The sequence below is a fragment of the Periplaneta americana genome, chromosome 7 (assembly GCF_040183065.1).
Source record: "Periplaneta americana isolate PAMFEO1 chromosome 7, P.americana_PAMFEO1_priV1, whole genome shotgun sequence".
NCBI lineage: Eukaryota > Metazoa > Arthropoda > Insecta > Blattodea > Blattidae > Periplaneta > Periplaneta americana.
The window spans coordinates 130,471,440-130,543,528 of record NC_091123.1 but is presented as its reverse complement, the minus strand read 5'-3'; the positions used below and the strand labels follow the sequence as shown (position 1 = coordinate 130,543,528).

The 72,089-nt window shown below is 34.8% G+C and overlaps 1 protein-coding gene across 2 annotated transcripts; it reads right to left on the bottom strand.

The window, feature by feature from the left end:
- Nucleotides 1-17,253: 17,253 nt before the first annotated feature.
- Taf6 (TBP-associated factor 6) lies at nucleotides 17,254-66,979 on the bottom strand. Of its 2 annotated transcripts, XM_069831312.1 has the most exons (13): nucleotides 66,708-66,975; nucleotides 64,509-64,595; nucleotides 63,250-63,403; nucleotides 61,800-61,956; nucleotides 57,791-57,926; nucleotides 54,424-54,603; nucleotides 49,307-49,541; nucleotides 46,929-47,077; nucleotides 43,797-44,049; nucleotides 37,071-37,198; nucleotides 34,513-34,719; nucleotides 31,173-31,293; nucleotides 17,924-18,063 (listed from the first exon to the last, which is right to left on the bottom strand). In XM_069831312.1, exons 1-12 carry the CDS (start codon nucleotides 66,855-66,857, stop codon nucleotides 31,201-31,203), a joined length of 1,929 nt encoding a protein of 642 aa, XP_069687413.1. In that variant the 5' UTR covers nucleotides 66,858-66,975; the 3' UTR covers nucleotides 17,924-18,063; nucleotides 31,173-31,200. The 2 variants fall into 2 exon arrangements, with proteins under 2 accessions (XP_069687414.1, XP_069687413.1); XM_069831313.1 differs by lacking the exon at nucleotides 34,513-34,719 and having other exon boundaries at nucleotides 17,254-18,063; nucleotides 66,708-66,979.
- Between the last annotated feature and the right edge of the window lie 5,110 nt (nucleotides 66,980-72,089).

The following is a 72,089-nucleotide window of genomic DNA, read 5'->3' as shown; positions in this document are numbered from 1 at the left end:
ATTTATGAAAGGGCCTCAGTCTCTAATTTTTTGAACATAAGTTTGTAATGTAATAACTGCTCTTTGGGTTTAGATACATCGATTTAGATATGAAGAGGACTAAATTTCACACTCTAATGCTTAGTAGAATTTATGATACAATTTTTATTTCAGCCTTAATTTCAAATTTTCGGCCTGTAAGCAGTTTTTCTTAAATTACTAACAATTTACTATTGAAGACTTAGGTCCTTTAATAAATAACCCATTCATTTAATGTGTTTAAAAATCTAAAGTTCGATCCACAAGCATAATATCGAGAACAAAAAGAATGAAGACAAATTAAGAGCAAGTGTGATGGAATGCACTTCGTAGGTTAAGAGCTGTAGAGAGGCTTGCTGTATCAAAGTTAATTACACCATCCATTGAAAATATTATTAAAAGACAGAGGAAAAAAAAGAAATCTAAGCTCTTCGTTAATCTGTTCTCTTTTGGCAATAAGATATAGGCCCTATTTATTATTACTTTGTATTCTGATTTTCAAAAATGTTGTCCTGTATGAAATTTATGTATTCGTTTCTGTTGCGTTAATTATTTTCACTATAATGTGCCTATTTGCTAGATACGCTTATCTTGTTTATAAAGGTTTAGATTTACAAACTGTGATATATTCTTTGACAAGAAATTTAACGTAAAAGCTGTGATTTGTTTACAATAATTTTATTATTATTATTATTATTATTATTATTATTATTATTATTATTGCTGCTGCTACTATTATTCAAGCATAGTAAAGACTATTACAATCTAATACGAGTAGAATAAACATGTTTAGTTACTGTTAATGTAATTTATTTGTCTAGTTAGTGCTTATTTTATTCGTCACTTACAGTTCATTTACAATCACACAAGCAGTGGTACCCACTACTGACAGGATATAAGCATAACCTTCCACAACCGCGCCGCTAATGTACAGCACACTGTACAGCCCTACTTCACGTCACCACACACACTGCAAATACCTCAGCGACTCTGCCGTGTTACCTACGGGCACCCTCCAATTCTGTATTGTCAAAGCGGGAAGTATTCCTTGGCGGCCCTGGTGTACGCCTTCCACAAGTGTGGCAGAAAATGGTAAATATGGGAGAGGGGTGATTAGATTGAAGGAATTTAAGTGGTGTTTACTGATAATAAAGCCATTTCAAAATTAGAGCACTGTTGTCATTACTTTTTATCCAACACTCGTGTCAGTAGATAAGATGCCTTGGTAGGTTTGAAATAATTGCTTCTTCTCTCCTACACATGTAGTACGTAAAATGCGACACACTAATCAGAGACTCACCTCATTACAAAACTAAACAAAAAATAATTGCAGAAATACCAAAGTTATAAATAAATGAAAGTGGGCTTTATAAGAGCTACTAAATAATGAGCACTCCTAAAAGTAAACAAATCGAAGGCAGATATTAGTAATTATCGTAGCAATAAAAAAAATCGTAGTGCGAGATTTTCGACAATTTCTTAAAATAAAATTGTATTGCAAATATTTATAGACTGTAACACTGAGGTAACGTCTTCATAAATATGTAATAAGAGAACAATGTAATCCGACATTCACTTAAGTGCATGAATATACATAATTTATCAATGCCAATAAATCCGTACTACTATTTTTCTCGCGGTGGCATTCAAATCATTCTAACCTATCTGATGATATCCCCCCCCCCCTTCTTAATTGCAAATGAGCACAAACGCTACTTAGGTGTAAATGTTTCTGACATTTTGTATATTCGATTCCCTAACCGTTTCAAATGTATATCATTTTACCTTTTAGGTATGTTTCCAAATTATGTGTAATACGCTTCGTCAAATCTGGCAACATTTTCATAAGGGAAGCTAAATTTATATTATATATAAATATATATAATTTTCTTCTACAAAACGTGATTCCCATACAAATACTCTCCAATTTATATGTAAATTACTTTCCCTTCACACCCAAATAGTATTCTTATATACACGAGAATAGCTCCGATTAAAATAGGCAAAAGTATCAAGTGAGAGTGGATATTAAACACTATCTTCAGTTGATACCAACATGTAATGTATATTCCTTGCAGAGTTGTACTAAGTTACAAGAAAACCATCAATTACAATATAAAAAAAAAATATATAAACAAAATATTTTTAATTACTTGCATACATTCTTATAGCCTATAAATATTTTCAACAGTTAAGGAATAAATCTACAGTGCTTAGGAAAAGTGGCATAAGTCAATTTCCACAAATTTTTTTTCATTAATTTATTGACAACTTACGGACCATCTGCTCGCTTGGGAAAAGAGAAATAAGCATTTCTCTCATTACAATAATTCATACAGAAGAAAATCAAATGAACATAAACCAATGTGAAGACAGTTTTTTTTTCCTTCTCCTGTAATATTGACATTTTTGACTTGTGCCACTTTTCCCGAGCACTACAGAAATATGAAGAAAAAGTGCTTATTGTATACCTACTTAGTCTAGTCATTTACATTATTTTTCAATGTATCACTATTTCAAATTATAAACTGAATATTGTGTGTTATTTTATTATCTAATAAGACAAATATATTTTCATGCAGAATTCATTTGTACAAAACTGTAAATTTCTTAATTATTAAAGAAGAAGTGCAGGGATGGCTTGATTTCAAAAATGCTTTACTTTGCATATTTACATTCCTGTTAACAGTTTAGATGAACCTTCGTTATTAAGCAAGAATGGCATATATTAAAAGTATTTATTTCAGTCACTGACTTCACAGCGTATGTTTAAAGGATGTATGAACGTTCATACGTCCTTTAAACATGTAATGCAAAGGTTTAATACCTTAAACATATGCTGTGAAGTCAGTGACTGAAATAAATACTTTTAATATACAATACAGACTTCTCTGAAAACTATATTAAAAAAAATGAATTGCAAAAAAAAAAGAATAGCATAGGTAGAGTAGACGCAAGAAGAGCTTGCCACAGAAAGCTGCGCGAACTTTCGGAAACGTTTGGGTGCACTCGACCTCGCTTCGATTCGATTGGCAAACTGTCGACAGTTCTCAGTCGTCTGCTGGCTTGATGTTTCGAGTGAGATTTATCACAGGGCATGTAACGCAACCTAAACCTAGTTGCAGCTTAACCAGAAACATTACATTGTTGAAAATACAGAAGCACGATTTTTTTTACATATAAAATCACTGAATGAAATAACAAAGATGTCATAAGAAATATTTAATCGTGTAATAATTGATATTTGACGTTGTAATAAAACACTAATACTATGTGATTTTATTAAAATGTTCCCATAACTAGGGAACTATGGCCTGTTTATTTTAATCTGTATCTTCTCCTTATGTTACGAGGGGAGCCCCTTTCGTTTTTCATAAATTTATAAATGTTACAAATAATTCCCCAGGTTGACTGTGTAACGTTATATTAGCACTTCCTAATTTAGAGCGAAACAGGGGCATTGTTAAGTATATAGAATGTTATACAGAACTCTGTTATTTAACAAACACACTTTGAACTATATAAAAGTACTGATATCAGGGCTAAAACGCAGAAAATGTAATGCACACGCTGGCTTTTACCCGTTCTGCACAATACACTCCACGATACGAACAGCTCAAGACTGCGCTTTCGAATGCACCCTGTAATCAGCATTAGGTGATTCATAGCAGCCCTGTAACGAGCATGGCGGCACAAAGACCGAATATCGTTCTCTGCGCATCAGTCAAATGGGCAAGCTTTCTTTGCGATTCCTTCTATATAGGTCATGTTTGTTGAAACTGTTATAGATGACTAATACAACCAACTAGGCTCTTCTATCTTTGTTTCCAATAGCAGGATCTTGATTTTCACACCATTCTCCTTCTTGTTTTCTAGCACAAACTTGTAGTATACTGTATTTCAATTTTTTTCCCCATGAAACGTCTATACTCGACTTACAAGGAGAGAAAAATTGTAATGTTTTGACATGAAAGGTTTTTTCTGTAAACTTTCAAGTAAATTATGGTACCATGAGAAACAGAAATTTCCTGTTACTTTCTTACATAATCCATGACCTACTATGTTTATCATAGACAAATACATTAGAAGATTTCCAACTCAATGTATACGGATTGAGAGACTGTTAAAATTATAAGTGAACATTATTGCCAGTGGTGGCAAAAATCAGAATTACATCTGTTACACAGTCCGATCAGTGTCCATTATACCAACAATATTATTATAGGTATATATATTTTTTATATTACTCCTCAAAGATAGAGCATGCAATCATTTATTAACTTACATGAAATTTTTAACCACAATTAAAATGCATACCACACAAGATTTTTGGTTTAAAATGTACATATAAATATGGCTGAACATTAAGCTGAAAAACATTCCCTTTGCTACTTGATCTGTTCACATCAATGGTCTGTGACTTCAGTATTAAAACATAACAGAATCGCCAGCAGGGACGTCGCTAGGGGGGTGCGAAAGGGTGCGCAAGCACTCCATAAAAAATCGGAGCAACCCTTTCAGCACCCCAAAGGACAATTTATTAACAAAATACTAGGCATAAATTATTTTGAAGAACAAAAACAAACAAACAATTTCTTGGATGTGGAAAAACAACTACGTCCCATAGTGTATCGTAATGGATGTGATGAGAAATAATGATAATAATAATAATAATAATATTATTATTATTATTAATAAACATATGTATAGTATGTGCGCAAGTGCATGAAAGAACATTTTGGATTTTTTATGTACCACATTTTTACAGCTCACACCCCATCCGCACCCCCCTTGCTCTGATCCTGGCGACGTCACTGATCACCAGCATGTAATAACTGACAGATGAACAAAAATGACTAATATAGCTACTTTGTGTCAGACTAAAATTTTAAATCAGTTATACAAAAAGACGATTTCATACTTTCAATGTTAAAAGATTGGCAAATCCTGTAAATAATGGGGATTCATAATATGTTTAAAATTATAAGATTTGCAACACAACCAATTTTTTTTCATAATTCCCATTGGAACAAGTAGCAACACTTCAGTCCCAATGCAGCAAACTTCCATGATGATATGCCCTGCATCATATTCGTAAGAGATAAAACTCCCTCATGCCTTATCTGACGCCATTCGAGGTTGCTTACACTCACAGAATGTAGTTACAATAACATAAACACAAATGCATGTTTATGTACAAATTACATGGGCAAGTCACTAATATGGAAAGGAATTTACACTGTTTTGAAACCACAGTGTACATAAAGTACATAATATTGTACTTTATTACTATGACTATAGACGTTTCAGGAAATCAGTGATTTCCATAAATACCTCTGTCATTTTTTTCCTTTTACTTACACATGCCAAAAGATGTTATGCATTCATGACAGTCTTTCATTCTTTGCTCACCTATTCGAAATTTAAGATGTCTAAACAATGGAGATGGTATGTCAAACAGTCATGGTCTGTACACATTCTGATTTATTTTATAATTTCTTTCCATTGTAAGAAATGAAAGTCATTACCCACTTCTATGTTGATTGACTTGTCTCCTTAAGGGGAATTTGACGTTATCGCATGCAAAGTAATGGTAAAAATAGCCTATCTTCAAGTAGTCATAAATGTAATACTATTTATCACATCTATTTCATTCATTTAGTGATATATGTATACACATTAAACTTTAAAATGAAAAAAAAAGAATGGTTAATCTAGTGTAAATCTTACCCTTAAATTAATTTTTGAATTTAAACATATGTTTTATATAAATTCACTACATACCTGTGATTAGGTACACTCTATTCACTTACCATAGTACTCACTGAATTAAAATGTTGGCCACTTACTGCTAACAGATACTAAAACATACCCTACTAAAATTATTAAAATATCTGTAATATTATGGGCATAGGGCTTATACTAATCTTCAATTTTTTTTAATTTATTGATGGTGATGATTACTATAAGCCCTATGCACATAATATTACAGAGACATGAATAATTTTAGTAGGGTATGTTTTAGTATCTATTAGCAGTAAGTGGTCAAAGTTTTAATTCAATGTGTGCTAAGATAAGTGAATAGAGTGTACCTAATCACAGACATGTAGTGAATTTATAAAAAAAAATTGTGCTTAATTAAAAAAATTAATTTAAGGATAGAGATTTACTCTAGAGTCACCATTCTTTTTCATTTTAAAGCTTAATATGTATACACACATAGCTAACAAAAATGAAAGACCACTGGTAAATAGTACACTATTATATTTATGACTGCTAGAAGATAGGCTATTTTTACCATTATTTTGCATGCGATAATGACCAACTCCCCTTAAAGGAAGGAAAAATTAACCTTTAAATGACATGTTTTCAGACACATTTACAAGAATGTAAAACATGCCCAAATGACATTTCATATGAATAACAAGCAGGGCTGGGCAGTATTTGAAATACATTTGTATTTTGTATTTTGTAATTTGCAAGGATTTTAGAAAGTATTTTGTATTTAAATACATAAAATTGATGTATTTTGTATTTCAAATACTCAAAATACTTTCTTCTTCTTCTTGGCCTTCAAGTTTTGGATTTGTATTTGAAGAATGAACTTCTGTCTTATTTGCCTATCCATTTCAGATGTGCTAGCCATACACTTAGTTTTCTTGCCACAACTGATTTCCTTAATGCCATAAAGAAATCTCCAACAGCATCAAGGATCCATTACCCAACACTTGCTAAATGTTCAGCATTATGGAATGCATTTAGGAGACCCAAATCCTCAGAAATTATATCAGATGTCTTGAAATATTCATTAAATGTTCCTTGCCCAACTCGATGGAATTCTCTTTATGGCTCAATCTCTCAAATATTGCAATTCAAACATGATATAAACAGTATATGTGAAAAAGTGGGATTGCTAACCTTCAAAGATGTTGAGTTTCGGTACCTTGAAGAATAGTGTGCAGTTCTGAAATCCACTGCTGTGGCCCTTGATTTAATGCAAAATGAGAAGATGTGCTATTACGGCCAACTTCTATCCACATTAATTTCCCTCAAAAACAGATTACATATTATGTTATCTAGTAATCTATGCCATCTATTCCAAGTAACTCCAATCCTAATGAGTTCGCTTTCATCAAGATTTAAAGCGATGTTTGATCTGACCCTAGAAGCAAATTGAGCTATTTTGGCAGCTTGTTTCCACCCATCATTTAAGATGAGATAGCTATCTGACACAGCCTCACCAAATGATGATAAGAAGATACAGAATATGCGTGTGAAATTAGCTGAGCAGTTCTCGCTACACCTTTGGTCAGTTCAGACGAAAACAATTTTTATGTTTTCAACTCAAGTACAACAGACTTTGAAAAGCAAAAAGAAAAGAACTTGTCTACTGCGGAGTATGAGCTCACACAATTCTTCATAGGCAAAGGGACAACCCTGTGCACTCTAGAGAATTACCCAACAGTGAAACAAGCTTTTATAAAGTATAATACAAGTTTGTGTTCCTCTATCCCTGTAGAAAGACTGTTTTGTTTTGCAGGATTTATTCATTCACCAGCAAGGGGATCCTTACCTGATGAACTTTTTGAGAAACTGGCTTTTTTGAAAGGAAGCAGTAATTATTCATATGTAGCATAATTTCATTGTTGACTGGGAAAAGGAAGAATGTTCAGTTACAGTGTTTATATAAAACTTAGAGATAAAAATAATTTTAATGTTAATACAATATTTTAGATTTTCGGTAATATTCTTATTTCTTTATATAGGCCTATTGTATCGGGTATTTGAAATACAAATGTATTTTGGTTAATTTTTTTAAAGTATTTTGCATTTGTATTTCAAATAATATTCTTTAAAGTATTTTGTATTTGTATTTGAAATACTTGGAAGTCAGTATTTTGCCCAGCCCTGGTAACAAGTTGCAATAATAAGTATCTGTCCCATGTCAAGCAACATACAAACATAGATTTAAAGGTCCAAAGAAATAATTGTGCCTCATTAATGAGAAGAGATTTGATTCAAAGTTTCTTCACTGTCAACTGTTTCATGGAATACCATTTGCCAAACAGCTACATCAGCTTTCCACTATGGAGAGAAAAGATCAAATCACATCAAGTTCAAGTGGAATTTGTGATGTTGAAAAAATGTGTTGTGACTGGTTGTTTTGAGGCTGCTCACGTTTGCATCTCCTATTATCTTTCCACCACAGGTGTCTGCCAGTGTTACATTGATCGGAAATGGCCCAACCTGGTCGAACTGTGTTCCTTGTGTAGTCAAGGTTGGCCGACATGAATCATGCTATTGTAGGACCATCGGATCTGTGCCCCCGTAAGATATGCGAACTGAACTCTAATTCCTTCTCAGCCTCGGTAATTCATTTCTCTCCCTGTATTCCTATCGCTCTCCCTTTCTATTCCCCACTACTCACAATTTTGAGCTTTCTTGCAGGACAGTTTATTTGCACTTTTGCAGTCCAGTGTTGTCAACTCAACATGAATACTGTAGCACAGAGTGGTGAAAAAAATATTATTAAGCCAGTAATAGCATTTTTCAAAGAAGAGGAACAAACAGGTCAATATCTGTTTCCTATAAATCAGGCAACGAAAAGAGCAGCTGCGACAACAGGTAAGGCTTATTTTATTTCAATTGATTACGTATTACTTAATTAATACTGATATAATACAACATTTTAATGTAATTTATTTAGGCAGGCCAGAGCGCCAAATATAGAAAATCAGGAGAGAGGGAGTCTGTGCAGGAGATGAAAAGCTAGAATCACCAAGAAAGAACAGACCAAGGGAATCTTTAATTCTTGTAGATGATATAAACCGATGTATTTTAAGAAAAAAGGTACAAGATTTTTATACCATGCAGAAAGAAGTTCCGACATTGAAGAAATATAAGATCATAGCATGTAGTAACTTCGCCATAGCCGGTCCCTAGTCCGGATGAGAAAGGAAGAGGGTACATGACTGTGTGTTCATTCATTCCTACAATTTTATTAGGACTTCAAGAAGAAAATTCAATGGAGATCTACACCGAGGCACGTAGACTGGATTCAACAGCAAAGTAAAGATAAAATCTCATATGCAATACATGTAGACTCGCAAGCAGCACTCTTTGCCATCGCAAACAAAAGAACTACACAGCCAATAGCAGTCTACATTAGAAAGAAAATTATCACTCTCAAGAAGTCAACTCATATTTCATTAAACTGGGTCAGAGGACATACAGGAATCAGAGGCAATGAACGAGCTGACTATCTAGCAAAGATAGCTGCCAGTTATAAAAGTACTATAGACTACAACTCCATCCCTATGTCTCGAGCTAAGCAACTTCTGAAAAATTACTACATAAACATTTGGAATGCAACTTACATCAACGCCGAGGTAGCACATCACACCAAACAGTTTATCCCCTCTATCCACCACAGGCTCTCTATATCCCTATGGCCTAATTACATTATCACCCAATTCCTGACCAACCACGGTTGTTTCCGTACATATCTTCACAGGATCAACAAGGCACCATCTCCCCTATGTAACTGCCCAGAAAAGTCACCTCAGACAGCAAGACACCTTCTGACGGAATGCTCCTTGTACTCAAGAGACCGGCCTCGTGTTCTAACAACCCAAACGCTGCCCCAGATACTGAAGTTCCACATCAACACTGTCGCCGTCACAAACTTCATCAGCAACATCTTCCGCACACTTCAAGAATAGACTCTAAACAATAAAATTGTAGTCACCACTAATGTAAATATCTTGTGATATGCCTATGGCAAAACACAGGTTGTAAAATAGCACGTAAAAAAAAAAAAAAAGTAACAAAATAAGATAAAGAGGTGAAGGAGAAGTATTTATGACGAAAACATTTCTCTTTAAAAACGAAATAGATTCCCTTCACGTTGTTTCCATTTAACCAACAAATAGCCACTGTGATCATATAATTATCTCCAAATAATCGTAGAAGCCAATCAGCGTCATTAGGCCTACTTAAATTAAATTATGAATAAGTAATAATTAACCTTACACTGTTAATAAGCAATATTCAAGAGACATGACACTGTTTGACGGAAGTTTCGCAACATCCCTATTCGGCAAGGTTCGTGGCCTGCAGTTTGAAGTGGTGGGTGGAAAGCTGTTGGAATGGAGTGAGTAGGGGCATTAACTTTACCAAGTTCGACGACACCGCTGAAGGTGCACAGATCCCAGGGTCCGACAATAACTGATAACCTGTTTTGTATACAGTTGAGATAAGTGAGGTGCTATTTTGACAGATTTATTGCCTTGTGAATGCTTCAATGTTTAATATTATGCAATAAGGTGGGAATTCGATAAAATTTAGAACAAAGAATAATCATTTTACGACAGTTTTCTGATTTTTAAAAATTCTGCAAGAGGTAATTTCGTCGTAATTATCTCAGGATACACGTTCCACCATCACAAACAAATATTAAGTTAGTGCGAACACGTGGCATTCTTATAGATAAAAAGTGCACAAGAAATTGGCCCAATCCTGTTTCAAAAGAGGAAAAACTTGACAACATAGGGGCAGATTGCAAAATGAACTTCACACAGTTTTCCGCAACTTTTCAACAGAATTGATGCATGTTTATGAACAGATGGTGAACATTTCAATCGTGCAACGTAACGGTAAGTAAGCTTACTATTTGATTATTTGCACTCATCATCATCATCATCATCATCATCATCATCATCATCATCATCATCATCATCTTCCTACCAAGTGTTAGGCCAAGTGGCCTGTTACGGTCTCAAACTAGAATTTTCAGTCCATCTCTTCTTTGGACGGCCTAGAGATCTTTTGCCATATGGATGGCAATGAAACAGTGGTTTTGGAATTCTGCATCGATCCATTCGTTCGAGATGACCCTTCCACTGAAGTTGATATTTGCTGATGAACTGTATAATGGGTTCTATTTGAAGTTCTTGCATTATGTCCTCATTTTTTTTTATGATCCCAGCGAGTATATCCAGCTGTTGCTCTCATGAACCTCATCTCACTTGCTGTTATTCTACTGACATCTTTATTCTTCACAGTCCACGCTTCACTACCATAGCTTAATACTGGCTGTGCTAAGGTTTATACAAGCCTATTCTTGTGTGTCTTTGTACTAGTGAAGGTTTCATGATTTTATTAATGATCCCCATTGTTTTATTATATTTACATATTTTTTCAGCAAGATTATTTGCATAGAGTAATTAAATTAAGTCAATAAAGTACACTATTAAAACACTAACATTCATGCAGTGCAGTACTTCGCCAATGGAAAAAAAAAACACTGCCAGATCAATCTGACTCCCATTACAAACTCTGCAGCAATTTTTTTTTTATTAATTATATATCTTTATTCCTACAGATTTTTTTCATCTGTTATATTATATGTTATTTCAGGAAAGCATTTTCGCTCTGGCACTGGGGATCGAAACTATGTCTTCAACTCCACATGCTGAATGCTCTTACCAACTGAGTCATGCTGGGAACCATCCACAGTACAAGCTCGAACTCTTCTTTGTTCTCTTTTGGACTTATTCTGAGCGTATTCTGAATTTCAGCGCTGAGCAATCTGATGGCATCACAGTGTTCTGAATTTCAGTGATGACGTCGCTGATGCTCCACCGGAGTCGCACCGGTTCCACCAGTTTGCAGAGATGGTGGCAGTATCCATCAGCCCCCATCAGTGAATCTGATTGGTTCTTGTATAGGGCGGGAATTACCAGATGAATGATATCTTGTACTGTTGTGTCATGGCGGTGTGTTCTGCTTTAGTTCTGCTGTATTATTTGTAATGAGCACAACATAAAAAATATATGTTAATGGCTTATGAGCGAACAAGTCAATGGACCAGATATTACTACTGGTTCAAGAAATAAATTGTTTGTGCTCTCTTTTCTTTGAGCGAGATTACAGTATGGAAATTTAGCAAAATCTTGCTAGCGTAGCACAATAACAACTTGTACAGCCGCCACGATGGCCACTGAACCTTCCAGTAGTTTTGTTCCTATTCCGCTGCAGTGTGACGTCATTGATGTCCACCAGTCGGGTGAGATTCGGAATGCACTGTCTACGTTTTTATGACATTATGTCATAGTACGCCTTTAGACATCACTACACAGAGCGTATTTATATATATTTTTAATGACTTTGATGGCTAAGGCATTCCAACAGTTTATATATTGTTTAATACTTTATACTGCCATACCACTGAATATTTTTTATTAGTTATATAAATATTTGTATCCCTACAGATATAACATATAACATAAAAATCTGTAGGAATAAAAAAAGGCATATAACTAGAAAAGAAATATTTAGTCATAGGGCAGTATAAATTGCTCAGTACATAAACTGTTGAAATACCCTGGCCATAATAGTACATTATGCAACGAGCCTATAATGATAGTAATTAAGACGCGAGTATGTTTGTTTATGAAACGAGCACAAGCGAGTTTCATAATTTTCATATGAGCGTCTTAATTACCATTATAGGCAAGTTTCATACGACTTTTTATGCTCGACCATATTTCTAACTTGAAATTATTCAGAAGTATTCATTTTATTCGTATCTGACTGAAGATCGGAAGTGACCTTGTGCATAGCTCGTAAATTGTGAAATGTGCGCAGACGCGAAAGTATTGATTTTTTCCGAGGAACAATAATGTCATTGACCTTTATGTAATCTAGAGAATAACATGAACTAATTTTGATATAACCTGGAAATTGATTTAGAATTTTATTGAAAAACGAGATGACAAATTGAATTTAATTGAATATTATTTACAATTAACGCTAATTATTATAGTAACAGAACATAACCTTCTGCAACAGTATTGGATTTCCAGCCACCATGACGTTTCCCTCGTTGTCTTTCGATTGCATATCTGAGAACAATCGAAAACCTGAACTTTAATGAATAGGTGTACTTTAACGACATGCATTAAAGGACTGCTACCAGGTGTATAATTACATTTCGGCATGGTCGAGCATAAATTATCAAAAAAAGGTTTGTGGAAACTGACTTATGTCACTTTTCCCAAGCACTGCAGATATATAAATGTTCTCCTGCACAGTGACATCTAAAGACGTACTGTGATATAATGTACAAAAAACCATAGAGTAAGGCCAAAGGGGAACAAAGAAGAGTTCGAGCCAGTACTGTGGATGGTAGGATTGCCAACTTTAAAAAAAAAATCCGAGAGACTAAGAAATCGACAAAATTTCACATAGAAAATCGGCAAATTATTCTGTTCAGTTTCTAAAAAAACAACTTTATTCTATACTTCGGCAGTTGGGCTTAAACCGAGAGCATTTTGAGACAGATTTTGTCTTGCGTAATAGTTGAAGTCGACTGTGGTTTGTAGCTCTCATTTGATTAGACGTGTCATGCTCTTGTTTTGAACATCTGTCCAGTTAGCTATTGTTCATAAGGTAAAACATAAGTATTCTTTGTATGAGCATTACTACTTGGTATGCTTAGAACAAAATTAACCGGTTTTTCAAATTTATAATATTATTATTACTGCTTGGTTTTAAACAGGTAAGCATTACCTTCTAAAAACACTGACATTTTATTGCATCTCTTGAACAACAAAATTCATCATATAAATAATCATCATACATGGCAAAATCAAATGTTTACGTTACGAAAAAATAAGGGAAGAAAAATACGGGAGCTGGGAGACTGTTAAGAATTAGCGGAAAATACAGGAGATCCCGGGAAATACAGGAGGGTTGGCAAGCCTACTGGAAAAAATTTAAATTACGATTTATTTAATGACGCTCGCAACTGCAGAGATTATATCAGTGTTGCCAGTAGTATTCGTCCGCAAGCAGCACTACCATTATTCTTACGACATGTAATCCATCAAACCCGAATGGTCTGTGGGAGAAATAAAGGCAAATCATGAGTGAAGATGTGCTCATGAAAGCCCATAGAGATCACTCATATCTGGATTTGAACTTTTCACCAGACGTCTTTAACCAGGCCCTGATTCTTCTGGAAGACAAGTGCATGGCTATGAGCGGTAAGTCCACACCTGTGGAGTAACGGTCAGCATGTCTGGCCGCGAAACCAGGTGGCCTGGGTTCGATTCCCGGTCGGGGCAAGTTACCTGGTTGAGGTTTTTTCCGGGGTTTTCCCTCAACCCAATATGAGCAAATGCTGGGTAACTTTCGGTGCTGGACCCCGGACTCATTTCACCGGCATTATCACCTTCATCTCATTCAGATGCTAAATAACCAAAGATGTTGATAAAGCGTCGTAAAATAACCTACAAAGAAAAATGAGCAGTAAAACACTGCTCCAACTTGGGGTACAAGCTCCAGATATAAATGGCCGAGACCTGGTTTACACAGAAGTCACAAGAGAGAGGAATTACGATGTTGAAGAGTTGGAGAGATTCTTGAAGGCAAATAAGCCACTTCTAGTTGGCAACAAAAGAACAGTGTACGAAATGGTAATGAAGTGCATAAGAACAGCAAGTAGCAGACTACTCTTCTTTTATGCTCCTGGCGGGACAGGCAAAACGTTTCTAAATAATTTAATCCTGGCTGAGATATGCATGCGACATGACATTGCGCTTGCCATATCATTGTCTGGAATAGCATCCATTCTAATGGAAGGAGTAAGAACGGCTCACTCAGCACTGAAATTACCCCTTAATATAGCAACAACCGAAAACCCAGTCTGTGATGTTAGCAAGGATTCCGATCAAGCCCAATTGTTAAAGCAGTGTAAAATAATTGTGTCGGACGAGTGCACAATGTCACACAAGAAATCACTGGAAGCGCTTGACTGCATTTTGCAAGACTTGAGAGGAAATAAGAAACTAATGGGAGGAGCATTAGTGGTGCTGGCTGGTGACTTTGTCAAACATTGTCAATGATTCCACAATCCACACCTGCTGACGAGCTAAACGCCTGTTTAAAGGCATCTGTTCTGTGGAGTAAAGTAACAAAAATTGCATTATCAACAAATATGCGAGTGCATATTCAGGAAGATAGAAACGTGCAACACTCTGCACACAAACTATTGGAGATAAGTGAAGGTACTTTCCCCAGTCAGGTGAAATCAGTTTTCCTGAGGATTTCTCTCAGTAATGTCCATTATTGAACTCGTTCATAAAATTTACCCAAACATTGTCGTAAATTAAAAAAAACCATGCATGGTTATGTGAACGTGCCATTCTGGCTCCAAAGAATGACAGTGTTAATAAAATAAACGGATATATACAAGACCAACTTCCTAGCTCCACCACTACGTACAAGTCAGTAGATTCTGTAGTGGACGCTGATGATGCCATGAACTATTCCATGGAATTTCTCAACTCTCTGGAACCACCTGGAATGCCTCCCCACTACCTGTTGTTAAAAACAGGATCACCAAGAATGTTATTGCGAAACCTGGACCCGCCACAACTGTGCAACAGAACACGGCTTTGTGTTAAATTCATGCCATTTGATTGAAGCTACAATATTAACCAGTAAGGCAAAAGGAAAAGACGTGTTCATCCCTCCCATTCTGCTTATATCGACAGATTTGCCATTCACTTTCAAGCATCTCCAGTTTTCAGTCAGAATAGCATTTGCAATGACAATTAACAAGGCCCAAGGGCTGTCCCTCAAGTTTGCTGGCATTAATTTAGAAAATTCATGCTTCTCTCATGGTCAGCTGTATGTAGCATGCTCCGGAGTGGGTACTCCTAAAAAAATTTGTATATTTTCTCTCACGGTGATAAAACAAAAAATGTTGTTTATAGAAATGCATTTAGATAAAATGCTCTACCTGCATCATGCATATTCGTCATGCTCAATATAGAGAAAATAAAGGGTGAAAGTAAGTGGAGAAAGTATGTGAATCTGTGAAATATGTATGTTTAATATTCAGACAGAAGTGCTAACTAGTTCTCTTATGCAGAAAAGTTTATATTCTCTGCTTAGTTTTAAGTTCATTTTTCGACCTAGATTGTAAAAGATGATGAATTTCATGTACGGAAAATGTTTTTTGTTTGACATTTTGTATTACCTTTGTAACGGCTAACATTATGAAACATGCTAAACTTAAAGTGTAGCTCTGCAAAAGGATTATACCAAAATGTTATACTGTTTACTCTTTTTCTACATTAATTTAGTTATCCTTTTAACAAATGTAAATATGTAATATTTCCTTAATCCTTTTTATTATCTTTGTTCAAATTAAAATAATATGAATTTTAATACTTCCGAATTTTCAGTTTTATCGTAACATTTAGTCAGTTTTAACCGATTTGGGCTTAACTTGAAGCCAAAGCTAATTCAAACAAAAACAGTTGAATGTAAGGCGCATTATGAAATGCCTTCTTTTCAGTGCCTTATCTTCAGCTACTTTTAATATGAGCCTTTCCTCCAAGTAGGTCATTAATCCATGTTAGTGGCACTTTGTTTAATATTCATCATTAGGAAGGAACAAAGATTAGTAAATACAGTTTGTTTTGGTGTCATATAGTTGCATTGCCGAGGTCTCCGAAAAGTCTAACAAACAATTTACTTAGAAATAGAAACAAAATTGTAAACACAGGCAACAGTGGGTAATTTAAGCTAGTAAGAATATATATATATATATATATATATATATATATATATATATATATATATATATGTGTGTGTGTTAACAGCGATTCAAAATTTGTTATTGAAATGGACATAAAGTAATTAAAATATGCGCTCCTGCATATGACTTTTATGTCTAAAATGCAGGTAGTAGGCCATTGATGATTCAAAGGCATAGCTCAGATGGTAAGAGCACTCAGCACACCAAGCTGAGAGTCCTGGGTTCGATTCCTGGTGCCAGAATGAATTTTTCTCCCTTAATAAGTACTTACATGAATGACTACATAAAGTCACTGATAACACAATATTCAATAGGGGATGACAAGGTACTCTCGCAAGAATATATATAAAGACTAGTTACTTTTACATAAGGTTTCAGTCAAAATATGTTCAAAATTACTGACATATTGTAACAGTATTTAAAAAAATTTACTACAACAGATAGAAAGATAAAGGAGGAGCAAGACCAACTTTATCATCTGGGTTATTGTTGACAAAATGGACCAGTCCTGATTTCAACTCTGATTTTCTCCACAATTCAGAATCAAGAGTTTCTCCACAATTCAGAATCAAGTTTATTATTTAACAAAAACCTATGGTTGGCAGAGGTGAAGTATTGGAACATAATTTCTAAAATTATATATTTCAGAAAAATATCATCTTCAGCCTTCTCGCTTTTACCACTGAGTAATTTAATATCACCAAAATTTAAAAATGAAAATCACTAATCCTGTGATATTTTCTCCAGCCTGTTTTGCACTCACCAACCTCCTCATATCATAAATTTCAACTGAACAGGTGGGTGTAAAAGTCTATACGTACAAACTCATGTTAATTTCAACACTGTTTTATATTGTCATAACACTCATAACCATTTTTCGATTGGCAGCACTAGCAAAACATTTTAGCAGGCAAAAAGTCATTCACAAGTCGGAAGTTAATCATCATTATTTAGTCACATTATCTGTCAGGAAAGAAACGTTCTCTAGTCAAAATATGTTCACTTTCTAATCTGTAACGACATTTGTATAAAATAACAATTTTAAATAGAAAATTTCTTGAAATTGAAGAAATTCAATCAAGTAAAAACAAATTTTCATGAAGAAAAATGTCACGAGGTAGGTTACCATTATTATTATCCACAGAAAGGTAAAAACAATAGTTTACAAATAAAAAAGAATGTAAAAATATTGACTTTAATGAAAGTTGTCATTCATAGTTATTAAATTAAAGAGTTTCATTAAATTATCAGTTACTGACAGAGGACTTCTCTAGTACGTCTATTGTGTATAATATTACACATTGTCCACTGGATATTTTGCTTATATACACATACGACCACACCACTTAAGTCTGTTAACTGTAGCCACATAGCTGAGCTGAACACCGGTGCACCACCAGCAGAGCACCAAACTCTTCAAGTGATGCCTCCTCCTACACACAAAATGACATATTAAATTTGAAACAGCTGCATCTGTATTCTAGAAGAGTAAATTGTGATTCTGTGATATTAGTGACTTCAAATAAGTTACCAGTATTTCACTAATATAAAGCGATGTCAGAACATCCCTATAAATTAACTCACAAATACAGAGAGAGTCAGAACTTTCTCCGCAGTGGCAGGCACACTTATATCCTGGTGTAGGTTGGTATTTCTCCCTTGTCTTAGGGGGTAGCCACACAAACAATACCGGCGCGTCCTTGGCAAGGTTATAAACACAACCACCCTTCAGTCAGTTTATTGCAGCCAGCAAGTGCATACATCCCGTGAAATGTTTTCAGTTGAAGAACGAGCTTTTATAGTGGAATATGTGTTTCGAGAAGGTGACAAATACAGTGAAAAAGTGAAACAGAAGTTTAGAGAACGTTTCCCAAACTCTAATTTACCTCATCGGGATACAGTGCGTGATCTGGTAAATAAATTTCGCCAGAAAGGTTCCTTGCAAGATGCTCCATGGTGTGGGAGGCCCACAGTTTTAACGGAAGACAAACTGTTAGATATTTCTGATCGAATGCTAAAAAGACCTAACAAATCGGTTAGAAAATTGGCACAGCAAACTGACATTTCCTATTCCAGTGTGCATAGAGCATTAAAGAATGAACTAGGATTATGGCCGTACAAGGTATCGGTAGTGCATGAACTAAAACCCACAGATAATGAGAAAAGACTAAATTATTGTGTTTGGTTTCAAAGATTTATTCATCATGGTGTTGACGTGTTAGGCAGGACATTCTTTACAGACGAAGCTTGGTTTCATCTTTCAGGTTACGTAAATTCCCAGAATACACGGATCTGGTCCTGCAAAAACCCTTATGCACTACATGAAACACCATTGCACTCCCAGAAAATTGGGGTATGGTGTGCCATATCACGAGCAAGCATTATAGGACCAATTTTTTTTTAACGACAAAGTAAACTCTGAAGTTTATTGCTCAGATATATTGTTTCCTTTCATTGGGCAATTAAATGAAATTGAATTAAATAGTTGTTTCTTTCATCAAGATGGTGCTACAGCTCATACATCTATCCGATCTATGCAATTGTTAGAAGAGGTTTTCGGTGAAAGAATAATTTCAAAAGGATTGTGGCCGCCGAGATCCCCCGAGCTAACGCCTCCTGATTATTTCTTTTGGGGAACAGCTAAATCTAAAGTGTACCAGACCAATCCTACCACGATCGATGAATTAAAATATGCAATAACAGATTTTTTCAATTCAGTGAGTCAAGAAACTTTGATCAAGGTTTTTGAAAATAAGGTGAAGCGGGTAGATCTATGTCTTCAAGAAAATGGACATTTCCAGCATCTTCTATAGAGTAGGCAAGTGTTTTGGAATTTCAATATTATTTATTTATTATCGCCATATTTAGGATTTGTTGCACCCGACTATCTCCTGGCCTAGTTGTCTGATAAATGGTGCCTTATTGGTATCACTTGTAAGGTTCAAACTTGTCTTCCGACAGTTGACTAAACAACAACATTCATTCTCCGTACTTGGCGCACTCTCGTTATTCCACTAGCGCTGCCAGTGGTACCACTCCATTCTCCGTATCTAGCACGCTCTCGCTTATTCCACTAGTGCGGAGAAAGTTCTGACTCACTCTGTACTAAATGTAAGCAAAATTCTTTTAATGGTTTAAAGAGTAGATGTCATATACAAACAGTATGCCAAAAATTATTTTCATTAAAACAATTGCTTTTTTATCTCAACATTTTTTCCATTTAAAAAAATCGTTGTTACAAAGTGAGCACATGCTCTTTTATTATGTGAAGACTCATATGTAATTATCAGAATTACATTTATACATACATACATTCTTTTATTTTATTTCCAGCAATTTATCTATTAATATCTCACTGTATTTACTTCAAGCAGAAAGCACTGCTAGAAAATTCTTTTGCATGCCTTCATATGGCCATCACAACTTAATCATGATACTTGATTATACGCTGCAATCCATGAACTCAGAAATTACAGTTTCCTTGTTTATATCCAAAGGTAGGTTAAGATCTTGTCTTTCACATAATTTTCATCCTTGCTTTCCAGCACAAACTCCTGATGTCTTTTAATTTTAATTTTTCTTCTATTTAAATCTCTGATTGGAGTTCTGGCTGATATGCCTATTATCTGGCAGTACTTGTTACTTAACGATACACGTTAAGAGGAAGAACAATTGGACGAAGTTGTGCAATAAGACCAAAAAAAACCTGTTTTCGAGATATTGGCCAATGAAGTAAATCTCGTTACTTATTAAACATTTTATGCAAGAAGTATTGTAACATTCATATATTACATCTTGATTACACAACTTTTAACACTGTATCACTTCGGAATATGCATGATGAGACTTTCTTGTGTTAAATTCTAACGTACCTTGTTTACATGTTTCGACCTTTTATGGGTCATCCTCAGAACTGGTCGTTATTGGTCTTGGCGCCTCTTGTTTTGTTTCCTGTGAGGGTGTGTTCGCGTGATATAATGTAGAGTCAAAGAGTGTGTGTGTGTTTTCTGAAATTGAGTTGTGTGTTGAGAATTTCGTTGGGGTGTGTTTTCGTGTGTCTGTGTATTTCATATTGTCCTAGTGTGTTTAGTTTCTGGTTTTTTGGTTGGATGTGTAGTATTTCCATGTCTGTGTTGATGTCTCTGTGGGTGTGGTTAGCATTTGTGATGTGTTCTGCATATATGGAGGTGTTTTGTAATTTCGTTATGGCTGTGATGTGTTCTTTGTAACGTGTTTGAAATGATCTGCCTGTCTGTCCTATGTAGAAGTTGTTGCAGGTATTACATTTGAGTTTGAATACGCCTGTGTGGTTGTATTTGTTTGTGTTGTTTGTGCGTTGAGATGTTTTTGTAGAGTGTTATTTGTTCTGTATGCGATGTTGTAATTTAATTTCTTGAATGAGGTTCCAATTTTGTGTGTGTTTTTGTTTTCGTATGTTAGTGTGATGTTTTTGTGTTCTTGTGTTTGTGTTGTATTCTTATGTTTTTTGTGATTATCTTTTGTCTTACGTATTATGTTGTCTATTATGTTAGGGTTGTATCTGTTTTCTTGTGCTATGTATGTATTCATATTTTATTACAAAACCTGCCCCCCATTGAGGGTAGCCCTTACGGACTCAGTATATCCTCAAAAAATTAATATACATAATATGTAAACATTATTATTAAATTAAAAAAAAAAAAAAAAAAAACAAAGAAAAGGGCATCAAAAATTACAATTGCTATTAATTAGGATTTAACAGGATTTTTTAACACAATTATCACAGTGTCATCCCTCAGAGATGTTGGCAGAGCAAACTTCGGTCGAAATTCTTTGAAAAAAAAGCTAGTATAGTCCCTCGAGCACCTATGAGCAAGCCGAATACCTCAACGTGAATTAAAGCATATTTCAGCATGAGATAGTTGACTGTAGGCTCATAGATCGATTTCTTCTCAAGGTGGACCTCGGCTGACTCATGACATCCTACTTCAAAACGTATCGTGGGGTCCACAATGATTCCCTGTTTAGTGTCAGCATTGTACGCTAAAATATTGAATTGTCTCGTTGACCCATTTTCAGCTAGACAGAAGATTTCTTCTTCTACTATCCAGCCCTTATTTCTTAATGCGGCAACAATTTTGGATCTTATAAGATGATGTCTAGAGTTCAAGAGCAATCCCTGTTCACAGAATCCAAAGATGTGTGCTAAAAAAATAGCACAAATAATAATGATGATGGTAGTAATAATAATAATAATAATAATAATAATAATAATAATAATAATAATAATAATAATAAAAGGCTAACCAATTTTTAATTACAGATCAGCAGCTGATTTAATATTATGAAGTGACTTAAATAAATCACTATATATTGTATGATAAGCAAACTGACGGTCCTATTTATCCTATTCTCATTAAATAAATCGATTTTATATCAGCAATCGAATTTTGCTTACAAATGGCAACAGACTGTACATATCGCTTTCTTGATTTTTTTTCTGAGTTAAATAATCCAACCAAATGGAAATCTATGGAAATACGAAGGCTCATCAAAAAAGATGAGACTGATTTTCTTTCACAGATGTTTATTACTCCATTTCAATGTTCACATGATCTTTTTCAAAGTAGTCCCCTTCCACTTAAATGCACTTGTTATAGCATTTCTTCCAGTCCTCAACACATGATGCACGCCATTCTTAGTCAGGTCCTTGAGAATAACTTCACATTTCTTGAGCACTGCTTCAGAGTCCTCAAATTCAATACCCCGGAACTTTGCCTTTAGTGACAAGGATAAAAAAGTTGCAGGGAACAAGATCGGGGCTATAAGGCAGATGTGGTACACAGGTTATGTTGAATTTAACAAGAAATTGCATGATTGATTCGCGATGTGAGGTTGTGCGTTGTCATAATGCAATCTCCACCCATCCCGATGAAGTTGTAGTTGTTTCTTTGCAATGTGCTTCCTCAGTGTCGCCAATACTGACGTGTAATATAGCTCCTGTTACAGTAGTGTGCAGGGAAACTGCGTGCTGGTAAATCATTCCCTTACAGTCAAAAAACATGATCACCATCACCTTCCCTGCAGAGGAATAACTCTCGCCTTTTTTTTGGTGTTAGCAAACCTGGCGATTTTCCTTCAGGATCATAATGATGCAGCCATGATTCATCACTGATATAGGGACTTTAATCCTAATAAATAAAATTAGCACAAGGCTACTTTCATTTGTGTTTAATCAGCCATCTTGGAGCTTCTTGTTGATACACAGATATCCACTGGTGATGTGGTACTTGAGATAATGAATAATTAATGATTGTAACCAAATAGTACAATATGGCCGTTGACAGGAGAACTGTACAACAAAATGGCCTTGTTTTTTATTTATTTATTTGGTGCTGTCAATAAAGACACATGTCATTACAAGTTCCAGGTCACATGGACCCTTGCCTTAACAAGAATATTGCTTAGAATAACATGAGTACGTAACTGAGGTGTGACCATCTTCTCCATCAGAAACGGAGACTGGTAAGCTGGTTATGTAGGTAAACTTTCAGAGTCAATGATTTTTGCAGAAAACTTAACATTACTTGATTGTTCACTGAATGCTATGTGTAATTATGGTTTAATAAGTGGATCAGGGTCTGTTTGTAGTTTCTCAAGATAGTTTTTACGTAAGTGCTGCACGTAGTCACTGAATAAAATGATTTCCAAGTCACTGTACAGTTGTGCATTAGTAATGTAAAAATCAGCTCCTGTGATGGTTCTGCACACAGCTCTTTGGATTCCATCGAGTTTCTTGATGTGGCGGGGATGGGTTTGAGCCCAAATTTCTGACGCGTAGGACATGCATGATCGTATAAGTACAGCAATAGTTTGGTTTTGAGGGGAATGAAGCTTTTAAGTATTGGATATAATGCTAAGAATCTTTGAAAAGCTCTGTCTCGTACTAACTGTATATGTTGTCTGTATGTCAAACGACTGTCCAGTACTCTTACACTGAAACAATACAGGTGGAGACATCTATAATATAACATTAAAAAACACAAAACAATAAAACAGTGGAAACAAGTGATGTGCAAACAACTGGTGATAACTGATTCTCAAGAACCTGACAAAGAATGACCTGCACCTGTTCGAGGACTGGAAGAAACACTATAACAAGTGCATTCAAGTAGAAGGGGAGTATTTTTAAAAAGATCACGTAAACATCTGTGAAAAAAATCAGTCTCAGTCTTTCTTGATCAGCCCTCGTATCTCAGCTTTTTCAAATCGTCGACTGGTCTATTGTTGCATAACTCCATCAATTGTTGCATACATCTTAAGTCTGATTAGTGAACTACAGTATGTTACTAGTCAGTGATGTATGCAATGGAGGAAAAAGAATTGACCACTCTACCCCATTATCTCCTGGCTTAGTTGCCTCATGCCTTATTCTTTATTGATGTCCTTACGAGATTCCAATCAGTCTCCAGACTGGAATTTTTTATGGTAATATGACGTAGATGGTATGCCAAACAGTCATAGTTATTTTCCACTTTTTTTTTTATTATAGAGAGAAGTTCTTGCTATCCATTTCTATGTATGTATGTATGTATGTATGTATGTATGTATGTCCTTTCACTCCTTATGTGGAGCACAGGGCCTCGGTGAGAACCTTCCAACAGACATGATTAGATGCTGTAGCCTTCACTTCTCTATACACTTTCCCACCTCTTCATTAACCGTTCTTCTCCATGTCCCTCTTGGTCGCCCCACCTTCCTAGCTCCTTGGGGATTCCATTCCAATGCTTGTCTTTCTATAGCCTCATTAGGTTTTCTCAGAGTATGTGCTATCCACCTCCATTTCAGTCTTTTAATTTGAATCTCTATTGGATCCATTTATATACTGAGCCATTATTTGTTAGTTTCTATTTTGTATTTCTTCTTTAGACTGTTTCCCTACCCAGTTAGTATCAATTTTATTTCCACTTTTATCTTATGCTGTTTTTCTTTCTGGCAGATTTCTGTTTCCTTTTTGCTAATAGATCGGCCATGTCACCATCCAACCATCGCATAAGAGATGGATCCATTGTAATGTAATTATTTTACTCAACTTTGATAAGTCTTCTTTCTATTGTTTTCTGACCCTCTGCTATTGCTGTATTCTTTGGGATGTTGTTTGATGTTATTGCATTTATTGCTGCCATAAAATCAATTAATAATATAGCTTTATTGAAGTTATAGGCTTTGTTCAATAGATTTGTTAATGCTATGTACAGTAATGCTCAAAAGTATTTTGTAGTTAAGGTTTTATGTTGTCAGTACTGTTTGCCTGCAGTTACGACGTAAAGCACACAGCTGTGCCATTCTATGAGTAGCATCACGTTGCTGTGGTTACGTATCTAGGAAACAGGCGAGTTCATAGAATAGCAATATAAATGTATATTCCATTAGTTCATAAGTGTTCTGTGGTTTGATTTGGTGGCATGGCATACATTGAAGTGTAGTGCCGAAAGGTAATTGTGCAGGTATAAACCTGTAACACTCGTGGGTCTTAGTTCGAACTCAGGATTAAGATACAAATTAGATTTACTTTAAATGTTATTTTAAGTGATCATGCTTCATTTAATTTAGGATGCTCCTTATTATTATTATTATTATTATTATTATTATTATTATTACTATTATTATTATTATTAATTATTGTTTTTTTATTAGTTGTGTTTATTATTAATTGTCATTATTGAGTGTAATTAGTTACCACTGCCACCGGGTATATACCCATTTGCAGTGTGAATAAATACATACACATACATTAAAAATTGGTGTTTAGGTATTTAGACAGTGCTTGTTTATTTGTACAGACCATTGCAAGTATGCCAAAACAAAAGGAATACTCTGTGCATGTGAGACAAGCTGTTTTAAACACTTTGAAGAAGGGAAATCGCTCTCTAGCATTGCTAAAGATTTTGGTATATCACAACTCATAAGTGTGTCGAGTTGATGGCAAAAACAATAAGCCAAGGTCTGGTTGTCTGATTGTCCTCGAAAAACAACAGTGATGGAGCACAGAATGATTTGTAAGCAATCGGTTGTTGATCCACAAAAAGCGGCTCGATAAATTACGAATGACCTAGAGCAGCATCATGGACTGAACCTATCTATATGTCTCTACTGTGAAATGTTGCCTAGTAGCTGGTGATTTGAATGGTAGACGACCATCACGAAAACCACTCATAAATTTAAAAAAATAAGAAGGCCAGATTAGAATTTTTTTAAATATATCAAACATGGAACACTACAAACTGGTTGGTATAAGGTGTTGAGAGTATGCTGAGAGTGATGAGAATAAATTTAATTTATTTTCTACTAATGGTACAGTATGTACGTCGACCAAAAAACCAGAGAGACAACAAAAACACCACATACCGACCATTTAGCACAGTGATGGTAGCATCATTGTGTGGGGATGTTTTTCTAGAAGTGGAGTTGGTCCTCTAGTCCAAACAGAAGGGAATATGGATCATTTCATGTATAGTGACATTTTAGAAAAGAATATGGTTCCACATGGGAGGAAAAATATGCCATGTAATTGGATTTTTCAGCAGGACAATGATCCAAAACACACTTCCGGTCATTTAAAAAAATTCTTTGCAGATAAAAAAAAAATCAAACTTTTGGACTGGCCAAGCCAGAGTCAGTATCAATCCTATTGAACATCTCTGAAATGAAATGGATCGTAGAAGTTACTCACATAAGGATCAGTTCTTTGCTACTTTATTGGAAGAATGGTTACAACTTCCACTCCAGCGATTGTAAAATCTTGTGGATTCAATGCCAAGCAGATGTTCTGCTGTGATCAAGGCTCGGGGGTATGCAACGAAATATTGATTTTTTCTCAGAGTCTAGAATATTTTTGTTTTATTATTACATACTTGGACTTACAAATTACTTTGTATCCAGAAGAATTTTCAATTATTTTTTGGCAAGATAACTCTTTTTAAACTAAATGTATTTTCGTACTAAGTGGATTAGAAATACATACTTTCCAATTATCCACTGGCATTTTTTTTCTATTCAATACTTATCTTTATGTAATTTTGACATAGCGATCATCCAGTTCAAAAGTGCGACAACCTAAAAAAATTGCCATTTTTTAGTTATTAATACTACTGAAAGCCCCTTTCGGAGCTCTTTCCGATTCAGTATTGAGATAAGTCATATTTACAACCAAAAAGAAAAAAAAAAAAAAAAACTAAATAAAATGCTTTAGAAGTAATTATAACTATGAACTTTACTAATTTATTATTAGTACATTTCGAAATGTATTAATAATGAACTGGAAGATTGTGATAAACTCGTCCTGAATACTGACTCATTTCTAATTGTCGTGGTTATGAACCAGAACTCTGTTCCTTTCTAAGTGATTTATTTGAAACTTTCAACTGAAGATATCTCAAAACTTGTTTTTTTGAGTTGTCGCACTTTTGAACTAGACGATCGATATGCTTTCCACAAAATACTTTCGAGCACTTCTATATATTGCTTTTATTTCTCCACTGAAAGCTATTTATCACCCGTTATGTAATGTGAAAACTCTCTGCAAAATATTTCTGCTCCAGTATTGTCACATTAAATCTATCTGCGTACTGTATTCTCTATCAATCAGACTCAGGGTATCTTTTATTAATTGTAGGTACAACTACATTTTGTTATAGTAGTTTATTTATTGTTACAGTAGTTTATTTATTACAAAACACTAATCCAACCTGTACTATTATATGGATGGAAACATGGAGCTTAACTAAAAAGGAAAAACAAAAATTAATGATTTTTAAAAACAAAGTGTTGAGGAAAATTTTTGGTCCAATTTTTGACCCACTTGAAAACTAGTGGAAAATTGGACATAATAATGATATTCACAAACTTTATAATCATTCGTCAATTTTAGATGTAATACGGACCAGAAGATTAAATTGGGCAGGACATGTTATACATTTGGATGACTGCAGCAGCACAAAACAAATACAGTGAAACCTGTTCAAGATGGAAGTGACATGGTACTAATTTTTTTTTCCGTTGGGGACAGGTTTCCGTATTATTCAGGTGTTACATTAAAATGGAATATTTTATCATTCGTATACATGAAAAACAAAATGGCACGTTGCAAACTGCAAGGAGTACAAAATATTCTGTTTAACACTACTCATATTAAATCAGCTTTCTGTAGCTTATTTCGTTGGTGAATCATCGTGATTAAAAATCTCATTTTCTATACAAATGTTATTGTAACTCACTCATTACTCATTAAATGTCCACACCTGTGGAGTAACGGTCAGCGTGTCTGGCTGCGAAACTAGGTGGCCCGGGTTCGAATCCCGGTCGGGGCAAGTTACCTGGTTGAGGTTTTTTCCGGGGTTTTCCCTCAACCCAACACGAGCAAATGCTGGGTAACCTTCGGTGCTGGACCCCAGACTCATTTCACCGGCATTATCACCTTCATATCATCCAGATGCTAAATAACCTACATGTTGATGCAGCGTCGTAAAATTAACCCAATAAAAGAAATAAACTCATTAAAGTTTACTAATCTCATTGAATTTAATATCTAACACTATACTATAATACTTTTCTGTATATCACTGCACATTATTAACTAATTGGACTAGGAGCCATCCATTAGAAGTCTTGAATTCTGGTTTATCTAATTTCTTTCCCAGTTCAATGGCTTGCTTTGCTAAATAGATCCAGAAATTGGCATGTTCTTTGAAAGGTCATGAAGAACCCACTCCCACAACAATTCATTTATTTCCATATAAACAGTTGTTTTCCGGTTTCTTTTATGTCACCAATATTGGCCACAAGCCACTCACTCATGATCTTCATCTTTAAAGTGTCACACTGAGTTTTTCACAACTGAACCTCAATGTTATTTCACATAAACTTCGTTTTTAATTTTCCTTTAACTCGATAACATTTATTTCATCACTTAATGTTAATGCCACATTTTACGCAATTTTTTTATCAGGAAATCACTATACTTGCACTCTGTCTAGGTACGACAGTTTGCGGATGTGGACTCGTCTGCCTAGTCAACAGGGTAATAAAATGTATGACTGACAGGCCAACACACCCTCGCACCCTCTAAAATTTTGCAAAGAAAACTTGTTTTTATCTTAGTGATCTACATTTTTCGTATATTCCTTGAAATTACACCCTGTTTCAAAATATAGTTACAAAATTTAGTGTATCCAAAATATTATTTCCGTTTTGAACAGTAGCAGGCAGTTTCCATTTCCGCGTTGGACAGTTTCCGTTTTATTCAGGAAAAATTACAAAATAATACATACGAATTTTGCCGGGACCAATAAATTGTTCCGAAATAGACAGGATTCCGAATTATTCAGGTTCCGATTTGAACAGGTTTCACTGTATATATGAACACCTTTAACAACAGAAGGCCACTGGGAAGATCTCGAAGTAGATGAAAAGATAAAATACAGAAGGAATGCATGAAAATGCGAATTACCAACTGGGAGGAACTAGCAAAAGACAGAACAGAGTGGAAGTGTTTTGTGCAATCAACATGGAGTCGACATGCTCCATAATGTCCTTTCGTTGACTGAGTTTATTTTAAATTGAGACATTCTTTGGAATAAGAACTTGACTACAAAATCTTGAATTTGAGATACAGGGCATTAAACATTTTAGATCTAGTAAACAGTATTGCACAGAACAACATTTAAATGTTTCTAGAGTATGCTGTGTTTGATGGAAGGAAATTATATTTTATCATGAGGGAGACGTATTAATAAGATTCAATATACTCTGGAAACAGACAAACGATGTAAAGCACATTAAGTTGTTATTCAAGGGAAAGATTCAATCTATTCAATAGTTCTTGAAAACTAATTCTGACAACACAAAGCAATAATATATTATTTCTGCAAATGATTTTTTCATGAATTTCTGCTAATTGAGTCAGAGTTAAGATTTTTATTGAAAAAGACTTGTCCTGTAGACACGTTTTACGATTGTAATTTGTCTCGAATTTTGCTCTTTCTCCCGTTTTTTTTTTTTTTTTTTTTTGCGAATTTGGCCTGATGAGCCCAAACGGCCCAGAGCCCTTTCTGATCAGCCGACGCTGACAGGTGGGCCATCCTGCCTCAGCCCCTGATAAGAGCTAGGTTCCATCCACATACGAATAGCCTGATGAGCCTCAGGGAAACCTGTACTAACTCCAAAACTTCATTCATCCAAGCCTATTTTTACTTTTACAGATGATAGATGAAATAAGGAGAGATATGGAGTGTGTTGGTGCAGTGATAGAGGAAAATGGGAGTACTCCAAGAAAAACTCTCTGCAAAATCTCCTTTATTCACCACAAATTCCATCACGATCTGGCTGGGGATCGAACCCCGGCTGCCTGGATGCAGAGGAGGGGGTAATGAAGCAGCCGATTTCTTCACCAACAAAATTATTCCGAAGTCTTTTATACCCGTGTCTTACCACTATATTACAAGACTAATATCTAAATATAACAGGATAATGGAAGAAATCCAAGATCCTTAGCATTGTCAACAACAACATAATATATCTAAATATAACAATAAGAAATTACAATGTTTCTAAAAAACAGAAAAAAAAAAATCTGTGCTGTATCAGGAATAGACAGCCATGTAAGCCACGTAGAATCTGTCACCCAGTTTTGGGGATTAAACTAAAGTTATGTTAGTTTCACCATTTTATTTTTGTTTCAATTTACAAATGGAGATTATCGGTCTATGTTAAGAAAAATAATTATTATTAATGAAGTGCAAGCAATATAATTTTCTCTTTATATGAAGCAACATTCCAAAAATTAGTCCCAGCTCACAACAAATTTTTCAATATGGTTCACTCAAATGTTATCATACGTGTCTATATTAATTTAATATTGCAGAACTAGCGATTACAAATCAAACAAGTGGTAGCACAGATCTGTAGCTGTTCTCGATGTCCAGATATTATTGAGAGGCGCCAGCATATTAACTCTCCGACAGGTGGGCAAAAGGACTTAAGTATTATTTTTGTGATGTAAGATTTCCTTCATTAAACCCGTTTCCTAAAAGAGATTCTAAAACCAGTGACGTCAAAGAAAATCAATAAATAGCCGAAACATGTTATTTTTCGGATATACAGCAGTTGTTTAAATCTTTGAAAATTCCTCCTGTAAATTTTGCATAGAGTGACTTAAACCCTTTTGCCCATCCACCAGAGAACTATAAAAATACAAGTGTTAATAAAGTTTAGAGTAAAAATTTCATAGTGAAAGTAGTAATAAGGTAGTCACCACCTTTTCGATGTGTCATTTTACTTCAAGGCATAAATGGGGATAACCGCACAAAAGTCTCCATTTAATCTATGTTGTAATACATTTCATAGTTTTATGCAGTACTCATACAATGGTCTCAGAATCTTCTCAGCAATAAGTGACATCTATTAGCATGCTCACAGAATCAGGGCAAGCAACAGCAAGTTAAGGCCCCTGTCATTGAACAAAAAGCAAAAAAAAATGAACAGGAAAAACTGAAATTATCCTTACTTGTCCAGTCCTCTATGGAGAGAGATGGTCACTGTTCATCTGTTCCAGTTTCCATTTTGACTTGCTGCTGTGTTACAAACACGGATTTCACTCCTAGGTTTGATCCTGGACTTGTTACTGCCTGCAAAATATATTCTTAACTGAGAGAAAGAGACAGAGAGAGTGCACAACAGTAAATAGAAAATTGTTAATATTAATCTGTCACTGTTATATTTACCGTCAATGACAGGGTAATGCCTCTTAAACAGCACCAAAGGGACCAGGCTAGTTCCGGATACGAGATTTTGCCAGATAACGGAATAAATATTTCTAATAATTACTTGTTCGTATTTTATGATGCCAACTGTTGAAAACGTAGTGAATTATTTCTCAATTATTTGATCATAACTCAATAACACAAAAAGTGTGTGAATTTTCTTTATTAAAACAGAACACAAATAATACACTAATTTGAGGTTCGAATATTCATTGAACATTAAAGTTCGTCCGAATTTCCTAATGTGACAACACTGGTGGTCCAGGCTGTGGCAATGTGGCAGCAGATTAAAATTTTTATTTTGAACTGAAAGTGTTGTTGTTTCGGTATTGCCGGTTAATTGTATGCCAGTTACAAGGAATTTACTGAAACATGATTTGTCATTTTTTTAAGTCTACTTTTTTATGTTCCACAGGTAGCTTGAAACTGTGCAGTTCTGTGTTGTTTGGGTAAAGGGAGATAAGTCATAAAAATGAGTTCGGAGATAAATGAAAATTAAACTTTTAACCCTTATTGCAAATAATTTTCTACACAAATAAAACACATCAACTGCAAGTATTCTTTTGATTTTTGCACGCTCACTTGTATAATTTAACTTGTGTGTTCATGTGGGGAACAAAATTTCATCTGCACAAAAAATGACTTATCCCCCTTTACCCGAACACCACAGAGTTGTACTTGTTATGTAATTGTCAATGTCATATATATTTCACATGACCAGCCTCATGGTCTAGTGGTCAGAGCTTCTGGCTATAGTTCATGAGGTCCCGGGTTCAATTCCCGGTTAGAGCACAGGAATTTTTCCTTAAAGGGGATTATTCCTGTGTTCGTCCATGGTCTGGAATTTAGGTTAAGTTTAGATTTAAGACCTCTCCTGGCACCACATTATCATAATCATCCTATCACATCATCGGGGTAATGTAACTTCGCCTTCCAGGCGCCCCAACCTCAGAAGTGGGTTACAATTAAGCCACGGCCAGGAGAGAAGACCAGAAATGTCGAAAAGACAACCTGGTGGCATTGGATAAAAAATATATATATATATATATATATATATTTCACAAATGAAGTATGTGTATACTGCTCCTAAAATTTAGTCGTCTGTTATTCTTTTTCTTTCTTTCTTTTCTTAGGATACCAATATCCAATTTCTTTTAACAGTTTAATTTTAAATTATAATTCTTGCACAAGGCTGAATTTAAGAACATTTCTACAAATTACGTATACATCTCTACAAATTATGGTATAATACGATAATAAACTACAACCAATTACTAACAGAGTACCTCAAGAAAAGAACAAAAAATATATAAAGAGACAGAAACAGACAGACATATATCCAGAAATATCCAAAACCCTAACCCTTGACACAATCCAACACAACATCCTGATAATTGCTAGATTTATATATTCAAGGTGAACTGTAAGTAATGTCATTAATTTCAGCAGGTTATTTTTTTAAGTATTTCAGACAAAAAAAGTTTACTACAATTTTGCTCGTTTTTGCTTCCTTTTCAAGATAAAAATTGTTTTATATGAAACATCATAGCGTGTTCTGGGAAAGTGATTGATTTAATTCCCAATATGCTCAGTCAATTTAAGAGAGCAGTATATTATGACAATAAAATTTATTTTAGTTTTGTGCTTTAAATGTGCAGCAATTTGATCCAAACAAATGTAACATTGTAAAATTCTTTTGCTGAACGAAAAGTTATATTTGATCTGAAGAAACTTCTGTCAATTTAAAGGAAAAAAACTACAATTCTTTCAATTATTAATTTGCCCTTTACTTGTGCAGAAATTTGATCTGAACAAATGCAACTTTTCGTTATGCAAAGGAATTTCACAATGTTGCATGTGTTTGGATCAAATTTCTGCACATTTAAAGCACAAAATTAAAATTCTTTCCATTATTTATTATCATAATACACTACTCTCTTAAATTGACTGAGGATATTGCGAATTAAATCAATGGCTTTCCCAAAACATGCTATGAAATCTTTCATATGAAAATATTTTTATCTCGAAAAGGAAGCAAAAACGAGCAAAATTATACTAAACATTTTTGTATGAAATATCTCAAAAAATAAAATCCTGAAATTAATGACATTAATTACAGTTCACCTGTATACAATGAGTTCTTTTCAACAATAAAAGGATGAAGTAGAAGCAGAAATGACCTACAAACTATTTTCATTTTATAAAAACATGGGACGAAACACAACAGCTTTTGGTGGTGAAATTGAAGCTATAAAAGCAACCACGCAGCAGTTGAGTTATCGAGGAAAGAAATTTAACAAGGCAGTTATTCTAACAGATTCAATAGCAGCAATACAGGAATCAGCAGTTCAAGTGAAACACAAAACAAATCAAAGAGATAACCCTACAATTTTAACAATTAAATACTGATGCAATGGATTGCTTCACATTATGGCTAACATGAAAATAAAACAGACACTTTGACCAAAAAAAGGTACTAAAATAACAACAAAAGCTCTAAACAATTTACTATTTGAATCAGTGAAACGGCTCATCAAAATAAAACTTAAGAAACAACACAAATAATGAATGTCTGTGGAATCAGAAGAAAAATGGTGGGAAGAAATAATCGAAACACGACATTATTCTAGAATTGCCTCAAAAAGCAGGCACAGCAAAATTTGTAGTCATAATTTCCTGGCTAAACATCTCTACAGAATTGGAATTAGAGTGCTGCTGAACTCCTCTCTGTGACACCAAGGTATTGTGATGGATGGACCTCATCTGTTCATCTGCCCAATATTAGACTCTTCAGACAACATTGTGAAAAAGTACTGGGATGCAAAAAAAGAATGATCTGACACCAATTTCAGTGCATCTGAAACTGACCAAACCAAGCTGACCGAATCAATCCAAACCAAATTGACCAAACCAAACTGACCAAACCGACCCAAACCAAACTGACTGAACACACCCAAACCAAACCGACCAGCCCAACCCAGACCAGACCAGACCAGATCAAATCAACCAACAGACTATCCAATTATTACTTGGTCATCAATAAAAAGACTACTGCAACTGAATCAAAATCTCAAGGAATGATACCTGTGTTGTACTGGTAGTGCTACCAGAGTTGGCCATGCAAACTACGACCAACTTCGTCATTTGCTGGTTTGATGCCGGAGCTTGGACAATCTTCTGTGTCGCTATTGACTGTGCAGCAGTAACAATTTTCACAACTGTTGAACTTGGATTGCTTACTGGAGCTTGTGATGCCTGAAGGGCCTGCACTGGTAAACGAACTAGACTCTCCTGGAAATGAGAGCAGAAAAACTGATATAAAAATAAAGACTACAAACACATAGGAACCTAAGGTTAGTTACATACACAATATGCTACAACTTGCACTTTTAACATTTACAATTCTCACATCTTCTGTAATCAATTTACATTTACCTAGGAGACACCACAAAGAGGCGGATTAATTTGTCTCCCACATATGACAAGAAAAACTGCTGTAGAATCACTCCATATGTTCACAAAACATGATTACCTCTTGAAGCATCTCTACAGATTAAATTGGGTCACATTACAAGAATACACCATATGCTATGAACCAGGATTAACAAAAAACACCTCGTACAGTGCAAAAAAACTTGACAACACCAAACACACAAGAAAAGACCTTGCTGACTTATAGCAGAATGTAAGAGGAACTGATGCAAATCAACAACCTTAATATGAACTCCGAAAACAGAATACCACTTTAAAATGTATGCTATTTATTAATTATTACTATATTACATATTAATTACTAATTACGTTCAAATTTCAAGTAACACTCACAAGTAACCTTCATTTCATGAATGTTTGCAACATATTCTAAGACAAACGATGCTGTCAAAATAATACAGTCAACTTCAGTTATAGTGAACCTCTGCGGACCAGCATATTTCGTTCACTATATCTAAGGTTCACTAAAACCGAAATGTGTGTTTTTATACTATTGACGTAGCTATACATACAATATTAATGTCTACTTGGGACAGACCACGTTCAATATCAGTATTAATGTTCACTTTATCTTCCAACTTAAACACTTTATGCTTCGACATTCAGATGTTCACAGTTCGAAACTTGAATCTAATCTGACCATGTAGGTAGTAGGCATTGACCAATTTCGCACCTCTTCCCACTAGAGGTATGCTACTATGTACTCGACCTCGGAATTTCCCCGGGTTCACTTTTACAAAGATGCGGGAAGGAGGGTTGTTGACCATTATACTGTAATCCTTCTTGTATTTACCCTTTGGTCATCACTCTACTCCTTTTTACAAAAGAAAACACTTTCTCTTCCTATTCTTCTAATAACCTCTTTTAAAGGAGTCAGAACTAATCCTTCCTTTCTCCCTCACTACATACACTATTCTCTTTAACATGTTTCAAACTGTCCAGGAAGCTGAACGAATCCTTTTCTTTCAATGCACTTAAGGAGTAAATTATTTGAGATTTTGTTCTGAACATATTCTTGGAAGTTTATAGGAGAAAGGGTTTTTCTAAATTACCATTTTGGCCATTTTAAAATTACATTTTCTTGGGGAAGTTCTAGTTTTAGGTTCACTATAACAGAAGTGAGGGTTCACTATAAACGGAAATATTAAAGTACTTTATAATGTATGTGAGTCAGGATCAACGATTTAGGTTCACTATAGCCGAATGTTCATTATAACCGAGTTCATTATATCCAGAGTTGACTGTAGTTAGAAAGTAACTGCCAGTCATAGTATTTACCAGTACCAAAATTCGAAAACAAAGTTTGCAAAATAAAATTCAACCTAACAACTAGAAAATCACTGTAATCAACTAATTTACATAGTAATAGTGGGAAATTGGTTAAGTTTCACTTTTAGGGTATAAACTAAGGAGACTCGGACTATATCAATAAAAGTTTTCGTAATCTTGATTTAGTAATAATTAAATTTACTGAATCATAATGAATCTATTATATAGTCTATTCAATAGTATATAATTAATCAGATCATTATATGTAAATAGTATGTTGATAGTTGATCAATGTACTCTTGATGCATCTTCATGTTGCGACACCAACTAATAGTAAAAATCAATATTTGAAGACCTTCCCAGAATAAGGATGTAACCAACAAAATTATAATTTATGTTTCAGGTAAAAGGAAAATAATTTCAGGGTCATATTCCAATAGGCCTATCTTTACTGACAAAACTATTTAACCAATTGAGAACAAAATTTTATTGTGATATTGAATGCGATATTTTGTTATAAATGAATGCTTCAGAATTACTTTCCTCACCTAAGTCACATATTTCAATAATTTGATGTTACATCTTTTTTCTGGAAAGGTCTTCATTTATGGGAAGCAAAACTCAACATATCCTGTCTAAAATACACGTAGCAAAAGCAAAATCCAAAATAATCATTGAAAAATTATGGTGCACAAAATACGCAGGGTACAAATTAAGTGAGCAAATACAGTATTTAGCAGTTTTATTCTTAAAACTAACTGACTTCTTATACTGTATTTGTCTCTATGAAATCAGTACCTGGGAAAACAAATGTTTACTTTTAGTATTTCGGAACTTAATATACAGATTACAATTCATTAAATTTTATACTCTTCACTGACCTGACTTGGGGTAGTTGGTCTCGACGTTACAATAACATATTTCGAGGCATTATTGCTTGATACAACAGGTCTTGGAGCTCCAGCACTACCCACCATGATTGTTCGTCCACTTCCAGTAGAAGTAGAACCTGTAACAAAGATAAATATCAGTAGGAAAGTCATCAATCGTTGCTGATACACTATGCACAAGATTGTTTCTTAATGTCATGAGCAACAGTTTGTCACAATAGACATAAAATAAAATAATATTTGACATAAAATATAAAAACAGATGATACAATAATACAAATGAAATACAATACTGCTAATAATAATAACAACAATAACCAATACTAATAATAATCGTAATAATGAAGAGCAATGCAGCTTATAAATTTAGAATACATTAGAGTGGAGTCAAGAAATTCACTAATACTATAGAATGGATGGTTGATTAACCAGTTATACAAAACAGATTTAAATTGTATATAATTTGCATCATGTGCCTTTTGTGGTAACTTATTAAACATTGTTATAGCAATAGAATTGAACCACTTTTTGGACTTACTTAATCTAACTCTAGGTTCTAAAAGGCAATAATTGTACCTTGTATACTTTGTATTATAATGATGAATTTCTATTTTAGAGTGATAAGTATTAAGGTTTTTCTTAATTTTCATTAGACATTGGAATATATATAAATTTATGAGTTAAAATTTTTTTCTTGAATAAATAGTGGTCTACAATGAGCGTCATATGCAGATCCTGTTAAAATGCGTATAGCTTTTTTTTTTGTAGAATGAGAATCTTGGATATGCTACTGCTATTTCCCCAAATATAAATACCACATGATAATATACTATTGAAAAAGGCGTAATAAGAATTTATGAGGTAGAATTTCGGTATTAAAGGTTTTAAATGTCTTAATAAGTAAATTACTCTTGATAGCTAAATACTTAACAAATTAACATATTCATCCCATGCTAGTTCAGAATCCAATAAAAGCCCTAACAATTTTACCTGTGACTGAGCTTCGGGATTTGATGTATTTTTGAGTTCTATTTCAATTTAAACTGAAATCATTCATCCGAAACCAATTTACTGCAGTATTATATGACTTTTTCATTACTGAATTTAAAATGTTTATATTAGTATGTGATGAATAGAGAGTTGTGTCATCTGCAAATAATACAGATTCACAACTAACATTTTCTGGAAGGTCATTCACCATAATCAGGAATAGGAATGGTCCCAATGTAGGAGCTAATCATTATTTCTAAGATACATATTTAAGAAAAATCCACAAATGAAAGTTACATACTATATATGTTATTATTAGATGTCAAATGTTTGGCAAAATGCCTTTTATTACTGGGTTGACATATATGTCTAAGTTATATATCATCACTGTGCCTCCAAAATCTGCTGTGTGCATTTAAACAGATTTGTCTGAAAAAGAAGAATCACTTTTAATTCCCTTGATTTTTAAGCTACTTTCGGTATGATTTCAATCATTACATGAAAAATAGTGAAATTATACCGAAAGTAGCTTTGAAAATCAAGGGAATTAAAAGTTATGTTTTTTTTTCTTTCTTTCTTTTCAAAAATCTGTTTAAATACACATAGCAGAGTTTGGATGTGCAGTGACGATACAGTAGAACCTCCATTTAATGTTTTTCTGGTGTCACAGAATAACTAACCTTAAATGGGAGTTGACGCTAAATAGGGGTTTGCTACTTTGTTTAAAATGTTTGAATACTTTTGCAAAAAAGTTACAATAATCAATTACGGACAATACTGTACAAGAAATGGAAAACATAAGGGGAACTGGGTGCCAATCAAGTCTTCCTCTTGCCATCTCGAATATCTTAGCATTTGCATTTTTCCCCCATTTTGCGAATTAAATTAACTTTTTCTGTGAGAGAAAGTATTTTCTTTTTCATGACCATTGTTTTCCAGTGATATGCACAATAATGGTGAAAAATTCCACACCACACACTTCAGCGAGCACAACAAAGGTAAGAAGTGATTTGTCATGGATGGCTGTTACAGCCAACACTGAATATGATTGGTTCTCGCATAGAGTGGGAATTAACAGATTGTTTGTGTCCTGTTCTGCTGTGTGTTATTCTGCTTGTGATTGGTTCTCGCAAAGGGCAGGAATTAGCAGACGAATAAGAATGCAGCTTCATGTAGACAAGGTGAGGGAGGGGGAATCACGTGCTAGCAAGGCAGCAACGTTGCCAAGTCATTGATTCTTCAAAAAAATTTCTATTTTACATGGTTTTACGCATTTAATTGAAACACATTTTATTTTTGCATTAGTCGAGATTAAAGAATAAAAGATATTTAAAAACAGTTTTAAACGTAAAATACGGGTCTCATAGCAAAGAGAATAACGTTAAATTGAATACAGAAATACATTAATCATATGTAACAATTATTGGGACCATGAAATTTCAAAGATAAATGCAGAAAAACGTTAAATAGAGGTCGCCTAAAATCTGGATTCCACTGTGTATTTAAATACATTTCGAGGTATTTAGAGGTGAGAGGACGAATTTTTATTTTGCCTATTTAAGCTACTGTTGCCTATTTTAAGAATAAGTGCTTATTTTTGCCTTTTCTATTATTTTAAAATAAACTAAAAGTTTATTTATTTGCTATTTTAAGTTATTTTAACAACCAATATTTTTATTTCCTTCAATTTTTATCCTTCTGATGTGAGAGTTTAATGTTCGACTGAGAGTTGTAACACTTTTTATATAACTTATTTTATTATACAAACAGAATTACAAATATGTACACTAAAATCTCTTTCTGCTCATCTACCATTAATGAAAAGTGCAAACTGTACTGTCTCTAAATACAGGAAATAAAACAAATTTGCCAAATAATGAAATATAATACTACAGTTGTGGTAGACAGAAGTCCATGTACACTAACTTGCTTCAAACACGCACCAGTTACGTGAATTGATGATTTGCTGTGCTAAAAATGTTCTATTTGATAGAAGGCAGAATTTAACATCAGAAAATCTAAATATGTACCTTGTGGCAATGTGCAATGAATAACAGGTGTATTGCATGAATATCATATAAAGTAAGGCATTATATTATCCCTTTTCTTAAAATTACAGTGGTGCCTGCTTCGCTTACCTATTTTAAGTCTTATACTACATCTATTATCAGGCAGTACATCTCACTTGACGATATGTGTCAGAGGAAGAACAATTATTTGTATACATCTGAAGTCTGATTAATATAATATGCTACTATTCAGCAATGCATGCAATGGAGGGGGAAAGGAACTGGTCACTCTACCCTATTATCTCCTGGCTTAGTTGCCTCATGAGTGACGTCTTATTGGTATCACTTATGAGCAGGGAAAGGATTTATATGTAAATACATATTTACTTATAAAGCTAATATAATTTATATTTTGCATTATCTTTATGTTTCACAATGTGTAGGGTTGAAAAATCCTACTTTTATTTTCCATATTTTTCCATATTTTAGAGTTTAGTACATATTTTCGTTAATTTCCATATATTTTCCATATTTCATATAAAACAGTCCATATTATATTAGGTTTAACAATAAAACAAAACAAAATTCCATTAACTTTTAAAAATACATTTCAACAATAGAGATTTAAACACATGTTCAGTAATCCCTTTAACATCAGAGTTATTTGAAAATTAGCAGTCCTATCAACAATGGGAAAGTAAGTTACAAAACTGTATTAATTTAATTTAAAATTTTTAACAGACTTCAGTTGTGCAGCTCAACAGTTAAATGCCAGTCAGAGTACACATAGGTTCAGTTTTGTAAATCATACTATAAAGACGGTAAATATGCCAAAAGTACGTCATTCAGGCAATTTAAAATCAAAACTAACAAGTTACATTTCAGAATTTAAAGAAGATGGTTTATCAACTGACAATAAAATATTATTTTGTAATTTGTGTCAGTGTGCAGTATCATCTACACAAAAGTTCCTGGTGCAACAACACATTACAACTAGTAAACATCAGGCCAACAAACAACTAAATTCCAAGCAGAGACAATTGTTTTTAACACAACCAACAACATCGAATGTAAGATCTGAGTTTAACATCGACCTGTGCCGTTCTCTCATCTCTGCTGATATTCCTCTCTACAAACTAAAGAATAAGGTCTTCAGGGAATTCCTTGAAAAATATACTCAACATACAATCCCGGATGAGTCAACACTTAGGAAGACGTATGCTCCATCCATCTACGATGAGACAATACAGAAGATAAGAGATGAAATTAAAGATAGTTCAATTTGGGTTTCCATTGATGAGACTCCCGACAAAGAAGGTAGACTTGTTGGTAATGTAGTTATCGGTTTGTTAAGTGAACAATATTCTGAACGAATTCTTTTACATTGTGATGTTCTAGAAAAGTGCAATAACAAAACTATAGTTAAACTGTTCAACGAAGCTATGGGTATCCTGTGGCCAAAGGGTATTATGTACGATAATGTGTTATTCTTTATTAGCGATGCTGCCCCTTATATGGTCAAAGCTGGACAAGCATTATCTGTTGTATATCCTAAATTGACTCATTTTACTTGTGTGGCGCATGCATTTCATCGTGTGGCAGAAGTGGTCAGAGACAATTTCCCTAAAGTAGATTTGTTGATTTCATCAGTGAAAAAAGTATTTCTCAAAGCTCCCAGTAGAGTTAACGTGTTGAAAGAAATGTACCCTGAAATTCCATTGCCACCAAAGCCAATTTTAACTAGATGGGGTACATGGCTAGAAGCAGTTGAATATTATGCCGAACATATAGACTCTATTAACAATGTTCTCCTTGCATTGGACTCTGAAGATGCAGTCTCAATTGATACTGCGAAAACAGTTACCTGTGACATAAGTGTGAAGAATGACTTAGCTCACATTCAGCATACATTTTCATGCATCATAAAAACGCTCAAAAGTCTCCAAAATAGGCACCTTTCACTATCTGAAAGTTTTGAAATTATAAATAGTACTGTGGAACAACTGAATCGTGGTAGAGGTAAAGTTGCAGATGCAGTAAGAGCTAAGGTGGACACTGTACTTTCAAAAAACCCTGGATATGAAGAACTACAAAAGGTTGTTGCTGTGATGAGTGGTGAATCAACAGTGAAGATTAACTTGGACTTATCCCCAGCAGACATTGTGAAATTGAATTATGTACCAGTTACTTCTTGTGACGTCGAACGCTCTTTTAGTCAGTATAAATCTATCCTCAGAGACAATAGAAGAAGATTCACTTTTCAGCACTTGAAAGAAATGTTTGTAACCTATTGTTATGGTAACAGACAATAAAAATTGTGTTTTGTTGAAACTACATTGGAAGATAAGGTACGTCCATTATATTTTTTGTTTAGTTTGATTAAAATGTACCAATATTTAACGTACATAGTCATTTTTTTTATAATTTTAAGTCCATATTTAATTCCATATTTTGGTAAAAATCCATATTTAATTCCATATTTTGGTAAAAATAACTACATATATATTTACATATTTCATATATTTTTAGTCCATATAAATCCGTTCCCTGATCATATGTAACAATTATTGGGACCATGAAATTTCAAAGATAAATGCAGAAAAACGTTAAATAGAGGTCGCCTAAAATCTGGATTCCACTGTGTATTTAAATACATTTCGAGGTATTTAGAGGTGAGAGGACGAATTTTTATTTTGCCTATTTAAGCTATTGTTGCCTATTTTAAGAATAAGTGCTTATTTTTGCCTTTTCTATTATTTTAAAATAAACTAAAAGTTTATTTATTTGCTATTTTAAGTTATTTTAACAACCAATATTTTTATTTCCTTCAATTTTTATCCTTCTGATGTGAGAGTTTAATGTTCGACTGAGAGTTGTAACACTTTTTATATAACTTATTTTATTATACAAACAGAATTACAAATATGTACACTAAAATCTCTTTCTGCTCATCTACCATTAATGAAAAGTGCAAACTGTACTGTCTCTAAATACAGGAAATAAAACAAATTTGCCAAATAATGAAATATAATACTACAGTTGTGGTAGACAGAAGTCCATGTACACTAACTTGCTTCAAACACGCACCAGTTACGTGAATTGATGATTTGCTGTGCTAAAAATGTTCTATTTGATAGAAGGCAGAATTTAACATCAGAAAATCTAAATATGTACCTTGTGGCAATGTGCAATGAATAACAGGTGTATTGCATGAATATCATATAAAGTAAGGCATTATATTATCCCTTTTCTTAAAATTACAGTGGTGCCTGCTTCGCTTACCTATTTTAAGTCTTATACTACATCTATTATCAGGCAGTACATCTCACTTGACGATATGTGTCAGAGGAAGAACAATTATTTGTATACATCTGAAGTCTGATTAATATAATATGCTACTATTCAGCAATGCATGCAATGGAGGGGGAAAGGAACTGGTCACTCTACCCTATTATCTCCTGGCTTAGTTGCCTCATGAGTGACGTCTTATTGGTATCACTTATGAGGTTCAAACCTGTCTTCGGACAGTTGACTAAACAACAAACAAATTCCTAAACATCCAGACTCTAGTTATTATTTTCATTACACAAATTTGCAGAATTCTATGTTGACTAGCATACATACATCATTTGGATTTATTTCCATAAACAAGTAGCAAAGGAGACAAACAGAAAGAGAAATCAAACTTAAAGCAACACTCGTAAAACTGATAACAAACCTGCTTGCACAATGGTAGTCGGACCAGTGAGACCTCGAGGTGTTGGTGTTGCAATAGTAGGTGGTGCTGGTGTTGTAGTGGCACTGGCATTGGTAGTACCAGCAACAGAGGTGGCTGGGTTTGGAGGGGGTTGTGTGCGAGCCTTCATTACCGCAGTATGTAATGCAGGACCCAAGTAGCCATATTCAGCTCTGTACTCCTCCAGATAGTCAGGTGGTTGTCGAATTGTCTTCAGCAATGGAGACATAACTTTCTGCAAACATAAGACCAAAGATAGTCTATAAATTAACATAGGAAGCGGGTGAAATTGCTTTATTAGGGAATGTAAACATTTTACTTCAACAAATTCTTGGGCTAATGATTTTAACGTGCCGTTTCTTCATAAATAAAAATAATAATTATTAAATATACGATATGATACTTCTTCACAATCACTCATCCTACAACATCTATGATGTACAGGTTAGGCACACAAAGTCCCGTTATCCCCTATAAATACTCAAATATACACATTATTTATGTAATTTCGGTCACAATGCTGACATACATCCACTTTACATTAACTGTGTGTCATAAGTGTCCAAAGGTCTGTATGGCCATCATTCTTCTGACACAAAAATAATGCATTGTCACGTTCGGTATGACATTTGCCTCAGCATTGCTGGTGTAATCTGTTGGAAAGTGCATCACATAGTGTCTTTGATGAAACATCAAAGCACATTGTCACAGGTTGTGAGGTCAGAGCTGCGAGAATTTAACAATAAAGCTATCTTCCTTTCTACTTTTCGATATTTGGAAGTGAGGTCTACAGAAATCCTGAAAGATTCGTAGCTTCAGATAGGGCACTAATTGAAGCAGTGAGATTAATAACAATTCAAGTCCACTTCTGGCCATTCATTTTTTGCAAATTTGAAATTAAATTTTGGATATTTCCACAAGTGTTACGACTTTAAAAGTTGGTATACTACTTTGTCTTGATCTCTATACCTTGACCAAAACTACTTCCGACTTGACAGCTTACAGAGAAGGGGGAGCAATTTTGTCTTGTTGCCCATCTTTCGTGTAAGCGAGCGCGCTGCCAATAGAGTGCAGTAATGAACGACTGACATGAACATATACAATTCTAACCAATTTGTTGAACACTAGGCATTAAAATTTGCGTACATTATTACTTTTTATTATTATTATTATTATTATTATTATTATATTACTACTACTACTACTACTACTACTACTAGTAGTAGTAGTAGTAGTAGTAGTAGTAGTAGTATTCTTCAATGTAATACCGTTAGAAAAGCGTTGAAAGGACTGTAAACTGTAAAAAAAAAGGTTCAAATTTAATACGAAACGTCTACTTTTATGAGTGTCTTCAATGTTGTTGTTGTTGTTGTTGTTGTTGTTTTCTAATGCCAGGCGTTTGACAATAAAGTCATTTGACCTCTTGCACTCCAATATTCTTCAATGTAATATTGTTAGAAAGGCTTTCAAAAAATTGTAAACTGTAAAAATATTTATGATTAAAAATCTGCACGGCCTTTTTCTTTTCCAATATCGATAACAGTGCTCTTATTAATTTTAACACAAGTAGCAGTTCTCATTACGACTTGCGCCAAAGATAAAAGAGGCCCACCATTATCTTTTTCCCTCTCAAAATACTCTCTTACATAACACATCGTCTCTCGCGCTTGACTCTTTAACGCAGCACCTTGTACAATATTCTTTGTTCTCCGCCTGTCTTTCCTTCCTTCCGACATTGCACAAGTCACCTGTTTAGAAACTCTCGCAGAAACTAGAAAATGCACACTAGCCATACACTCCACCAATCACAACGAAGATAATACATATAACTGAAACAGAATAATTATTGATACCGGTACACTAGACCAATAATACAACTAAATAATATTTTTAATTCACACAAAGCACGTGCTAACCAGCCAACTCGAAGTAATCCCGGGCACTGTATTCACCACTAGGCCGTGGTATTCACGTGCAACTTGTAAACATAGACACGGCAACACCGTCCCGTTACCATGGTTATGCCTCTCTCATGATTCGTTGATTTGAATGGTTGCCATGGTAACATGCTAAAGGCGCCATTTGTCAGGTCGGAAGTTGTTTTGGACAGACCATAAAACAACAAGAAATATTACGTGCAAAAAATAATAATCAGGTAAGAAATAAAAATTTTTTTTTTGCATTTTCCTCGAAACTTGTGTAAATGGACTTGAATAGTTATTGATCTCACCGCTTCAATTAATATCATAAAGGTTCTTTATCCTGCAATCAATAGGAAGAGCTTCAATACATGTATTTGTTGACATGCAGAATCTTACTGTATGGAATGAAAATTAGAAATTTACGAGTTCATATCAGCTGTTCAGTTCTGATATTTATTTGGTAGCAGAATTGAACTATTGCACAACTCAATGCCATTGCTACTTTTCACAGTGCAAACTGTGAATTTCTTTCTAGTTCCGGAAAGGCCATAAATACTATGTCGAATTTGCATTCTGAAGACATATTCAAATTCTGGCAAGTTAAAATATAATTTGTGATGTACAGTAGTGGCAAAAAAACCGGACCGACCCTTGTAAATGATTTCAGAGCCTTGTTCACAGTGACAGCACGATAGACTAGTAACTAAAACTTTCGTGGTTCGAATCCTGCCTGTGAAGGAAACTTTTTTTTTGTTCCTTATTCAAATTTATTCCCAATACTTCTCGATTGCAGCAATATTTTACTACTTAACTTATTATTGCCAGAACATGAATTTTACCAGCTTATTTTCTAATGGCTTTCGAAATGGGTTACGTCAGCAGTCGAAACTACAACAATTTCAATAGATTACTCGCTATCTTGTGAATGTGGGCGTGGCATGCGCAGTGGCTCATTTAGGGGACTTTGATTATTCCGTCGGTCTGGTTTTTTTTTGCCACTATTGTACAAAGACTGGGTTGGGTCAGGTTTCTGCCATCAAGTTTTTGTATACAAATGCATCTGAAAACAACACAGAAACATACAATCTAGATTGCTGGGTTTGTCCATAATAATAATAATAATAATAATAATAATAATAATAATAATAATAATAATAATAATAATAAAAAATTACTGAAATCTTTTACATACCACAAGAAGATGTTTGATATGTCCAGCAGCAATTTTGTCGATATTACTTAATACAGGTCCTTCTATGGCAGCTTCTATTCGTTCTGCAACCTGTTTCACTCTTGGAAGTATGAATACTTTCACTACCTCTGTACCCAATTCAGACAACCCTGTAAGTAAAGTGTAATACCCATTATTATAAAGAGTGCCTCAGCAACAATACTAGATTTAATAATATCAATAAATGCAACAGAAACATGTACATAACAGATAACAGTGCCGCCAACCCAACAACAACATCATTAATGCAATGTCCCAACAATGTTTTGTTGTTGTTGGGTTGGCGACACTATTACCTGTGCTGTTATCTACACTAAATACAATAAATAAATGATGTCAAATATGTACTCAATTAGAAATTAACACTGTACCAATATTGGCATTATTGCATTATTGACATACATTCAATGTCGAATATCGCGAGAAATGGACAGAACATTTACTATACACGAAAAAATGGAGCTTACTAACACAACTCAAAATAAGATCAGGGCAGATATAAAAAATGATGGAAAGATAGGATATCAACATCTCTGGTATTACAGTAAAATCTCTGTTAAAGTGGTGCTAACAAGCACAATATTTTTTTTGCCTCCATTGACAAAAAAAAAAGTTGTATTTTTTTGTAGAGAGATCCAATTTAAATGAAATTTGGCATGCTTATTATACACATTTGTAAGCAATTACTGTATAAATTTCAATCTGTTATGTCTAATGCAAGTAATTCTGCAACATGTTCCATACATTAATATAAAAAATAGATAAAGGTAATTTTCTGTGGAATGGAAAATCACAATATCACCAAAATTTGTACGCAATATCTTATGTACATTATTAATAACCTCAACCTATAATATTTACAACTTGTGCTTTAGTTTGTTTGTTTATTTTTTTTTTTTTCCCCAATTTTCTTATTGAAATTTTTTACATGCAGTATTTAGCACATAGGGTTAACTTCTTGGGTTCAGTATAAAAACACAAAGATCTAATAATAACCATAAAATATGTCCTGCAAATCCATGCAGTAGTTGCTGACAAAATGCACCTTTTATAAAGAAAAATATAATTAGCGGGAAACTGAGTATAAACAATGGAGCAGTCAGTTAGGAATGTCAAATTCAAATGGGCTGTAACCACAGTCTAGTATGTACAGTCACGAAGCTTGAGTTGTTGAGGGTACTATAGTCCCGTCGCTCTAATTTCCAGCAGCCAATCGCGTTGCAGGTCGGCTACATTTAAACGTGTGCGTCTTGTGATTCGCTGATTCATTTCTTAAGGCTCGATAAATACTTAATATAATCGCCCGCCATTTTAGCTCTTTTTTTGGCGTTCGCAGAAAGCACACGAAGACATTATTTGCCGCTCAATTATTTGCTGAATTACATTGCGTTTGATTTATTATCATAGGAGCTACGACATGATAATGTTTAACGGTGTGGCAAATAGATTCCTCGTCTGGTAGCTCGCCAATGTGAGAACAAAAATGACGAACGATACTCCCTACCTAGACTTTATAGAGCCTTTACTTTCTAAGACGTAAGCAAAGGGGCGGAGTCACGCCGGAAATAACAGTGTCAGGACTATAGAAACAATAGACTGTGCAGGTATTATTTCGCATTGTCTGTAATGGAGTGATAATAGTGATCCTAGTGATTAGCAACCATCTATGGATGCATATTTCCTACATATTGAGCTTCGCGACTGTATATACTAGACTGTGCTATAACTAAAATTAAAATGAAAATAGTAAAATAATTTGTACATAATTCACCAATGTATTGGTGAACTGCATCACAAATACAAAAAAAAAAATCGAAATTTCATGACTATAATGAAAATTATTGCATTTGTTCGATTGTTACCTCTTCTATTTCCTTCAGTGCCTCAAACTTACAGACGAAAAACTCTGAGCGTTTTATTTTCATCTGACACCAATATTACATTTCTATCTCTATTCATTCAAAAAATATAATCCTCTGAAACCCCACCATGACTTTTGGGACACAGTGTAATTAATGTTTTTTTAACTATTGTTGTTTATTTAACATTTGATATTATTCCATACTGTTTATACCTTTTTCAGAAATTGGAAGTTTTTACATATCTGAATTTATTATTATAATTGTTAAATTCATTGTTTAAACTGTAAAATTGTTGCACAATTCACTTGTATTCTGGACTCTCGTGGTCAACTGCAGTTCAACGAAACGAAAATTAATAAATTTTATTAGTAGTTGATCATTAAATACCTACGGATTTAGTTATTTCAAATGTAAATGTCGGATTGCTTCTCACTTCCACTATAAGAAGAGCTAAGAAGTGCAGAAAAAGAGGCTCACCTTCAATAGCACCATAAAGTGAGGCTAGCTGCATCTTTTCATCCCTCAATGCCTGGCTAAACATGCGGGTGACCCTTGTCTGCACATTATTAGTGGAAGTGTTGAAGTTCTTGCAGATCTGTGCCATAAGGCGGGAAGCGAAGTCACGAAGTGCCCAGTGGTTGTCCAGCTCTGGCCTCATGCACAGCTGCTTGCTCACTATACACGTAGCCACTGATGGAATCAGCTCGTGAAGCTACACACACATACAAATGCATTCTTTAATCATCCATAAAAGTACAAAATCATTAAAAGTAAAAAGTCAACATTCCTGCCAAGAACCAAACATAGAAGTACATTTAACAATAAAAAATTTTGAAGTTTACAAGATAGATATATGACTAAGCAACTACATACAACTTCTAAATACATCTCTTATAGTGAATTACTTTGCATTGTGAAATACAGAAGAACGAAAGACGGAAATTATACAGCCAGGAAATGATACTTAATCTGAAACAGCATTTGAAGACTATATGGGGAGAACGAGTTACATCAATTTACTAAAATTTTCACAAGAGAAATTTAGAACTTCACAATTAAGTCATCTTTGAGTCAGTAATACAAGGCTCAATTTATAGCACATATTCGTTTTATCGTGCAATGGGTTTCTTTAGAGGACGTAGTTCAATTTATGGCCTGGATTGCAACCTTACAGTCCAATACAAAAATTGATTTTGCATTTGTATAACTAAAAAAATAAATTTTGGAGTTACATTGACTTCAACCTTGCTATCGAAATTTATTGTATATTTTGCAACATTTTCATAGAAGGAAAAGAACTGGCAAGTCGGTGATTAATTGTAATTTTGTTTAGGCATTATAGCTAGGGATGGCTTACTTCATATTTATTTAAGTTCTTTGTTTTATATTAGATCACTTGAATTAAATTTTATGTACACTAAAAATGGCTGGGATTAATCACTAGGCAAGTGGTAGCATCGCAGTTAAGACATAATGCTGCAAAGCCATATGGTTGCAGGTTCGATTCCCGATGGGGGTCATGGATTTTCTCCATTTATCTAATCCTTCCAGCCACACTATGGTCCTGGGGTTTACTCAGCCTCTACCAGAAATGAATACCAGCAATATTTCCCTGGGTAAAGGTGGTGGGCATGTAGAGCTGACATCCCTACTGCCATTAATGCTGATTGTAAAGCTGGGAGTCCCAACCTTTCACCATCCTCTGCGCCAATTTGGTTTGTAATGAGGTTTGCTTTACTTTTTACATAGAGTGCTCGTATCACTCAGTCTACTGATCTTGTTCACTATGTAATACATGTTCAACCATTCATGATTACAAAAATGTCTCCGTATACAACAACAGATACTATAGTAAGCATATAAATATACCCAAAAATATAAAACAATATAGAATATAAATATCCAATTAAAATTAGTATATTTACAACAGGATAGAGGTCATATCATTGAGTGTAACTTACTTATTCTCTGCTAATGCTGTCTGTACCGACACTCATTTGTGGATTTTCTTTGATGAAAATTCTACATATAGAAACAAGGATTTATGCATTTAAATACTTTCCCATAAAATTATACTTTTATATGTATAATCAAATACATGTAAAAACTGTCGACCAATTTCCAAAGATCAATTTTTTTTAAATTTTATTGGGTTATTTTACGACGCTGTATCAACATCTAGGTTATTTAGCGTCTGAATGAATTGAAGGTGATAATGCCAGTAAAATGAGTCCGGGGTCCAGCACCGAAAGTTACCCAGCATTCGCTTGTATTGGGTTGAGGGAAAATCCCGGAATAAACCTCAACCAGGTAACTTGCCCCGACCGGGATTCGAACCCGGGCCACCTGGTTTCGCGGCCAGACACGCTGACCGTTACTCCACAGGTGTGGACTCCAAAGATCAATTCTGTATACTTTATACCCACTTTACATTCCAAAATGTTACTTACAACATGCATATGGACTCCTAAATGAGGGAAAAAAGCAATGGTGAACTCTTTGGAAGAGGTATAGTAGGTTGGACATTTGGTAAAATGAAAAAATTCAATTTACATCTCTTCTATATAGACTCCTGTTATAATACTCATATAAACAGTGGAAATTTGTGGGAAAAAGAGTAGTGTAAGCTAATGATTATTGTTAAAAAGAAACACAATAATATTAAAAAGTACTTCTTATTTTAACAATTAGATCCTGCATTTTTCGCAAATGGTATCAGTACAACAATTATGTACAGTTAACTAATAATTGAAGGTTTTTTAAGAAAAAAGAACCATAGTCCAAAAAATGCAAATTTCAGATATTAAGCATGTGGTGAGCATACTGTTGGAGCCATCTACTGAATTAGTTCTTAGGGGGAAAAAATGCCATAGGCCTATGTTATAGGAGTGGACATTTGCAGTGATTTTTAAATTGTACCAGAACAATGGAAGGAGTCCATAATTGTACCTATTTTTAAAAAGGGGGACAAAACCAACTGTGGTAACTTTCGAGGAATATCACTTTTGTTGACGTCGTACAAAATTTTGTCCAATATTCTTTTGAGGAGATTAACTCCGTACGTAGATGAAATTATTGGGGATCATCAGTGCGGTTTTCGGCGTAATAGATCGACTATTGATCAGATTTTTTGTATTCGGCAGATAATGGAGAAAAAATGGGAGTATAAGGGTACAGTACATCAGTTATTCATAGATTTCAAAAAGGCTTATGACTCGGTTAAGAGGGAAGTATTATATGATATTCTTATTGAATTTGGTATTCCCAAGAAACTAGTTCGATTAATTAAAATGTGTCTCAGTGAAACATACAGCAGAGTCCGTATAGGTCAGTTTCTATCTGATGCTTTTCCAATTCACTGCGGGCTAAAGCAGGGAGATGCACTATCACCTTTACTTTTTAACTTCGCTTTAGAATATGCCATTAGGAAAGTTCAGGATAACAGGCAGGGTTTGGAATTGAACGGGCTACATCAGCTTCTTGTCTATGCAGATGACGTGAATATGTTAGGAGAAAATACACAAACGATTAGGGAAAACACGGAAATTTTACTTGAAGCAAGTAAAGCGATCGGTTTGGAAGTAAATCCCGAAAAGACAAAGTATATGATTATGTCTCGTGGCGGGAGTATTGTACGAAATGGAAATATAAATATTGGAGATTTATCCTTCGAAGAGGTGGAAAAATTCAAATATCTTGGAGCAACAGTAACAAATATAAATGACACTCGGGAGGAAATTAAACGCAGAATAAATATGGGAAATGCGTGTTATTATTCGGTTGAGAAGCTCTTATCATCCAGTCTGCTGTCCAAAAATCTGAAAGTTAGAATTTATAAAACAGTTATATTACCGGTTCTTCTATATGGCTGTGAAACTTGGACTCTCACTCTGAGAGAGGAACATAGGTTAAGGGTGTTTGAGAATAAGGTGCTTAGGAAAATATTTGGGGCTAAGCGGGATGAAGTTACAGGAGAATGGAGAAAGTTACACAACACAGAACTGCACGCATTGTATTCTTCACCTGACATAATTAGGAACTTGAAATCCAGACGTTTGAGATGGGCAGGGCATGTAGCACGTATGAGCGAATCCAGAAATGCATATAGAGTGTTAGTTGGGAGACCGGAGGGAAAAAGACCTTTAGGGAGGCCGAGACGTAGATGGGAGGATAATATTAAAATGGATTTGAGGGAGGTGGGGTATGATGATAGAGACTGGCTTAATCTTGCACAGGATAGGGACCGATGGCGGGCTTATGTGAGGGCGGCAATGAACCTTCGGGTTCCTTAAAAGCCATTTGTAAGTAAGTAAGTAAGTAAGTAGATTGGCAGTATTGCTTCTTATGTATGTAAGAGAAAAATACTTTGCACAAGAAATTGTTGTACTAGTTATGGAGCCATCTTTAGGTCCAGAAGTAACCCCGTGGAAGAAACTTAAGCAACGAAGGGGGAAGCAGGATATAATAAATAAAAAGAAGATTAAAGGAGAGGCATATTTCAGTCACATACAGAGTATTTTTTCTTAAAACAATCACTGTCCACAGTTACCTATATTTACACACATAATGAGGCAATTTAAATCATAAATGTACTTCAGCTTTCTTAAGTTTCTACAACACCTTAAGAAATGGTATGATGGATTTCATACTTGAAGTGTCAACAACACCCATGCCAGATAGTTTTTTGTTTCTTCCGAAAATCTGTCTTTTTTAACTATGGTTGTTTTTCAAAAAAAACCTTTCAATCACTTCTCTTACGGGTTCGAGTCCCGGTGCCGGAGATAATGCAGAATTCCTGCATGGAAATATCATATGTACTTCGGTACATCTTAATAATATGATATGCATAAGTAATCACTCAGTAATTCAAGACGGCGCTCATCCTGCTCGTCCACTTAGTCATTCGTAATGAGTGCACCTCTGTACATAGTGTGTTGGACATTGTGCCACTGTCACATATTCTGTGACACAGTATAAGAGGGGATAGACCACCAAAGGAAAAACTGAGAGGGAGAAGTTAAACTGAGGGGATTTGATCCGGCATCGGAACTGGAATCCAGTGTGGCTTAGTGGATAAAGCATCAGCACGTAGAACTGAAAACCCAGATTCGAGTCCCAGTGCCGGAGAGAATTTTTCTCTGTTATAGCCATCCTTCATCATATAAAAGAAGTTTTATTTATTTAACAATGCAGTATCAAATGACAAGTTATAGCGAGATGGCATTTAGCAAAGTTTTTTTTTAGTAGGTTATTTTACGACGCTTTATCAACATCTAGGTTATTTAGCGTCTGAATGAGATGAAGGTGATAATGCTGGTGAAATGAGTCCGGGGTCCAACACCGAAAGTTACCCAGCATTTGCTCATATTGGGTTGAGGGAAAACCCCGGAAAAAACCTCAAACAGGTAACTTGTCCCAACCAGGAATCGAACCCGGGCTACCTGGTTTTGCGGCGAGATGTTTAGCAAAGTGAAACAGAGGAATCATTACAAATTACCTGACACTCACTTCACAATATACTGGGGAAAACTCTGTAAACAACTGAAACAGGTATTATGTTTAAGTATTTAACAGGAATAATAGAGGGAACTTACATATTTCTCCAGGTAAAGTGACTGATTGTCGAGAAGTGCCTTCACCATCCTCATCAAGTAGATGAGAAGTGCCAAGTTGTTCTGTACCACATTCACTTTCACGCCTTCTGCTATGAAAGTGCACATGCGTGGTAACATCTCATGGAGACCAGGATCTGAAGCCAAGCTCTGCAAAGCTTCCTACAAACAAGGATTACTTATCTTATATAAAAGCAGTGGAACTATTACGACTTGAGAATAAATTAGATAATAATATATTAGAATTAGCATCTATTTTATATGGGTGTGTAGCATAGGGTAGTGTATGCTTACTATGCTATCGCTTAAGGTAGAAATGGAAAATTTTCCACCCGATCAAAATTCTTGCTTTTTTTCACTCCTCTTACAAGCAAACATTTTGATGGGGGGGGATAAAAAAAACTTTTTTTTTCTCTTCCACCATTGTAATAATGTCAAAAGAAGTGCTTATGCAAATTTTGGCCACTCGACCGCAATTACGAGGCCGTCCAGAAAGTGATTTTCCCTGCGGCCGTTTACAGAAAACAAGCACAATTGCATGGAAAGGTTTATTGAAACAGATACATCAATTGTTGCGCTATTCGTCAACATATCCCCCACTGGAACTGAGACATTTGTCGTAGAAATCAGCTGCCTGGGATCAGAACCAGCATTTGACAGCTGTCTGCATGTCTCTGTCGATCCCAGATATGACAAATGTCTCAATTCCGGTGGGGAATATGTTGAAAAACAGCTCAACAATTTTTGTGTCTGTTTCAATCGATTTTTATAATGAAATTGTGTTTTCTTTCTCTTAACAGCCCCTGGCAAACTTATTTTTTTACGGCCACCGTAATTAAGGTGGAGTGGCCAAAATTTGTATAAGCACTTCTCTTGACAATATTAACATGGTGGAAGAAAAAAAATTAACTTTTTTATCTGCTTCAATCAGAATGTTTGCTTGTTAGTCTTAAGAGCTGCACATGTATTGCTCATAATATAATATTCTCACCGTGAGAGTCTCACGTGATAACATTAAAGAACTTACTGGTATTATATTATGATACATTAGGAAGGCAAATCTCGTTGCTCGCTATCATAAGCTTTGTGATGAGAGATGCTGCTAACTCTGTCATAAGAGTAGCCAGTATCAACACTCTATAACATCCATTCAGACTTCAATTCAAAGAAAATACCACCAGCCATTGTAGCAGCCGGATGCTTGCAGTTCAGTTTAATTTAAAACGGTAAAAAATGCAGTTGCTTTGTACCTAGGTGATTTATATTTAAATATTCATTACAACGAGTAGCAGTCAGAAAAGGTAAGTGGTTCTCAATACCAGAAACATCTCTGATTGAGGTTCTGGCTGATATGTAAATCTATTATCAGGCAGAACATCTCACTTGACGATATGTGTCGAGGAAGAACTGCATCTGAAGTCTGATTAGTGTAATATGTAGCTAATCAGCGATGTATGCAATGGAGTGGAAAAGGAACTATCAACCTACCCCATTATCTCCTGATCTAGTTGCCTTATGAGTTATGCCTTGATGGCGTCACTTGTGGGGTCCAGACCTGTCTTCGGACAGTTGACTAAACAACAATACCGGAAACTCGAGAAAGACAAGGCAATAAAAAAAAGCGGAAGTTGTGAGAAAAAGTTAAAAAATAGATGTGCTATGTGCTATTTAAAAAACAATAGTAGGTACCAAAAATCAGTGGCGGCTCCTACGTATTTCTTAAGAGGAGGAAAGAAGTTAACAGCACGAAATTATACCTTCTTGAATGAAACATGCTACAAATTAGCCTACATGTAAGACCAGGTAGTGTTGGGGTTGGCCTTCCTTTCTGTATAGCAATAATCTGTTCTTGTAAACTGAGTTTCCTAAATGTTCCAAAATATATTATGTTTTCACTTCCATTCATTGTTGAATAATTGCATAAATTAACAATTACAAAGAAATACACAACTTCGCAGCATTTTTCGAGCACACTACAGCATCACACGTGTTGAAAGAGACTATAGCTATTAACACGTAATCGGAACAGTTTTACGGAAATGAGAATGGGAAATAATCTGAAGAAAGCGAGATCAGTGCACCTACCCAGAGGTCTGCATTGCCACATGTACAATTTACAAGTTCAATATCACATGCTTTTGAAGAATGTCAGTTCTTCTAAAGTCATACTACCATTATTGTTCAAAGCTGCCAGTGACCGATTAATTTTTTATGTTAAAAATAAAGTAGTTTGGAGTATCTACTTTCAATTTCAAATATATTTGTACAAAACTGACAACTTCGTCGTTGCCCTGTCTAGTAGACAATGAATGGAAGTGAATTTCAGGGGCCAAAAGATCTGCGATACTAACGTAGAACTAACTACTTTGTCTTCGTTTTATATAAACCCAACTTCAACTTTCAGATATCCTTGAAAGTTTCAAACCATGAATAGTAGCCTATAGAAAGTGCAATGAATAATATTTTTGATTTATAATTTTAAAAAAAGTTTATATGGTTCTTTCATAGCTTTCCGTTAAAACTGTTTTTATTGTGCCTCTCCTAGATGTGTTATAGTCTGGTTGAATGCAACATCGTTAGATGGCAGCGGTAGTGAGCTTGCCGCATGACCAGTCTGTTTCTATTTCCCACCTATGTGCTGATTCAGAGGAGGATCTCCTCCCTATCCGTTCATTTACTTGCTTTAAAACTCTGCTTCTTTCTCTGGCCGCTAGTGCGCTGTTGTCTGTGTGTGTTAACTGCAGAAAAGGAGGAATGGATTGACTTTCTTCCACACAAACAATCTCGCATCTTTCTCACAGTTTTCTAGCAGCTCATGAGCGCCCATCGTTTAAAACTCGATCAACCGAGGTTTTCTTATAGCTGTGAACTTAAAAATTATCGAATTTTCCTCGAATTTCAAGGCACATATTTTATTTGGTATTTACTTTCAAAAGAAGAAACATGTGAGGAGGACGTTCCTCCCTTCCCTCCCCCGAGGAACCGCCACTGCCAAAAATAGTGGAATGTGTGGTTTATCTGAGTCAGGCGTTTCCCATATTAGAAACAGTAACAATGGAGCGGAATCAATTATTTCAGTTGATCCAAATGACGCATATAGGGCGAAATAAGGGGCAGAAATATTTTTCTCTGCCTAGAGGCACCAAGTAGCTAGATTCGGCCATGTGTTTTCTACAGTAACATGTAACACTTACTTGTGCTTACTGACAACATAAGAGATGTTCTTCTGTAAATTTCATTATAATATTCATTGTAATGAACATAAAAAAACTGAAGACATTTTGCTAAACTTCTTTCAAATGAACAATACATCAGCCTCTAAAACAACAGTCATCTTATCTTAACTTACCGCTCTTCGAGCCTCATCTGACCCCACACAAGCCTCAGTGATCTCCTTGTAGTAAAGTTGTTGTTCCACAGAGAGTTCATGTGTTGCCAACTGCTTCACATGCACAGTCTCCACATTACGAAGTTTATGCATCTTCCTGTAGCAAACATACTATAAATTTGCATCATAACTGAAAGTATAACTACCATAAATATGAAAGATGGCCAAAAGCTTGTCATTATGGACCATTCCACACTAGACAATTGATCACACTAATGAACAGAATGGAATATGTGACCAACTGACCAAAATTAAATATTGTAAACAACCGTGAGTAATCTTAACAGCTGCACACTTCTGTTTTAATCATCAGTAATAATGGAGCCAAAGAATATAGATACGATATCATTGCTATTACAGTAGAACCTCTGTTATCCATGGTAATGAAGGGGGTGAACTGAACGGTTAATCGAAAAAATCAGATAATCTGTACCATAGAAGATTCCGTAATTTCCTCCGTGGTGTTGTGTTTAACATGCTAGGTAGTGAATCAGTTCACTAACTGAAGTGGTCGTCAACAATGGGTTTTTAAGGGGAAAGAAAACTGTAATTGCTGTGTCTCATGTACATTTACATAGTACTTTATACACTTTATCCTTCTTCTTCTTATTAAATAGCACAGATAAAATTCCAATCTCGTATTCTGATGCGAGATGAGCCATAGTTTCAGTTTCCCTTTCTCAAACCATTCAATTATTTACATCACTTTTTTTAATACTTAGCACAACACATTTTCTGTTGACACCCGTAAAAGACATTTCATATAGAAGTTATAGAGTAGGTCCACAATTAGCATGCCTGACTGTGAAACCAGCGGGTCCGGATTCAAATCCTGGTTGGGACAAGTTACCTGGTTGAGGGTTTTTGCGGGATTTTCCCTCAATCCATTAAGAGCAAATGCTGGGTAACTTTCGGCGCAGGATCTTGAACTCTTTTCGCTGGCATTATCACCTTCATCTCATTCATATGCTAGATAACTTTAGCAGTTGATTAAAGCATAGTAAAATAACCAATCAAAAAAAAGTTATACAGTATGGCAATTGGAACAGTAGACTATAGTCTAGTCTGTGTAACAGTAAATGCGTGTAGTAATTCTCCCTAGAAAACATACATACTAATATAATGCACAAAACAGAATTTCATGTAACTTTTGAAGCAAAAAGCGAGAGAAAGACAGTCAGGTAATCTGCCAATCGGTTAATAGGGTGATGGATAATTGGAGTTCTACTGTAGTGAAAGAAAAGAAGTGCAGGAGACCAGGGATCGCTTCATGATAATCTAATCTTAAGTGCTTGGTTTGAAAAGGGACTACATTATTGAACGATAATTTACATGATGAATAAAAAATTCTTTATTTGTGGATGTCAAATAAATAACTTTATGAATTACTATATCACATAAAGATGGTAAAAATACTGTCTCATAAGTAATATCTGTTTTGGAACAAAATTTTAGTTGGATTGTGTTGTGGCAAGAAATTAATCTGATCTTCAAAATAAATGCTATTAGATTCTATGGTCTTCAGCCAACTTTCTGTGAGGTTTGTTTTCTCGCAACAGTAACAGTTCTGGTTTTTGACGTGAAGAATTCAGTGATACTCATTTCAATGGCTTTCAAGTTACAGAAATTTCTTCCATGCAGGAAGTGGACCATGAGCGAAAAAAGATTACTTTGTGGCTGAAACAACTTTATTTAACTACGATTTTAAATGATAGGCAGATGGGGATAGAGCAACTGTTTGAGGTGTCAGGGTTGAGGTAATATACCCATTTCTCATCAACTGTAAAGGACTCCATACAGACCTATCTCTGGGAGTTATGTCTGAATTGGATTATTGCTCATACATGCTCAGACTTACGTCCTAGACTTATAGTTCACCAAGAAGATGTAAGAGGTCGTTGAAGTCAATCATTTCCCATGGAGAAATGCAATCACTCGAGAAATACAATTCCTCCATGGTTCTGCATTCATTTGTTCAGGTTTCCTTTAGCGCCATTTTCAAATAGTACATCTATAGTTTCGCTTTATAAGTGTTATTACAACTTTTTTTTATTTTCCATAAGCATGGAAAAGATTTATACATTTCTATATATTCTAAGAAAAATGCATGATAATAGTTCCTTGAATCTTAGCTTTCATAGCTTGCCGCCATTTCGCTAGATAACTGCAAAACGTAACAATGAAATCTCGACCAGATGCTCACAATATCGTTTGTTTCTCCAGATGCTCACAATATCGTTTGTTTCTATGTTTATTTTTTCTGCCTCTTAATTTGGAGATCGCTACAGTCGGAGCTACTACTGTGAAGAGATTGAATTTTTCATCATTATTGTAGGTACTACATATCATTAGAAAACAATGGCCATGAAAAGGAAACATTTTCCCTAACAGAAAAAAGTTAATTTAATTCGCAAAATGGAAGAAATGCAAATGCTAAGATATCCGAGATGGCGAGAAGACTTAATTGGCATCCAGCTTCCCCTTATGTTTTCCATTTTTTGTACAGTATTGTCCATAATTTACTTATTTTAGCTTCTTTGCAAAAGTATTCAAACATTTTAAAATAAAATGTTGTTGTTGTTTTCTAATGCCAGGTGTTTGACAATAAAGTCATTTGATCTCTTGCACTCCAATATTTTTCAAAGATATTTTCATGGACAGACACTGATGCACAGATTTTGAGGTATTCTGAATCCATTTCTTGATTTGAGTTGCACAACGGACAGTTAGGGGACTGATATATCCCAATTCTGTGCAGATGCTAGGCCAAACAATCATGGCCTGTCGCCAATCTAAATGCAACTACAGACGATTTGCGTGGTAAATTGTGAATCAACTGTGGATTATGATGTAGAGAGTTCCATTTTTTCCCTTTAGATTGTGTTATCAAATTTTGTTTGTTGAAGTCAAAGTATGTAGATTTAATAAATCTTTTCACAGAGTAATACGTAGATTTAGTAACAGGTCTGTAAGTAGCACTGCTGCCCTTCTTTGCTAAAGCATCTGCATTCTCGTTTCCCAGGATTCCACAATGGGATGGTATCCATTGGAATATAATTCTTTTATTGAGTGTTATTAATTGAGAGAGCATTTTAGTTATTTCTGCTGTTTGAGATGAAGGTGTGTGTCTAGAGACTATTGATAGAATAGCTGCTTTGGAGTCTGACAATATAACTGCATTCTTAAATTTATTGATGTGGCATAGGAGATTCCTGAGACTTTCACTTATTGCAATGATTTCTCCATCAAAACTTGTTGTTCCATATCCAAGAGATCTATAAAGTGAGAAGAGACAGCATGTAACACCTGCACCAGCACCTTGTTCCCTGGAGATCAAGGATCCGTCGGTGTATAAATGAAGCTAGTTTTGTGGAGGGTACCTAATATTAATTGTCTCTAAAGACAATTGTTTCAGTACTTCTGATTTCAGTATTTCTTGTGTTAAATTTAGATTATACTCTATATTTAATAGAGTTAAAGGGTTTGGTTTAATTTGTAAGTTTTCTTTTAAATTCAGGATGGTGATTTTCTGTTTTAATTCTTGAACCATGGATATGAAACTTTTTTGAGTTTTTAATCTACAGAGAGGACTGTATGAATGCCAACTGTTTCCTGGTAATGTGATAAGTTTTTCATATTGGATCAGTACTTTTTCTTCTATTGTCATTTTGATGCTGTTCATATTAGTGAGGAATCTCATAGATTTTTAACAAAAGTAGCAAAGCCCTATTTAGCATCAACCCCCATTTAAGATTAATTATTCTGTATTCCCAGAAAAAATATTAAATTGAGGTTCTACTGTAGTTTATTAGAAATCAGTGATACTGTAATATCATGTAAAATTAAGGAAGATCTGAGAAACTGAATTATATCCGGGCTGCCATTAACGGGGTGTGTAATTTGATTGACAATATAAGAATGCACACATGTAAAGTATATAACGGATAGAAACAGTACAAAAAATTCTCACCCTGTAGTTGGTTTTCCAGCAGCCTCTCCTTTCTCTTTGGCTGACTTGGTCAGTTTAGTTACAGGATCAATACTCTCCACCTTTTGTTGCTCTTTCGAGACAGGTGGAGGATTCTCAGGGATTGTTGGCTGCACGCCATCAATACATAACCAATGGGCTGAAACAAAATACAACAATTGGTATATTTCACCTCGTAGGGAGTGAACACTAAACATATTTATGCTCGTGAAAATCACAACGTAATAAATCAATTCTCAACTGCAAAACCTACCATCTCAAAATGATTTTAGTTGGTTAAAACAACTTCATCACAGAAACTAATAGTGCTCTACACAACAGGCTGCAGCCAAGTGAGTTCCGTCAGAAGACTAGACTTGAAGAGCCCAGGTTCAATTCCAGGTGAAGGCAGGATATTTCCTCTGACTACAACTTCCAGAATAGCTTTGGTATCCATTCAGCCTCCTATAAAACTCAGTATCAGGTCTTTCCTGAAGAGTAAGAGGTAGGTTAAGAAGTATTATGCTGACATCACCTTCTCCTAGTTCCAAGGTCCAGAAAGCATGATTGTGATGCTAATTCCTTCCATGTGTGAACTAGTACTATGGGTGTTTTTTTCAAAATCTGAGATAACCTCTGCCTTGAGATATTAAGACATAATTTTTAATCTTCATCTTACGATGTTTGGTGACGTATACACGTTTTTCTTTCATACCATGGCATGATTGTGACTATAATAGTATTTAAATTCATTCACATAATTTTTGTTCACAAACCCCCCCTCCCCCTAACAAAGAATCTGATTGCTTTAGATCTAGAGAGTTTGGAGACAATGTAATGACCTTCCATGACCGCACCAATTAATGTGAAATGAAACACCAAACTCAAGTTGTTTATCTCTTGCAGTTGTCCTATGAAGGACATTTATTTTTTAACATTAGCATCGAGTACTGGCTGAACATGTTATAGGCCTATGTGGTAGTGGTGGTGTTTCCGGTAACGTTCAGTATAAATAGTTGTGTGTGACACAGACATCTCTGTTGACAATCATATGTGTGATATGTAAGTCGGAGATCTCCAAACCTGTACTTACAGTGCAAATGACGTTGAATTGAGCTATACTTTCAAATACTGTAAATCACAACACATGTGCTTTGCAGTAAGTTGACATTTTGTTTATTCGGTCGTTGCTACATGATGATCTTACTTAAGTTCGTGAAAACTATGACACAAAACTTCCGTGTTTTAACATCATATTGGAAATAAAGTAATACACCAGTATGTAGCTATCACTTCTGATATAACTGTATAAGCGATATTATTTCATGCCTTCCCAAACGGATCAGACTGTATTTTAAAATAAAATGCTAGAACAATTATCGTATTTTCAGGAAGCAAGCAGGAAGTATTTCACTTTCCTTAATTTTAATGTAACATAACTTATATTGCTTACCTCTTAGCGATACATCCAGCGGCATTTTCGGTAATGGAGTGCTAAGTAAGTCACCTAAATCTAATTCTTTCTCTTCTATAAAATGTAATTCTCGGCCACCCCCAGAAGCAAATCGGAAAGGAATGTGATCATTTGCAACAAATCCATATAATGGCTGAAAAAAAAAAGTACATGATACTAACACATAATTAGAATGAGTTAGTCTATACCTAAATTACAGGCATTCTTACTGAATCTTGAGGTTTGTATTTTGATAGGCGACACATTGGGGTTTCCTTGTTAATTCTTTGTATGATGCGCAAGTTTTGTCATTAACCACAATTGTTGGTTGTATGGCAGCAAGATAAAGTTAGAAAAGCTCATAAAATGGCACAAAGTATCCCCATCTGACAGTACCTAGAATTATTTCTATGGTCTTTACAACGTTTTACAAGGTAATGCAATCTAATGCTGTTCATTTTTCGTGTGGGGTATCATTTTCTTTGAGGCGTAAGTAATTCTGGAGAATGACCACTCCACGATTTTCGAAATTTTTTTTCCACAAACGATGATTTTATGCTCGATTTCGGAAACATAATTATACGCCCTAATTTCGACTATAACCTATCACAACCTAATTATACTACTGTCAAAAATTACGTAAAACTTAAAAAATCTAAAATATATAAAACTATAGTCCTTCCACAACAATCTATGCATAGAAATGATGGAAATTTAATATATATATGCTCAGAACTTCTAAACTCCATAGAGAGGTTTTCCTCCAGAATTAATTCCTTTTCATCCATGAACGTGCACAAAGTTTTGTACAGACTCGAAATTTGAATGGGTGAAGGAGTGAAAAAAATAACAGAAGTTGAATTTACATAGTCAGGAAATGCTACAATCTGACAGTACTATCAAACTTCAAGCCTGGCTTCATTTCATCTCTAGTCTTAATTTCTTATGTTTAAACAAAACTGTGGATAGAGCTTGAAATTGTGACAGAAATTACTGTGTAAGTCTAGTTATAAACATCTCGCTTTGATGGAACTTGTGATAGTGAGGTGGTACTTCGACGAAAAGAATCTGAAGGTTCTTCATAAACTAGTTATATGATATTTATCTTACAGTTGGGAAAAATCTCAATCAGCTCGAGCAGAATTCAAACCCAGTTTATCTAAAGTTGACTGATATAAACTGCAAGATATAACCTGTAGTATTTAAGAAGGAATAAGGTTTTTTGTTAACTTTTTATAAAGAAACAAAAGGAAACTCACCTCAATATTTTTCACTTTGAGCGCATTATCTATATCTGAGGTAGATAATTTCAGTCTTTTAGCATGATGCATAAATTTTGCTGCATCCTGAAATGTAGAAAAAATCATAAGCATTAGGTAATTGATATGTACACTCTATAAACAAATTGTGAAATAGTTTAGGATTTTAGTGACAGGTTAGGTTAGTTTAGGATTTGAGTGACAGGTTATGTTAGTTTAGAATTTTAGTAACAGGTTAGGTTAGTTTACGATTTGATTGACAGGTCATGTTAGGTTAGGTTAGTTTAGGATTTTAGAGACAGGTTGGGTTGGGTTAGTTTAGAATTTTAGTGACAGATTAGGTTAGGTTAGCTTAGTTTAGGATTTTAGTGATAGGTTAGGTTACTTTAGGATTCTAGTGGCAAGTTAGGTTAGTTTATGATTTTAGTGACAGGTTAGGTTAGGTTATTTTAGAATTTTAGTGACAGGTTAGGTCAGTTCAGCATTTATTGTGCTTTGCATATTCGAAGACAGGGCGGGTTAGGATAGTTTAGGATTTTGTTTATTTATTTATTTAACCTGGTAGAGATAAGGCCATCAGGCCTTCTCTTCCCCTCTACCAGGGGATTACAAATACACTATTAAGAATATAATTATAACTAATATTAAATTTACAAATACAATAAAAATCAAAGTACTAAAAGATTAACTGATTAATAAAAGCTAGACAGTTTATTGTAAAAGTTAAGAAGAGAGAAACATTTCTTTTATTGATTAAGTAAAAAATTAAACCTACTTTACGCAGTAAGAAAATGCTTAATAAGTTTGCTTTGAACGCTACTAAATTCCGACAGTCTCTGATGTCACTGGGTAGGGTATTCCACAAGTGCGAGAGCGAGATTGTGTATGATGATGAATATACGATGATGTCTTATGTGTTGGTATGGCTAGTATGCGGCTATTTTGCGTGCGTGTGAAGAGATTATCATATGATGACAGGTAACTGAAATGGGAGGCAAGGTAGGTAGGTATAGAAGTGTGAAGGACTTGGAAAAGGAGAACAAGAGAATGAAAATTTCTACGTTCGTTAAGCCATAGCCAGTTTAGAGTTTGTTATGCGTTGTGTAGGGAAATCTGTGGCAGGTTAGGTTGGGTTGGTTTAGAATTTTAATGACAGGTTAGGTTGGCCTAGTTTAGGCTTTTATTGTGGTTTGCATATACGGAACTGTGACAGGTTAGGTTAGGATTGTTTAAGCTTTTTTTATACCTTGTATAGGAGAGTCTGTGACAAGTTAGGTTACGTTAGTTTCGAATTTTAATGACAAGTTAGGTTAATTTAGGCTTTATTATTCTTTGGATATACGAAACTATGGCTGTTTAGGTTAGGATGCTTTGCTGCTACGAGATCCTTTCGAGGCTCTGATTGAAGGTGTTAAATTTTGTTCTTTGGTGTTAAGTCACTCTATTCGGTTGAATGAGGATTGAGAGACTTATCCTCCAGCACCTTCAGCCGTCTTACATGTATATCAACTGAATGGTTTAAGGTTTAGATTCCCGAAGGTTTAAATAAGTTATGAAAAAAAAAATAATACGCTAAATAAAATTGTCGTGATGAAGCTGCAGCTTTAGGTCATGTTCGGTCCGATACTATTCCATTCTGTCTCTGGTGCATGATTATCATGATAAACTAGCCTACAGCTGAGGAAGGCTTGATAAGTTTATTTATTTAATTTCTTTGGTAGATAAACGCGGCACGCCCTAGATGCTGTGAAGGATTCCCATCAAAATATACGCTATTCTGTAAACTTAATGCAACTTTTCGGCTTTTTATAACATAATACTACATTTGTGCCCTTCAGAAACGTACAAGATTCCAGTGCGCTATCGTGTTCTTTTGGAAATGACAAAATGTCAAATAATGAAAAGTATATTAACACGCAACTTGTGCTTAGCTTCTTGCAAAGAATAATACTATATTTATTTTTATAACTTAAAAATTGCAATATATGAGAGTATCAGGATATTTTATACGGTCCATAACGGTCAAAATGTATACATTTGAACAATTGTGAGGTTATATTATACACTAAATATTACAAAATAACACTAGGCTTACGTCTACAGTTTGGACTATATGTTACTCACTGCACCAAGAGCACTTATTACACGAAATATCGATTGATAGTACACAAATATTACCATATATACTAACGTTTTTACCTGAACAATTTGTTTAAGCCTATACGAAACGTCATCGGCGAGTTGTTTTGCGGCTTCATCTGGAAGATTTCCCACACCAATACTTTCTGCTATTACTTTAATTGATTCTAAGGACAGTGACGTCCCGTATATCATATCAGCTTCACTCATGCTCAATTCTACATTAAAATGACCACTAATAACAAATAATTAACATAATTCATGCATCATCTTCTCTAACGAACGCCCAACGCTACCGACATTAATCACGTGGTACGTGACGTAATCTGTTGTTTTCGGTAGCCAACATTACACTGAAATGAAGCAAAAAAGGAAATTAAAATCTTGCATTTTTAACGGCTTGACCAACACTTTTTGTATTACATGTGTTCACATTAAATATTTAAAGTGCATGTGCAAAATTGTTTGCCATACCTTAAGGTATGAATAAATGTACCAACATTTATTTTATTTGAAAAGTTGACATCCCTTAGAAATTTGTTTTAGGTAGTCTCGTGCCATCTATGAAATGGTTGTGGAACTAATGAAATTTGATTCATTCCCTGCTCCATTATATTCCAGTAGTGATGGGCGAAGTTGTTCTTTTCCCGGAACAGTTCCGACGGTTCCGGTTCCGAAAAAATACTATGTTCCAAATAACAGTTCCGAAATAACAGTCACCAGTGGTGATGAGTCGGAGTCGTTGAGTCGTTCAAACGAACGGTACAGTACTCTCCCTCTTTACCATAGACAAATAACACCATGCAGCTCACACTGGAGCACTCATAGGCATGACATAGTACACATTCTTATCTATAGATGGCACTGCAATGCACATTCGAATCGATTTTGGAAAATTGCTGTGCATGCGGACAGAACGCAAAAGCTTAATGTTAGTAATTACACAGCTGTTGACTACAAGGACAGAATACAACACTTTGTTTTCGTACATAAAGTTATAAAGATATGGTAGCCAACTAAAAAAAAAAAAATCATTAATTTTTATTTTTACTTTTCTTAATGCACAGTTATAATAATAATAATAATAATAATAATAATAATAATAATAATAATAATAATAATAATAATAATAATAATAATAATAATAAATATTACAATTTCATAAATAAAAAATTATATATATTGGCAGTACTGAAACCTGGAAACCCCGCAGTGGGTTAGTAAAATGTTGGAATCGCATCTTTACCAAAGTGTAATTTAAACTTCGCATTAAACATCGCTCTCCAAATCAGTACTTATATGGGTAGTTTCCAACAAATAATGCTACAACATTTTTGTCGTTCTTTGATAACAGAGAAGATAGCACAAAAACTTGTGCTTGTCAGACTTAACCTCAACAAACGACATACAGACATTGTAACTAAACCACTCATTACCATTTACGACTTTAACCTTTGTATAGAATCAGCTGATCAATGAATTAATAATAGTATGCGTACTTTATGACTTTGTAGAATGTTTATAAAAACAGAATTAGTCAACTAATGGTGAAATAAACCATAAAGCGGGAATGAATATTACAGATTATTAAATACTTACTATAACATTACAGATGATTGGCCAGTCTTAACAAATGTTGATATTAAAAGTTCGCGCCACCGCAAGGATTTCAATTTCCATGCGCCCCCCTCCAACCACGTGAGAGTTTCAAATACCAACTTCATCCAACGAAGTTCCAAGTACAACATAAAGAACAACGAGAACAGTGGAACTGCTGCTGTCGTTGGTTCATCGGAACAAGCTCCGACGTTCCGACTGTTATCTCGGAGTCGGAACATACCTTGTGCAACGCGGTACTGCGAGCCCGCAACAGCTGGGCAAGTGAGCAGCTCGGAGTCGGAACACTGTTATTTCGGAACAGGAGGTTCCGACCTACTGTTCATTTTTGCAACAGTTCCGAGACCGGAACAGTTCCAAAATAACTGTTGTGTTATTTTTTACCCATCTCTATATTCCAGTTACCTTGCCCTGCTCCGATATGATAGGCATACAGAGTCTGTAGTAGATCTACTTCTGAAAATAGAAAAATAAGATAGATCTCCTGTTATTTATTCTTTCGCAGATTATTTTCAACGAAATCTTTATTGAAATATAATATGAATGGATGCCTACTTTAATGCAATATATGCTGCAAACAAGACCTTCTTAAAAGATTTGCAGTGTGTTTGAGTTCTTATTCCCTCATATAAGAACTTACAGAGGTACCATAAAACATAACAAATTACTTACGAGCACACTAACACCTACCCTAAACACATTTATGACGTTTGCGCCAACTGTATGAATTTCTGTTTTTTCTCGCAATATATTCCTTACACTGTCCTTTATCATCACAGGAAGAATGACTGGTTTATACATCTTGTAAGTGGGTGAAAATGCTTTTCAAATACATGGTATGTGGTCTTTACAGTATTCTTTGGAAAGAGGTAGAATTATGAGAATAGCAATGGCATATGCACCAGCGCTTCCCTTTCCATCAGCTGTTCTACCACAGAATGAAGCATTTAAATTTGCATGAGTTTTAAAATAATGAAACAGTAACTATTACAAAATTCTCGTATATTTTACAAAATCATACCAGTAATTAAATTTATATTTCACATTTAAGTTATATCATACATTTTGTATCAATCATTACATTTTTCATCCAGTTCTTGCTGTGAAGTGCTTATTTCTGTAAGGTCTGAAAATATTAATCCCAACATGCTGTCGCCTTTAGGAACATGCATGGTTTAACTGAAAGACAGTTACGTACCGTAAGTAATAAGGTGAGAGCAACACGTTATTTAGATGGAGACCAGCGTGGACATCAGAAAAAGGCTGGGAAATTACCTGAATCTACACGTGCAAAAGTAATGGAACACGTCAAGAGTTTACTTGCTATGTCAAGTCATAGAGCAAAGAGCCCAATAGGAAGTATTTGGCCCCAGAGTTGAATGTTTCAAAACTGTACGATCTTTACAGTGACTGCTTAATTGAACATTATCCTAATGATCAGCCTGTGAAGGAATCATTTTATCGACATATATTTAATACTGAGTTTAATCTTCGCTTTACGCCACCTATGTCAGACAATTGCAATTTATGTGACAAAGTCAAGTGCAAAATTCAAAATCTGAGTGAAGTCCATGATGCAGAACAAATTAAAAAATTGAACGCAGATAAAATGTTGCGTGACAAAAGAGCAAAAATTGCTCATGTTCTTATCAAAAACTTTGTACGGTAGGTAGTGAAAATCCTTCAGTTGCTGCAATATCAATAGATTTACAACAGGCTTTACTAATTTCCAAGAATCAACTCTGGAATTCAATACTACAGAAGAAAATTACGAATATATAATTTTGGAATTCATAACATGGTAACAGGGAAGGTCTCAATGTATTGTAATGTATTGTATTTATTAACATTCCATGGTATTCATGCATTGCTTAAAGCTAGAATATGGAACAAGTCAAAAAACTTAATACTATTATAAAGTCTTAATTTATAGTCACAGTCTAGATGAAATATATACAGACGAGATTTACAATATAGTCTACTAGTACAACACAAAGTTTTAGTATCAATTTCATGAAGTGTTATTGAATGTCATGAATTCACCTACAGAATAGAAGACGTGCGAAATTAGGTACTTCTTTAATTTGGCCCTAAATAATTTTATGTTTTGAGTTTCATTTTTTATATCGATAGGAGGCTATTAAAAATTTTTACTGCCATATAACGTACTCCTTTTTGATAGCACGATAGACTTGCCGATGGAATGAGACTGTGGGCAAGGTAGATTCATCCGAGATAGCAAGTTATTTAATGCATTACATTGAAAACACATCCCATCACATGTAAACGTGCTTCACATTTTTACCTGCCTATGAAACATTCATTCAGATGGTTAAAAAAAATAGAACATACTTTTATGGTGACAGACCATTCTTATTTACCCTGTGACCTTGATTTTGGCAATATTGAAATCTATCTCAAGAGACGGAAAGTATTCACTATGCCAAACACAATAAAATGTGCAGAAAATCCAATCCCTTGATGTAGTCATAATGAACAGGGAAGATTTCAGGGCTGTAAATATACTTCAGTCTCAAATAAAAAAGCAACAAATAAAGGGACATAAATTTTCTGAGGAAAAAGTTTGTTCTCTCAGAAGAATTCAAGATGGAATTCGGCATTAAGTCTGCATACATTATGGACACACCTTACTGGGTAAAATTACAAAAGGACCGAGGCAATGTTTATGATCCCATTCAATTTGATTTATCAAAAGTTTTTCTACCAAACAAGTACAATAAACCTGTTGCATTACCACGAGAAAAACGTGAAGATATTCAGGAACTATCAAATTACATCCCCCCCATCTCATCGCCGATATTTCAGTGCTATAATTAATGGACAACAAGATGAACAGCTAATAGATGTGGTCATAGAAGAAGACGACAGCATCCTTGATTATTGAAGACTTTGCTAATACACCTGGCATTGTTTATTATATAATATGTAAAGAGAATTGTTTAACTTAGACTTTATTATTATTATTATTATTATTATTATTATTATTATTATTATTATATCATCATCATCATTATCATCATCAAGAGCAGCAGCGGCAGTAGTAGTGGTAGTAGTAGTAGTAGTGGTGGTCATGGTCGTGGAAGTGGTGGTGGTCGTGGTGGTGGTCGTGGTGGTGGTGGTGGTGGTGGTCGTGGTCGTGGTGATGGTGATGGTCGTGGTCGTGGTGGTGCTCGTGGTCGTGGTGGTGGTCGTGGTCGTGGTCGTGGTGGTGGTCGTGGTCGTGGGGTTTTGGTCGTGGTCGTGGTAGTAAACTTATTTTATTAGCATGCATCTCTATAGTGACACACGTTTTCTGAGTCTCTATTCTCTTAAACAAGCACACACAGAGGTACCATAAAATGTGCCGAATTATACTTAAATTATTACTGCATTGGAAATACTTTCATTTCCAAGATTCCAATTTTCACACTGGACAGTATGGCAATAACTATAGGCTATTCAGAAAACTCGGGTGTTAGAACAATGTACCAGTAGAATATAATGCCCTCACTCTTTTCTTCACCCATGCTGCCTCATAAGACATCCGATATTAAAATATATTTATAACTTATAAGTTACTGTACATCTTAAATTTGTTTCACCATTTTCAATGTTCTGAAACACACACTTGTAAACAGAAACATCGCAAATTCTTAATTTGAGAGCCAGTGTTGTTTTTGCCTCGTTATCTAACTTCGTTTGTTATATTAAACTTGAACATTTAAAGGTCAGCAGAGATGGAAAAAAACCGAATACCCAAGATCCACGAGTTTTGCTTCCTGTAGAAAATATGTATTTTGGTGCAAAGTTGCAACTATCTTCGGC

Coding starts and splice junctions, on each gene's coding strand:
- Taf6 (XM_069831312.1), bottom strand. CDS start 66,857: ATGAGTGAAGCTGATATGATATACGGGACGTCACTGTCCTTAGAATCA. Junction 44,050..46,928: donor ATATCAAACATCTTCTTGTG/GTATGTAAAAGA, acceptor TTATGTTTGCAG/AAAGTTATGTCTCCATTGCT. Junction 34,720..37,070: donor GACCAACTACCCCAAGTCAG/GTCAGTGAAGAG, acceptor TCTCATTTCCAG/GAGAGTCTAGTTCGTTTACC.